At 41.9% G+C, this 72,089-nt stretch overlaps 1 protein-coding gene and 1 pseudogene across 2 annotated transcripts; one reads left to right on the top strand and one right to left on the bottom strand.

Annotated features, from left to right (window-relative positions):
• Positions 1–5,146: 5,146 nt before the first annotated feature.
• Positions 5,147–6,523, top strand: LOC123797384 (tubulin alpha-1A chain-like; annotated as a pseudogene).
• A 10,821-nt stretch (positions 6,524–17,344) lies between these two features.
• GCLC (glutamate-cysteine ligase catalytic subunit) lies at positions 17,345–62,867 on the bottom strand. 2 transcript variants are annotated; one of them, XM_045802554.2, is made up of 16 exons: positions 62,235–62,867; positions 41,438–41,550; positions 40,416–40,598; positions 37,005–37,118; positions 35,404–35,462; positions 35,162–35,295; positions 31,206–31,280; positions 30,632–30,748; positions 29,449–29,587; positions 28,892–29,004; positions 28,317–28,409; positions 27,919–28,023; positions 20,643–20,724; positions 20,456–20,559; positions 20,263–20,383; positions 17,345–18,999 (listed from the first exon to the last, which is right to left on the bottom strand). In XM_045802554.2, exons 1-16 carry the CDS (start codon positions 62,382–62,384, stop codon positions 18,788–18,790), a joined length of 1,914 nt encoding a protein of 637 aa, XP_045658510.1. In that variant the 5' UTR covers positions 62,385–62,867; the 3' UTR covers positions 17,345–18,787. The 2 variants fall into 2 exon arrangements, with proteins under 2 accessions (XP_045658510.1, XP_045658513.1); XM_045802557.2 differs by lacking the exon at positions 30,632–30,748.
• Between the last annotated feature and the right edge of the window lie 9,222 nt (positions 62,868–72,089).

Genomic DNA, 72,089 nt, shown 5'->3' with positions numbered 1-72,089 from the left:
ATTTGGCTACTAGGAATAAAGCTGCTATGAATATTCGTGTACAGGTTTTATGTAAATATAAGTTCTCATTTCTCTGGGGCGAGTGCCCAAGAGTGTTGCTGGGTAAGAACAGCAATTACATGCTTAGTTTTATAAACAATTGCCAAGCTGTTTCCCAGGGTGCCCCGCTTCGCAGCGATGTGCAAGTGATCCAGTTTGGGGGCATCCTTACCAGCATTTAGTATTATCGCTATTTTTTGTTTTAGCTTTCCTAAGAGGCATGTAGTGATATCTCCTTGTGGTTTTAATGTGCATGCCCCCAGTGACAAATGATGTTGAACACCTTCCCATATGCTTTTTGGCCATCTGCCTCTCTCCTCTTTAGTGAAACATCTTTTCATATATTTTGTCCTTTTTATAATTTAGATTATTTCCTTTTTACTGTTGAGTTTGAGAGTTCTTTATATATTTTAGATATAAGGCCTTAAAAACATTTTACTTTTATTTTTTTTAAAGATTTCATTTATTTATTGGAGAGAGCGAGTGCAAAGAGACAGAAAGCATGAGCGGGGGTGGGGCTGGGGGAGGAGCAGAAGGAGAGGGAGAAGCCGACTCCGGGCTAAGCAGGGAGCCCAGGCTCAATCCCAGGACCCCGAGATCATGACCTGAGCCAAAGGCAGATGCTTAACTGATTGAGCCACCCTAGGCGCCCCAACATTTTACTTTTAGAGTAAAATATCAACATCAGATTATGGGTAGCGTAATGTATGTACTAATAAAATACATGACAACACCACCACAAAGAATGGAAGGAAGTAAATGAAACTACACTGTGGTATGGTTCTTAACATTATATATGAACTGACAGTGTTAATCCATGTCAAACATGATAAGTTAGACATGCATATTGTAATCATTTAAAAGACACAGAAAGAGGAATCATTAAAAAAAGAACGAAGTAAATAGAGATAAGGTGGGATGCTAAAAGATGGCAAGAAAGCAGGATTGAAGGAACAAAGTGCAGCTAAAACAACTAGGAAATGAATAACAAGATGATACACTTAAACCCAACCATATCGATTATTATATTACAATAAATGTTAGTGGACTATGACCTTTAATTTAAACAGATTTTATTTATTTATTTATTTATTTATTTATTTATTTATTTATTTATTTATTTTTAAAGATTTTATTTATTTATTCGACAGAGATAGAGACAGCCAGTGAGAGAGGGAACACAAGCAGGAGGAGTGGGAGAGGAAGAAGCAGGCTCATAGCAGAGGAGCCTGATATGGGGCTCGATCCCATAACGCCAGGATCACGCCCTGAGCCGAAGGCAGACACTTAACCGCTGTGCCACCCAGGCGCCCCTAAACAGATTTTTTTTAAAAGACCCAACTATTGAGGTATTTACAAGGGACACCCTTAAGTATAAAATCATAGATAGGTTGTAAGTAAAATGCCAGAAAATATTTATTACACTAGCACTAATCATTAGAAAGGTGGTGTGGTTATATTAATGTCAGACACAATAAACTTCAAAATAAGGGGTATTACCAGAGATAAAAAGGGACATTTTCTTTTGTTAAATGGGTCAATTCATTAAGGAGACCTAGCGATCCTAAATGTGAAAGTAATTGCTACCAGAGTTTATGTGGTAAAAACTGACAAAACTAACCGGAGAAATAGACAAATCCCCAGTCATATTTTGAGATTCAGCACTCTGCTCTCAGTGGTCAACGGTAAAGCAGAGAGAGGAAGGACGAAGGATTCAGAAGAGCTGAGTATTATAAAAACTCGAAGTAGTAAAGAGCACCACACCCTGCACAGGTCACCTACACTTTTCACGTGAACATGGGGTACTCATCGGGAAAGAGCTATAAGACAAGTCTAAAATTTAAAGCTTTAAATCACACAGACTATTTTACGACCACAATTGTTAGACATTGGGCGCCTGGGTGACTCTGTCGGCTAAGTGTCTGACTTTCGGTTTCAACTTAGGTCATGATCTCAGGGTTGGGAGATGGGCCCAGGGGAGTCTGCTTGAGGTTCTCTCCTCTCCCTCCGCCCCTACACCCCACTTGCTCTCTCTCTCTCTCTGAAATAAATAAATCTTAAAAAAAAAAAAGAATTGTTAGATATCAATAATAAAAAAGATATCAAGAAAATTCCCAAAGATTTTGAAATGAAGTAACATTCCACTAAATAACACATGGGTCAAAAAAAGAAATCATGAGAGATTAAAAATGTGAACAAAGAAAATACCACCCAAGAAAATGTGTGGGTACAGCTAAAACAGTAATATATAAGAAACCCATAGCTTTTTTTTTTCTAAAATTTTAAATTTATTGGTCTAAGTGTTAGATACAATTCTTTGGATTTTGCAAGTATTATCTGTATCTTTGGCTCTGCTTTATTTATTTATTTATTTATTTATTTATTTATTTTTAATAATATTTTTTATTATATCATGGTAGTCACCATACAGTACATCCCTAGTTTTTGATGTAAAGTTCCATGATTCATTACTTGCGTTTAACACCCAGTGCACCGTGTAATATGTGCCCTCCTTAATGTCCATCACCAGCCTGTCCCATTCCCCCACCCCCCTCCCCTCTGAAGCCCTCAGTTTGTTTCCCACAGTCCATAGTCTCTCGTGGTTCATTCCCCTTCTGTTTACCCCCCCTTTCTTCTTCCCTTTCTTCTCCTACAGACCTTCCTACTTCTTATGTTCTATAAATGAGTGAAACCATATGATAATTGTCTTTCTCTGCTTGACTTATTTCGCTTAGCATTATCTCCTCCAGTCCCGTCCATGTTGCAGCAAATGTTGAGAAATCATTCTTTCTGATGGCTGAGTAATATTCCATTGTATATATGGACCACATCTTCTTAATCCAGTCATCTGTTGAAGGGCATCTCGGCTCCTTCCACAATTTAGCTATTGTGGACAATGCTGTTATGAACATTGGGGTGCATATGGCCCTTCTCTTCACTACGTCTGTATCCTTAGGGTAAATACCCAGTAGTGCAATTGCTGGATCATAGGGTAGCTCAATTTTTAACTTCTTAAGGGACCTTCACGCTGTTTTCCAAAGTGGCTGTACCAACTTGCATTCCCACCAACAGTATAAGAGGGATCCCCTTTCTCCACATCCTCTCCAACATTTGTTGTTTCCTGCCTTGTCAATTTTTGCCATTCTAACTGGCGTAAGGTGGTATCTCAATGCGGTTTTGATTTGAATTTCCCTGATGGCTAATGATTTTGAACATTTTTTCATGTGTCTGTTAGCCATTTGTATGTCTTCATTGAAAAAGTGTCTGTTCATATCTTCTGCCCATTTTTTGATTTGTTTGTTTCTTGTGTATTGAGTTTGAGAAGTTCTTTGTAGATCTTGGATACCAGTCTTTTATCTGTAGTGTCATTTGTAAATATCTTCTCCCATTCTCTGGGCTGCCTCTTAGTTTTTTTTGACTGTTTCCTTGGCTATGCAGAAGATTTTTATCTTGATGAAGTCCCACAAGTTCATTTTGTTTCTCTTGCCTTTGGAGATATGTCATGAAAAAAGTTTCTGTGGCCGATGTCAAAGAGGTTGCAGCCTATGTTCTCCTCTAGGATTGTGATGGATTCCTGTCTCACATCGAGGTCTTTCATCCATTTGGAGTTTATCTTTGTGTATGGTGTGAGAGTGAAACCCAAAGATTTAACTGCTTGTGTTAGAATACAAGCCTTTTTCCATTTTAAAATGAGAGTGGAAATAAGATTTCAATATGGAATTTCATTTCACAGTAACTTTGCTCAGACTATTTCTCTTTGTGAATTCGAAAATGTTTGTAAACCAATGAAACTAAATAAAAAGGCAAGTGTAGACTAGACCATCAGAGGGCACTATTCTTTAACTCCAGAGGAAAAAGCCTTTACTGTGGAAAAACTGAAGAAGTATGCACTCTGGAACAGACCGGAGATAGCACTGAAATTTCATCCCTTTACTTTGCGAATGAGACAATTAAGGCGTGGTGAGGAGGGGATTGGGGGGGAGCAAATGACTCCCCAACATCATGCAAATTCTAGGAATACTGTCAGAACTAGAAACCAGTCTCCTGACTGTTAGAGCACATCATGATTCTTGGTGAGATCAGAGACAGACCCAGACTTTCCTATGGGCTTATGCTCATTTCCACTGGGATCTCCCAGTGATGAGATGTATGCCTGGAGTTGCTGCAGCTGCTGTGGGTAAGGGGAAGCAAAAAGGGATGGAGACAGCAGGACCTGGAGGCATTTGAGCGCCCAAAAATCTGTCCTTGAAACTAGTCCACCTCTCGGATATTCTGGTGATGCAAACCCGTATAATTCCGTTTTATTGAAAGCCAGTTGGTACGAGGTTTTCTGTCACTTGCAACCAAGATTCTTGAATATGCCAAGTTCCTCTGCTTTACAAGAGAGCCAATGGAATTCAGGAGATAGGGTTTTATTTTGGAAAGAGAAAAAAAAGCTTCTAGGTAACTCACCAGGACTGTGTTTGCAAGGTGATAACTAAGGATAGAAAAACATATGAGGACATGCTTATGTTTCATTTTCCCCCAGAAATTTAAGTTCCGAAGTTATGGATACAATTGGGTTTTTTTTTTTTTCCCTGCTGTCTTCTCCATTGGATTCTTGGCAAGGTAAAATATCTCAAAGACCATTAAGAAAATATGTTGGTAGCAGGGAGATGCAGGTTATGTCATCTTTAATACAACAGTGTCCCCTGACTCTCTCGGGCTAAAGAGTAGGTAGTAAAGACACTGTGCAGTTGAAGTACTTCGCCTTTACATGCATTATCTCATTTCCATCTCATAGCAACTCGGCAAAGTATTCTCACGCGTCTTTTACAGACGAAATAGAGACAAAGAAGTTATAAACTGCCTAACGTCCCCTTGCTAATATGTATAAATATGAGGATTTGAACTCAAGTCTATGCTCTTGCTTTATGCTAGAAGGACTTGTAGCCCCTCTGAACCCAGTCCTGACAAATTTCCTAGGAACTTCAGCACATAACAGCTTTCATGAAGAGGGCATGTGGAGGCAGTTTCTCTTGCACAGACTGCCTCAGCGTCCTGCTGTAAGAAGCAACAGTGTCCTCCTCCTCCCCGCCGTCGGCTTGGCAGCCACAAAACAGCAAGCATGAGTGAATGCATCTCCATCCACAGTGGCCAGGCTATGGGGTCCAAACTGGCAATGCTTGCTGGGATCTCTACTGCCTGGAACATGGCATCCGGTCAGATGGTCAGATGCCAAGTGACAGGACCACTGGGGGAGAAGATGACTCCTTCGACACCTTCTTCAGTGAGATGGGCACTGGCCTGCATGTGCCCAGGGCAGTGTTTGTAAACCTGGAACCCGCGGTCATTGATGAAGTTCACCCTGGCACCTGCTGCCAGCTTGTCCACCCTGAACAGCTCATCACAGGCAAGGAAGATGTCCCCAATATGCCCAAAGGCACAGTGCACCATCGGCAAGGAGATCACTGACCATGACTTGGACCGAATTCAGAAACTGGCTGACCAATGCACAGTCTTCCAGGCTTCTTGGTTTCCACAGCTTTGGAGGAGGAACTAGTTCCATCACCTCCCGCTGATGGAAAGTCTGTCGATCATGGCAAGAAGTCCAAACTGGAGTTCTCCATTTACCCAGGCCCCCAGGTTTCCAGCTGTAGTTGGCCCCACAACTCCATCCTCAACACCGACAGCACCCTGGAGCATTCAGATTGTGCCTTCGTGGTAGACAACGAGGCCATCGATGAGTTCTATCATAGAAACCTTGATATTGAACGCCCAACCTATGCTAACCTGAATAGGGTGATAGGTCAGATTGTGTCCTCTGTGATGGAGGATGCTTCCCTCGGATTTGATGGAGCCCTGAATGTTGATCTGACAGAATTCCAGACCAACCTGGTGCCCTATCCCCACATCCACTTCCCTCTGGCCACCTATGCCCCCGTCCTCTCTGCTGAGAAAGCCTACCATGAACAGCTTTCTGTAGCAGAGATCACCAACGCATGCTTCGAGCCAGCCAACCAGATGGTGAAATGTGACCCTCGCCATGGTAAATACGTGGCTTGCTGCCTGTTGTACCGTGGCAACGTGGTTCCCAAAGGTGTCAGTGCTGCCATAGCCACCATCAGGACAAGCGTACCTTCCAGTTCGTGGACTGGTGCCCCACCGGCTTCAGAGTGCGCGTTAATTACCAGCCTCTCACTGTGGCACCCGGTGGAGACCTGGCCAGAGTCCAGCGAGCTGTGTGTTTGCTGAGCAACACCATGGCCATCGCTGAGGCCTGGGCTCGCCTGGACCACCAGTTTGACACGACGTAGGCCAACCGTGCCTTTGTTCACTGGTATGTGGGTGAGGACATGGAGGAAGGAGGGTTTTCTGAGCCCTGTGAGGACATGGCTGCCCTTGAGAGGATTATGAGGAAGGTGGTATGGATTCTGTAAAAGGAGAGGGTGAAGAAGGAGAGGAGAACTAAAGGTAAAAATGTCACAGAGATGCTGCTTTTACAGGGAAGCTTGCTCTGTTTCAAGCCTTGAAAGGTTGTGCTCTGATCAATTAATTTGTTCACAGCAGTAGACTCACACGATTGCTGACCTGTGCTTGAAAACACAACGCTTTGTTACGGACCCAAGCCGTCCATTTCTCTGATGGGTTTAAAGAAGGTATTCCTTGTCCTAAGCAGGGGGGGGGGGGGGTGGGCAGGAGGGCACAGTGGAAGCATAATGGATTCAAAGATATAAAAAAAATGCAGTGATTCAGTTTGAGAGCTAGTTTTTGCTCAGAAGTTCCTTCTAAATCATTCGTACCCACTTCTTCCCTTTCTGAGGTATAACATACATAAAAAGTATATTTTAAAGTACATAAAAAGTATATAACATACATAAAAAGTAAGCTCATCTTAAGTGTACAGCTTAGTCATTTTAAAACACATTTATAGCCATGAATCATTACCTTGATTATGATGTAAAGCGAGTCTAGCACTGTAGACGTTTCTTTTATGTCTTTCCAGTCGGTACTAGTCCACTCCCACCCAGAGGCAACCACTAGTGGGGCTGGATAATTGTCACTTAGTGCTGTCTGTTCTGGAGCTTATAAATTCAATCATACAGTGTATATTCTTCTTTTTAAAAATCTGCTTCTCTGCTCAACATGATACTTGTGAAATTCATTCATGTTGTAACAGATCTTTTCCGTCCTTGTGTTATAGTACATTGCTCTTCCTTTTTTAAATTGAAGTATAATGGACACGTAACAGTTTCACATGTGCTACATAATGATTTCATATGTATATGGCAAAATGATTACTATAATGAGTCTAGTTAACATCTGTCTCTATACATAGTTACAGGAAAGTTTTCTTATAATAAGAACTTTAATCTATTCTCTTAGCAACTTTCAAACATGCAATATAGTATTATCAACGGTTACCATGCTATACATTACATCCCCATGACTTATTTTATAACTGGAAGTTTACCTTTTGACCCCATTCATCCATTTCTCCCGCCCCTTACCCCCTACTTCTGGCAACCACTATTCTGTTCTCTATGAGTTTGTAGGTATATGTGTGTTTTAAGATTCCATATAGAAGTGAGATTATACTGTATTTTGTCTTTCTTTCTTTGACTTATTTCACTTAATACAATGCCCTCGGGGTCCATCATGTTGTCACAAACGGCTGTATTTCCTTCTTTTTATGGCTGACTAGTATTCCGTTGTGTGTGTATACCATACTTGGTTTATTCATTCATCCACCGAAAGACACTTAGGTTGCGTTGCCGTTTTGGCTATTGTAAGAATGCTGCAGTGAACGTGGTGGTGAGGATGTGAAGATAGTGTTTTAATTTTCAAGTTAGTGTTTCAATTTTCTTCAGATCTACACCCATGGAATTTCTGGATTATATGGCAGCAGTAGTTCTAATTTTTTGAAGAACCTCCACATCCTGTTTTCCATAGTGGCTGCACAAATTTACACTTCCACCAACTGTTCATGGGCAATCTCTTCTTTCCACGTCATCGCCAACGTTTATTTCTTGTCGTTTTGGTAAGAGTCATTCTACCGGGAATGAAGTGATATCTCACCATGGGTTTGATTTGCACTTCCCTGACGATGAGTGTTGTTGAATACATTTTCATGTACCTGTTGGCCATTTGTCTATTTCCTTTGGGAAAATGTCTATGCAGATCCTCTGCCCGTCTTTATTTTTTTTTAATAATTTTTTATTACATTATATTAGTCACCATACAGTATATCCTTAGTTTTTGATGTAGTGTTCCATGATTCATTGTTTGCGTATAACACCCAGTGCACCATGCAATACGTGCCCTCCTTAATACCCATCACCAGCCTATCCCAATCCCCACCCCCCGCCACTCTGAAGCCCTCAGTTTGTTGCCCAGAGTCCATAGTCTCTTGTGGTTCATTCCCCCTTCTGTTTACCCCCCTTTCATTCTTCCCTTCCTTCTCCTACTGATCTCCCTGCTATTTCTTATGTTCCATAAATGAGTGAAACCATGTGATAATTGTCTTTCTCTGCTTGACTTATTTCACTTAGCATTATCTCCTCCAGTCCCATCCATGTTGCAGCAAATGTTGAGAACTCGTTCTTTCTGATAGCTGAGTAATATCCCATTGCATATATGGACCACATCTTCTTAATCCAGTCATCTGTTGAAGGGCATCTCGGCTCCTTCCACGATTTAGCTATTGTGGACAATGCTGCTATGAACATTGGGGTGCATATGGCCCTTCTCTTAACTACGTCTGTATCTTTGGGATATATACCCAGTAGTCTCTGCCTGTCTTTAGTCAGATTGCTTTTATTCTATTGAATTGTATGAGTTCTTTATAGAGTTTGGATATTAACATTTTGTCTGATATAAGATTTGCAAATATTTTCTCTCAGTAGGTTGTATTTTCATTTTGTTGACGGTTACTCTGCTACGCAGAAGGTTTTCGGTTTGATGTAAACCTAGTTGTTTACTTTTGCTTTTTCTGCCTTTGCTTTTGGTGTCGAATCCAAAGAATCATTGCCAAAATTTATGTCAAGAAGCTTACCACCTTTTTTTCTAAGAGTTTTATAGTTTCGGGTTTAACATTCAAGTCTTTAAGTCATTTTTAAAATTGGAGTTAACACACGAACGTTACATTAGTTTCAAGTGTACAACATAGAGATTTGACCACTCTGTATGTTATGCTATGCGGACCTCAAGCGTAGCTACCATCTGTCACCACACGATGCAGTACTACAATATAACTGACTATATCCTTGTACCTTATATCCCATGATTTAGTCATTCTATAACCGGGAGCCCAGTTTTCCCATCTCCCCACCCCTTCTCCTCTGGCAACCATTAGCTTGTTCTTTGTATTTATGGGTCTGTTTCTGCTTGTTTGTTGGCTCCACATATAAGTGGAATCAGATGGTATTTGTCTTTCTTTGCCCGATTTATTTCACTTAGCATCATACCCTCTAGATCCATCCATGTTCTTGCAAATGGCAAGATCTCATTCTTTTTGATGGCTGAGCAATATTTCAGTGTGTGTGTGTGTGTGTGTGTGTGTGTGTGTGTGTGTGTATGTGTGTCCTGTATCCATGGACACATGGGTTGCTTACATATCTTGGCTGTTGTAAATAATGCTGTAATAACATAGAGGTCCATATATCTTTTCAAATTAATGTTTTCATTTTCTTTGAGTAAATACTCAGTAGTGGAATTCCTGGATCTTATGACATTTCTATTTTTAATTTTTTGAGGAAACACATACTGTTTTTCATGGTCACTACACCAATTTACATTCCTACCAACAGTGCACAAAGGTCCCTTTCCTGCACATTCTCGCCAACACTTGTTATTTCTTGTCTTTTTGAGTCTAGCCATGAAAACAGGAGTAAGGTGATAGCCCACTGCGGTTTTGATTTGCATTTCCCTGATGATGAGTGATGTTGAGCCTCTTTCTTGTGTCTGTTGGCCACCTGGATGTCTTCTTTGGAAAAGTGTCTATCCAGGTCCTCTGCCCATTTTTTAATCAAATTGGTTGTTTTCTTGGTGTTGAGTTGTATAAATTCTTAATATATGTTAGATAGTAACCTCTTGTCAGATATATCATTTGCAAATACCTTCTCCCATTCAGTAGGTTGCCTTTTTGTTTTGTTAATGGTTTCCTTCATTGTATAAAACCTTTTTATTTTGGTAAAGTCCCAAGGGTTTATTTTTGCTTTTGTTTCCCTTGCCTCTTCGAAGAGACATATCCATGAATATGTTTGCCAAGTTTGATGGTAAAGAGATTATTGCTTATGTTTTCTTCTAGGAGTTTTATGGTTTCCGGTCTCACATTTAGGTCCTTAATCCATTTTGAGTTTATTTTGTATATGGTGTAAGAAAGTGGTCCAGTTTCATTCATTTGCATATGGGTGTCCAGCTTTCCCTTTCTTTATTGAAGAAACTTTTTCTCCATTGTATATTCTTGCCTCTTTTGTCATAGATTATATAAGAATGGATTTATTTCTGGACTTTCTATTCTGTTCCATTGACCTATAAGTCTGTATTTGTACCATACTGTTTTGATTATTATAGCTTTGTAGTATATCTTGAGATCTGGGATTGTGATACCTATAGCTTGTACTTCTTTCTCAAGATTGCTGTGGTTACTTGGCATCTTTTAGTATTTTTTGTTCTATTTCTGTGAAAAATGCTATTGGTATTGTGTTGAATCTATAGATTGCTTTGGGTGGTATGGACATTTAATGATAGTAATTTTTCCAAGCCATAAGCATGCTAGGTCTTCCCATTTGTTTGTGTCATCTTCAATTTCTTGCAACAGTGTTTTGTAGTTTTCAGAGTACAGGTTTTTTACCTCCTTGGTTAAGTTTATTCCTAGGTATTTTATTATTTTTGGTACAACTGTAAATGAGATTATTCTCTTGATTTCTCTACTTCATTGTTAGTGTATGGAAACACAACCTATTTCTGGGTATTAATTTTGTATTCTGCAACTTTACTGAGTTCATTTATTACTTTGAGTAGTTTTTTTGCGTGGAATCTTTAGGGTTTTCTATGTATGGTATCTGTCATCTGCAAATAGTGACAGTATTACTTCTTCCTTACTAATTTTGATTGTTTCTATTTCTTTTTCTTGTCTGATTGCTGTGACTAAGACTTCCAGTACTATGTTGAATAAAAGTGGTCGTTCCTGATCTTAGAGGAAAAGCCCTCAGTTTTTCCATCGAGTATGATGTTAGCTGTGGGTTTTTCACACATGGTCTTTACTTGTCGAGGCATGTTCTCTTTAAACCTGTTTTGTTAAGAGTTTTCATCATCAAAAGATGTTGAATTTTGTCAAGCTTTTTCAGCATCTGAGATGATCACATGATTTTTATTTGTTTTGTTAATGTGTTTAATTGATTTGAAAATATGAACCATTCTTGCATTCTTGGAATAAATTCCACTTGATTGTGGTGAATGATCCTTTTAAAGTATTTTTGAGTGCAGTTTGCTAATATTTTTGTTGAGGGTTTCTGCATCTATATTCATCATGGTTATTGGCCTGTAGTTTTCTTTCTTTTTTTTTTTTTTTGTAGTGTCTTTGGCGTTTATATCAGGGTAATGTTGGCCTATAGAATATATTTAGAAGCTTTCTTTCCTCTTCTATTTTGGAACAGATTGAGAAGAATAGGTATTAACTCTTTTTCAAATGTTTGGTAGAATTCACTTGAAAAACCGTCTGGTCCTGGATTTTTGTTTGTTGGGAGTTTTTTGTATACAAGTTCAATTTTGTTATTAGTAATTCGTTTATTTAGATTTTCTATTTCTTCCTGATTCAGTTTTGGAAGATTATACATTTCTAGGAATTTATCCATTTTTTCTTGGTTGTCCAATTTGGTGGCATATAGTTTTTTGTAGTATTCTCTAATAATCCTTTATAGCAATTGTTATCTGTGGTATCAATTGTTATTTCTCTTTCATTTATGATTTTATTTATATGAATCCTCCCTGTTTTTTTCTTGATGAGTCATCTAAAGATCTACCAATTTTCTTTATCTTTTCCAAGAGGTAGCCCTTGGTCTCATGGATCTTTTCCATTTCTTTTGAAAGTCTCTATGTCATATATTCCACTCTGTTTTTTATTATTTCCTTCCTTCTACTAATATTGGGTTTTGTTCTTGTTGTTGTAGCTCCTTTAAGTTTAGATTATTTGAGATTTTTGTTTCTCAAGGTGTGCTTGTATAAATTTTCCTCTTAGAACTGCTTTCACTGGATCCTAAAGATCTTTGGACTGTTGGGTGTTCGTTTTCCTTTGTCTTGATGAATTTTTAAATTTCCTTTTTGATTTCTTGGTTGACTTGTTGTTTAGTAGCATGTTGTTTAGCCTCCATGTTTGTGTTTTTTTCCAGTTTTTTTCTGTAATTGATTTCCTGTTTCATATCATTGTGCCATGAAAAGATGCTTGATATGATTTTAATCTCCTTAAATCTATTGAGACTTGTTTTGTGGCCTAACATGTGATCTCTCCTGGAGAATGTTCCATGAACTTGAAAAGAATGTATATGCTGTTATTTTTGGATGGAATATTCTGCATATATATGTTAAGTCCATCTGGTCTAATACGTTGTTTAAAAACACTGTTTCCTGGGGCGCCTGGGTAGCGCAGTCGTTAAGCGTCTGCCTTCGGCTCAGGGCGTGATCCTGGCGTTCCGGGATCAAGCCCCACATTGGGCTCCTCCGCTGGGAGCCTGCTTCTTCCTCTCCCGCTCCCCCTGCTGTGTTCCCTCTCTCGCTGGCTGTCTCTCTGTCACATAAATAAATAAAATTAAAAAAAAAAAAAAACACTGTTTCCTTCTTTATTATCTGGCTGGATGATCTTTTTTTTTTCCTGTAGTAGTCTTGCAATCTAATATTTTTTTTAATAATAATTTTTTATTATGTTATGTTAGTCACCCTACAGTACATCCTAGGATGTTTTTGATACAGTGTTCCATGATTCATTGTTTGCCTATAACACCCAGTGCTCCATGCAATACATGCCCTCCTTAATACCCATCACTGGCCTATCCTAATCCCCCACTCCTTCCCCTCTGAAGCCCTCCGTTTGTTTCCCAGAGTCCATAGTCTCTCGTGGTTCATTCCCCTTTCTGTTTACCCCCCTCCTTCATTCCTCCCTTCCTTCTCCTACTGGTCTTCCTGCTATTTCTTATGTTCCATAAATGAGTGATCATATGGCTTCACTCATCTGTGGCTGGATGATCTATTCACTGATGTAAGTGGGATGTTGGAAAGTCCCCTACTATTATTGTATTACTGTCAATTTCTCCCTTTATATCTATTAATATTTGGTTTCTGTATTTAGGTGCTCCCTCTTCTCTGATCAATCTCTTTATCCTTATGTAATGCCCTTCTTTGTATCTTGTTGCAATTATTGTTTTAAAGTCTATTTTGTCTAGGTATTGCTAACTGGTGTTTTTTCTTTCCCCTTCCATTTGCTTGGAACATCTTTCCCATCCCTTCACTTTCTGCTGCATTTGTCTTTCGGTTTGAAGTGACTCTCTTATAGGCAGCATATAAATGGGTCTTATTTTTTTATACATTAAGTCATCCCATGTCTTTTGATCGGAGCATTTAGGGCATTTACATTTAAAGTAATTATTGATAGGTATGTATTTAACTGCCATTTTGCTAATTGTTTCTGGTTATTTTTGCAGTTCTTCTCTGAATTTTTACTCCCCCTCTTGCATGCTTTATGTATGTTGTCATATTTTACATCTTTTAAAAATCCCCTTAACTAATGTTTAGATATAACTGATTTCACTACTTTGTCTTTTAACCTTCATACTACCTTTGTAAGTGATTGGTCTGTTACCTTTACTGTATGTTTGCTTTTACTCATGAATGTTTTTCCTTTCATAATTTTCTTCTAATCGTGGCTTTTTCTTTTCCACTTAAAAAGTCCCTTTAATATTTCTTGTAAGACTTGTTTCATAGTGATGAACCCTTTAAGTTTGTTTTGTTTTGTTTTGGTCTGGGAAACTCTTTATCCTCGCCTTCAATTCTGAATGATAATCTTGTCAGGTGGAGTATTCTTGGTTGTAGATTTTTTCCTTTAGTACTTTCAATATATTGTGCTATTTTCTCCTGGACTGCAAAGTTTCTGCCGAAAACTCAGTTGATAGCCCTATGGTATTTCCTTATATGTATAACCAGTTGCTTTTCTCTTGTTGCTTTTTAAGTTGTTATCTTTAATCTCTGACATTTTAATTATCACGTATCATGGTGTGGGCCTGTTTGGAACTCTCTGTGCAACCTGGATGTCTATTTTCTTCCCCAGATTAAGGAATTCCCAAGCTATTATTTCTTTCAGTTTTCTGCTCCTTTCTTCCTCTCTCCTCTTTCTTGGACCCCCTATAATGCGAATGTTTGTGTTTGATGTTCAAGAGATCTCTTAACCTGTCTTCATTTAAAAAAATTCTTTTCTTTTTGCTCTTCAGTGTGGGTGCTTTTTATTACTCTTGTCTTCCGGTTTGCCGACCCATTTTTCTGCATGCTCTGTGTTGATTCTGTGTAATATATTTTTATTTCAGTTTTGTATTCTTTCTTCAGCTGATTGGTTTTTTTAAAAAAAATATTTTCTATCTCTTATTGATGTTCTGAGTTCATCCACTCCTCTCCAGTCCAGTGAGCATCTTTATGATTACTTTAAACTCCTTATCAAGTCGATTATCTGTTTCATTTACTTCTTTTTCTGAGATTTTTGTCTTGTTCTCTCATTTGGAGCATATTCTTGTCTCATTTGGCTTTACTTGTGTTTCTGTGGATTAGGTGGGAGAGCTACTTCTAAATGTGAAAGAATGGTCTTGTGCACGGTTGTCATCTGTGTAGATTGTGTGTGCTTGGTGACTTTGGCTGGCTGGAGGTGTGGATGGCAGGAATGGTGGCTGGCATGAGTAGGGGGTCCCAGGATATGCCGAGAGCTGAAGTGGGCACAGGCTGGGCAGTTTCAGGGCTCTCTGGAAAGAGTGTCCCCAACAGGATAGCTGAAGTGGGTGCAAGCTGGGGTATCTCCACCTCTTCCTCTTAGGAGGCATTCGGGTGGGTGCCTGGGGCCCAGGCAGGGCCCAGGCTGGAGGAATCCCAGAGCACTCCACACAGGGGGTGTCCTGGCCGGGCAGCTGGAGGCAAAGTGAATGCAGGTTAGGTGTCCTGGCAAGTTATGGGGAGCTGAAGTGGTGCATACCTGGAAGGTTTTAGGACGCTTTGTGCCCGTGTCACCTTTGTGAGATGGCTAGAGCTATGTGTGTTCACTGGTAGTGTCCTGGTGTGTGCCACCTTGGGGGCCACTTTGGTGGAAAGGCTCAATCTGGTATGGCCTAGGGGCTGGGGCTCCGAGGTGGTGGACTGGGTCTGGCCCTGCTCCCGCTCATACTATGTAGGTGGAAGGGGAATGTAAACCAGAGAGAGTTCCAGCAGCTCCCCCCAGCGTTTCTAGGGCTGGAGCCTTCATACTGCAGTTGTTCTTATAAACTGCAGCTTTTTTCCCTCTGCCCCAGAGCACCCAGGGCTGCTGGGGGCTAGGGTCCCAGGGCTCACTGAGGCAGTAGGCCGGCTCGGGCCTGGAACCCTGCTCCCATCCACACTATCAAGGTGGAGGGGTAATGTAAACTGTGCTGCTCACCAGCCTCCCATCCAGAGAGTTCCACAGCTCTCCTGTCATTTGGCAGGATTCTAGGGCTGGTTCCTTTATATTCTAGTTCCCTTTTCACACCAGTTTCTTTTCTGCCCTAGAGAAGATCAATCTGCCCCCGGTCCCTCAGTACTGTCCTTCCCCATTGCAGTTTGCAGCATCAGGGGTGGCCTTTCCCTTGTTACGGTGTCTCTGTTGCTCTTGCTGTTCTCCATGTGGCCTCCCTAGCTTTTGTGGTGCCACTGCTCAGTGAGCCCCCAGGTCTTCAGGGAGGAGTTGCTCTATAAATAGGTGTTGATTTGGTGTGTTCCTGGAGGAGGTAAGTTCAGGGTCTTCCATCACCATGCCGTCTTACACCAGAAATTGTCTAGTCTTTAATTCGAGTTAGTTTTTGTGTCTAGTGCAAAATAGTAATCTAGTTTCCTTCTTTTGCATGTGGCTGTTCAGTATTCCCAACACCATTTATTGAAGAGACTGTCCTTTCCCCATTGTATATTCTTGGCTCTTTTGTCATAAATTAACCAGATATGCATGGGTTTATTCCTGGGCTAGTCTGTTCCATTAATCTGTGTTTTTATGCCAATACCATACTGTCTGGATTCCCACAGCTTTGTTATATAGCTTGCAATCAAAACAAAGCTGGATGCACCATTGCCCTTTCTTAATCCATCTTCCATACTTAACTTTGTAATATTTCATTTTATAGAATGTTAAGAGTGAGTGGGGCTTTAGGCATTACCCAGCTAGTTTCAGCCTTCACTTACAAGAAAAACACCATTAGTCTGAGGAGTGTATTCCTCCCAGCAAAGGTCACCTACCCACGTCTCTGCCTTTCCAACTCAGACCTCATCAGCTACCCTTGTAATTCACATTTTTCTAAGTATCTCTTGGCCTGTAAGTTCAGCACTGTTTACAAGGAGTGTTAAAACATTTACACAAAAGCATAATGGAAGAGAAAGCAGCCGGTAGAACTCAGCCGGCTTAAGGAAAGGGAAGGAAGCCTTAAAATAAATGAAAAGCTCATTAGCAGCACCTATAAAAAAAAACCTTGCAATTAAGCAGCCTATTTATAGCTCTGAAAGGGCCCCTTATCTAAGCCCACACCACATCCTGGATTTCCACACCTTTCGTGGTTCATGTTTGTGTAGGGGGGTGGTTTAGAAAGAAGTGGCCAAGGCAGGCTTTCTCCATTTTGAACAGAAAGGCTCACCAACAGCCTCAGGGATGAGCCAGATGGTAGGGTCAGAGGCATCCTGGGACCAGAAGCTGACCTCTTACTCATCCAGGAGACCTGACGGGTAGGAAAAGCCGCCTTTGGGTTAAGTAACAGCCAGCTGTATTCTAAGTGAGTGAGAGTCTGGGTCCGGCTGTAACTGTTTCCACCAGGGAGAAGGCCCTTCTTGCTCTTCTCGGTGCTTATAGTTCTATTCCTAAAACCCTGAATTCTGTTGTGCTCAGGTGGTAAAGCTCAGGGAAGGTGGTGGTCTGGTTTTCAGGAAGAGAAGAATCCAGCCACAACACATTAGAACTAAAGACAAGTGTCATTTGAGACTTAAATTGATTTGTCTGTAACTGAGGTACAGAAGAAATCTGGGCTAATTACAACAACCCCCACCACCCTCCTTGTAGCTGCGGAACTCACACATCCGAGAGTTGTCAGAATGCTAATTCCATTCGTTTATTTCCTCATACCACAAACATTTTAGTTCATCTGCCTTTTTACAATCTGATTTACACAAGCAAACTGCAAATGAAAAACAGGCATTCTTTAATCCCCCAAAATACATGTATGAAACATCGCACAAAGCGTAGTATTTATACACAAACAGGCTTAGCTGAAGCTTTATCGAGGCTTGTTAAAATTAGCATTACAGTTTAAATATTTATGCCTGTAGAAGTTTGCATAATCTACTATACATAGTTATTTCAGAAGCAGTTAGGACCTAACTAATTGGCGTGGAAAAAAAAAAACCTTCAACAGAAAGCGCTAACAATTATGTAAACTTAAATTATTTACAATTAAACATGGAGGGTCCTGATTCACAAAACTTAGTGCACATCATGATTCATTCATGGTTTTCATAGAGAAGGTAAGCACTATGTGGAATATTCCCCAGGTAAAATCTAGAATGGTTTTTAGGAGAATGTCAATCTGTTTACTGGAAACTAGAAAAAAAGTAAAACAAAGACTTCAGCAACTGCCTCTGATTTGAAAATTGAAGTATATATATATGGCAGCGATCAGAACCAACAGTGGCCACAAGAGAAGGGCTGGCGCCATTTCTGACCTTACTCTTACTATGTACAGGACGAGAAACAATTCTGCCCCTTTTTTTAAATAAAAAAATCACAGCCCCCTAATCACCACAGGTGAACTCAAAGAAATAGTCTTTCTTCCTACAGACTTCTCTTTAAACTTAAGGCCTAAATCAGCAAATTTAAACAAAGCAGTACCTTTTATAACAGCCTTCAGTTCAATGGATTTTATTTAGAGGTGAAAGCTTGAGGCAGGGTGACCAAGCTGGTAGCTATTCCAATTACACAAGAAACATCATAGACAAGGTGCCAGAAACCCAAGGTTACCCTTGAAGCGTTTCAAGGGATTCAATAGTGATTTTAAGTATACGACAACGGAGGGGGCTCAAGGGAAATTAACGAGAACAACTGTTTTTAAAGTGATAAATTTCAGTGAATCAGGTCCCAGGTAAAGTCTTTTAAAAAACCAAACATTTACAGTAAACATCTTAAACTCTGGAATGCAGTATAGTACAGTTACCAGTTCGTTACATTTACAAAACTGCTCGGACAGTAGGTGTTCCAGAGTAAGAACTGAGAAATGTACACGCCGTTCACAATGACTTTAGATACAATGTTATTAAAATACGTCGTTAATCATAAAAATACTTTACTATGTACATGTACACTGTATAAACTCTAGCTCCACCTACCGAAGGAAAGCCTCTAAAACCACCTCTGGCCGACTGGCCCGACAGACAGTGCCGTTCTAGGTTTGGTCTTCATACCACACACGGGCTGAGGGGTACTGCAGTCAGTTCCTCAACGGAACAGTCATGTGCGTTTCCTTCTGCAGGAGGTCTAGTTGGAAGAGTCAGTTTTACTTCCACTATATTTTACTTTCCTAAATGCTGGTCCAAGTAACTCTGGGCATTCACATAATTCATTTGCGATTTGGTTACACTTTAAAATAAGGCTATAGTTCATTTCATCAGTTATAACACTGTCTTGCTTGTAGTCAGGATGGTTTGCAATAAACTCTCTCATCCACCTGGCAACTGTCATTAGTTCTCCTGGGGGGAAAAAAAATTAAGACAACATAAGTTAATAGAAGTACCTTTTTTTTTTTTTTTTAAAGTTGACATTTAGTGACCAGCATAAACACAGTCCTGAAGAAAAATCAGTAGGACCTCCTGGTGTACCCACATGGCAGAGGCTGGGGGAAAGGTCTTCCAGGGTGTTGGAAGAATTCCTCCAGGGGAAGAATTTTAGGTTGCAGGCAGGCAACCAGAGCACACATCCCAAGGTTCGATGTTACCCACGCAGGGACACTGCTAGCTCTTCGGAAATGGGGAGCCGCTAAGGATGTCACGTACACGAGGACTAGAGCTAATACTGATGTGCGACGTGGAAGTTCGTTAAGACAGTAGATCCTAGGAGTTCTCATCACCAGGAGAAATTTTCTTCTGTCTATACAAGAGGATCTTAACTGAGCCTACTGTGGTAATCACTTCACAATATGTGTCAATCAAACCGTCATGCTACATATAGGCCTTCCACTTCCACTTTGACGTATGTTAATTATTCTTCAACAAAACTGGAAAGAAACCCAAAACTGGGAGCTAACATGCGTACTAGAGCAGTGTCCTCCCATTTGGCCAAAAAAGCTGCAACTGATTCAGGAACTGTAGGGTCTGAAGTTCCCAGAACCATCTTTGATCAAAGAGGTGGAGAAAATCAGGACTAGTAAGTAGACTGAATGAAAGGAAGAACTGGCAGACACGCCATTTGGGGGTATATCCTTTGTGACTCCAGAAAGTTCATGGAAGTCTCAAGGGAAATGGTGACGCCATTACCATTACTCTTACAGCTGACGGCCCCCTTGTGCCAGGCCCTTGTTAGGCACCATCAATGTGATATCAAACAAAGAGGGGTTCTGGGGCGCTCACTGGATGGGAAACAGGTTGACGAGCCAGGCGTCCTAGCTGTGGCTCCTGTAACCTAGAGTTCCTTAGCCCCAAAGAGCAAGCCCAGGACGAGGTACAGCAAACACCGCTGCCCAAAGTGACTACCGGGCAATCTGCATACTCTAGTTCCTTGTCTGTGCACTTACTGATGGCTCGCTGCTTTACGAACCAGTAAGAGGAAAAGCACTGCTAATTAAACGGTCAACGATTTAAAGGTGTATTCCACTGCAGAGACCTCGAATGTGAAAAAGAATGCACTGATGAAATACGGTATACTTGAAAAGACTACGTCAAGAACCGTTAAGATGGTAAGATCGTACGGTTCTGCCTACTTTAAGATTTAAAACAAGAAAGCAAAGGATGCCATACCAGATGCTCTCTTCTTAATCAGCTTCAGGTAGTTCAGAATACTACATCTGGTGTCCACATCCACCTCCATGTTTTCAAGGTAAGAGTTCAGAATCGGGATCAGCCCAGGAAACACACCTTCCTACGAGAAGCAGGACACGTCGTTAGTGCTCCAGCCACGGGCGCAGCCAGTGGGGCGCGCAGCAGGCCCTACCTTCCCGTTGATGATGGTGTCTATGCTCATCAGGGCGTACTCCTCCACCGCCAGCTCCGGGCTGTTCTGGGCCTTGCCGTAGCCATCCACCACGGTGTTGCCACCTGCCGAGGACAGGACAGAGGCGCTTGAGTGGCCTGTTGCAGCCCACAGGAAGTGACCGGAGAAATCCAAGAGAACGTAATACCTTTGCAAATATCTTTCCTGAAATAAAACATTCCCTGCAAGACAGCATCTCGCTTCTGTGCAACTTTCATGTTTTCATCAACCTAAGGGAGAAAAACAATCATGGCAACGTCAGAACATTCTCGATCCAACACAGAAGGTGTGGTGCCATCCTCGCTTTTGCAATTAAGTCTCACCCCGTAAGAACCCTACTTTCCCCTTCGACGCTTTCTGTTGAAGTAACAGACTTTTCACTTTTATGTGGGGCCTGTGTCATCCAACCACAGATCAACATGGGCTTTTTAGTAAGAATGGGCGAATTCTAAGTTTACTTTAAAAAACACCACAAAAACTTAGAGGCTGCCTGCACTCCAAAGCACCTTTGTGACTAAGCCTAGTAGGAAATCTCTGGAGGGCAAGGGGTTGGTTCTCTTCACACAGCACAATGACTCACCCAAGATGCCAGGTAACCAAAGGGAGAGAACCCAGAGAGAACTTCTGGTTCGCTGCTGTGCCCTCCCTACCACTGGGGTTTGGCTGCCTCACTGTGGTGAGGAGAGGAAAAGAGTCAACAGGTTGTCAGATACGGAATAAGGTTAGCCCTCCAAGAACAGAAGATCCATCTGGTAGTTCTGGCCACATCAACTATACATGAGCCCAAAAAACGTTTTTAAAAACATATACCCAGGAGCGCCTGGGTGGCTCAGTTGGTTAAGCATCCAACTCTTGATCTCAGCTCCGGTCTTGACCTCAGGGTCATGAGTTCAAGCCCCACGTTGGGCTCCATGGTGGGCATGGAGCCTACTTAAAAAAGAAAAGAAGAAAAAGGAAAAAAAAAAAAATATATATATATACACACACTCAGCAGTAAGGCTGGATCATGTGGTATGCCCAGGCCACACAGCAGACCAGTTAAATCAGAGCCTGTGATTATGGGTCCCAGCTATCTGTATCTTTATTTTATATCAAAGCTTTGTTGACACACAATGTTATATTAGTTTCTGGTGTACAAAACAGTGATCCAACAACTCTATCCATTATGCTGTGCTTGCAACAAATGTAGCTCCCATCTGCCACCATACAGCGCCACTGCAGTACCACTGACTATGTTCCCTATACTTCATGCTTTCTCTGTCCTCCCTAGGACTTAGTCACTGATGACTGGAAGACTGTGCCACCTGCTGCCCTTCCCCATTTTGCTCGCTCGCTCCCCCACTTCCTTCCCTCTGGCAACTATCAGTTTGTTCTCTGTATTTAAGGGTCTGATTCCGGTTTTTTTTGTTCATTTTGCTTTTTTAGATGACACATAGAAGTGAAATCACAAGGAATTTGTCCTTCTCTGACTTGAATAATACTCTCTAGGTCCATCCATGCTGTTGCAAATGCCAAGATCTCATTCTTTTTTACGGCTGAGTACTATTCCATCGTATACATGCCACATCTTTTTTCTCCATCTATTGATGGACACTTGGATTGCTTCCGTGTCTTGGCTACTGTAAATAATCCTGCAGTAAACGTAATAGGGGTGTATGCCTTTCTGAATTAATGTTTTCATTTTCCTTGGGTAATACCCGAGTAGTGGAATTACGAAGTCATATGGTAATTCTATTTTTAATTTTTTTGAGGAAGCTCCATACAGTTTTCCTCGGTAGCTGCACTAACTTACACTCTCACCAACAATGTACAAGGGTTCCTTTTTTTCCACATCCTCGCCAACATTGTTATTTCTTGTCTTTTTCATTCTAGCCATTTTGATGGGTGTAAGGTGAACTCACTGTGGTTTTGATTTGCACTTCCCTGATGGTCAGTGATGTTGAACAACTTTTCATGTGTCTGTTGGCCATCGGAAGGTCTTCTGTGGAAAAATGTCTATTTGGGTCCTTTGTCCATTTTTAAATCAGATTTTTGTTTTTTTGTGTTTTTAAAATATATTTTGGATATTAACCCTTATCAGACATAACATTTGTAGAGATCTTCTCCTATTCAGTACATTGCCTTTTTGTTTTGCTGATGGAGTTTCCTTTTCTGTGCAGCAGCTTTTTAGTTTAATGTGGTTCCTGTAGTTGATTTTTGCTCATTTCCCTTGCCAGAGGAGATGTATCTAGAAAAATATTGCTAAGGTACATGTCAAAGATTACTGCTTATGTTTTCTTCTAGGAGTTTTATGGTTTCAGGTCTCACATTAAGGTCTTCAATCCATTTGCAGTTGATTTCTGTGTACGGTGTAAGAAAGTGGTCCAGTCTCATCCTTTCGCATGTCGCTGTCCAGTTTTCCCAGCACCATTGAAGAGACTCTCCCCATTGTATATTCTTGCCTCCTTTGTCACAGATCAACCTCCTAAGAGTGGATTTATTTTTCGGCTCTCTATTCTGTTCCACTGACGTGTGTGTCTACTTTTGGGCCAATACCTTACTGTTTCAATTACAATAGCTTTGTAATGTATCTTGAAATCTGGAACTGTGATACCTCCGGCTTTGTTCTTTCTCAAGATTGCTTTGGCTGGTTGGGGGAGGGGTTTGTTGTTGTTCTAAACAAATTTTAGGATTATGCTATGAAAAATACTATTGGTATTTTGATAGGGATAGCACTGAATCTGAAGGTTGCTTTGAGTAGTAAGGACATTTTAACAATATTCTTCCAGTCTAAAAGCAGGGTAGGTCTTTCCATTTGTTAGTGTCATCTTCAATTTCTTTCATCAATGTTTTCTAGTTTTCAGAGTACAGGTTTTTCACTCCTTGGTTAAGTTTATTCCTAGATATTTTATTCTTTTTGGCTTAATTTTATACAAAATTGTTTCCTTTCTGCTTTGTTATTAGTGTATAAAACTACAACAGATGTCTGTGAATTTCATATCCTGCGGCTTTACTGAGTTCAATTATTACCTCCGAGTTTCTGGTGTAGTCTTTAGAGTTTCCTACGTAGTATCAAGTCATCTGCAAATGAGTTTTATCTACTCCTTACCAATCTGGATGCCTTTTATTTTCTTGTCCGATTGCTAGGACTAGGATGACTTCCAGTACTATGCTGAATAAAAGCGGTAAGAGCGGACATCCTTGTCTTGTTCCTGATCTTAGAGGACAAGCTCTCAGGTTTTTCACCATTGAGTATGATGTTAGCCAGGGGTTTTCATACATGGCCTTTACTAAGTTGAGGTATGTTTCCTCTAAACCCACATTGTTGGGAGTATTCATGAATGGATGTTGAATTTTGCCAAATTTTTTTTTGCATCCACTGAAATAATTTTTATCTTTCACTCCGTTAATGTGGCGTACCACATTGATTCGCAAATCATCCCCAGAATAAATCTCACTTGGTCATGGGGAATGATCCTCTTAATGTGTCTGCTAATATCTTGTTGAGGATTTTGCATCTATGTTCATCAAAGATATTCTCCTACACTATCTTCATCCTCTTCTATTTTTTCCAACAGTTTTAGGGAAATAGGTATTAATTCTTCTTTAAATGTCTGGTAAATCCACCTGTAAATCCATCTAATCCTGGACTTTTGAGTTTTTGGATTATCAATTCATCTTCGTTACTAGTATTTGGTCTGTTCGGATTTTCTATTTCTTCCAGATTCAGTTTTGGAAGATTCTACTTCTACTTCTAGGAATTTATCCATTTCTTCTTGTTTGTCCAATTTGTTCGCATATAATTCTCCGTAGTAGTCGCTTATAATCCTTTGTATTTCTGTGGTGTCAGCTGTTACTTCCCTTTCATTTGATTTTACTTGTGTCCTCTTTTGCTTGAGGAATCTAACAGTGTTTCAATTTCATTTATCTTTTCAAAGAACCAGCTCTTGGTTTCATTATCATCTTTTCTATTTTTTAGTATCTGTTTCATTTATTCCTGTTCTGAGCTGTATTTCCTTCCTCCTACTAGCTTTGGGCTTTGTTCTCCTTTCTGTAGTCCCTTTAGGCATAAGGCTCTTTGAATTTTTTTCTTGTGGTAGGCTTGTGTCGCTGTAAATTCCCACTTAGAACTGTTTTTTTCCCCACTCTGTCCCCCAAATTTGGACCATTGTGTTTTTATCTTCATTTATCTCCATGTACAAAAAACTCCTCTTGATTGTGAATTCTTTATTTTTCCAATGACTTCTTAAGACCCTTAAAGTAGAGCTTTTAACACTTTTTAGTCTGTTTCCCCTAATGAAATCTTAGGAGAATCTTAGCATGTATACACTAAAGGGTCATGCTGAACTAGGATGGATGGTGCGAAGTCTTTGATTACTGAGGCTGTCTCCCATACTCAATTTCTACTGTTATGGTTTTGTTTTTTTAAAGAAACACATGACCTCCTGAATAATCTAGACACTTCTAGGAACATATCCAAATAACAGTCTAAAATTCCATCATGGCTATCAATGGGTTTTCATTTCGAATATTTTTTTTCTTACTCTTGACAGAAGTTCATAAAGATCACTGTTTTAAAGAGAAATTCATAAAAGCAAAAATTAAAAGTATGTTTTACTACTGCACTGTAAATTCTCAGTTTGACTGCTACGGTTTACTTTAAAGCTATGATTTTCCCTTTAGAGACTAGCTTTGCCAGCATCCTAGTTTAGAGTTCCTCTAAAACCCATGAGGAAAGCAATTTTAGATTTCTCTTGACCATCTTTTTGTTGAATTATGGCGGGAATGCATCCTGTTAACGGTGTTTACTTTTGAGAGGTGAAGATTTTCCTTAATTTTTGTAAAATCTTCCTCAGGGCACTTGGAAAAACATGTGCTGTGGTAGGAGATTTGTGACAAGGACTGTACAAACCAGCTTCTTAACCGTGCCGTTTAATTCCCCAAAGCCTTTCTCTTTGGTTATAGGGCCTGTCAGAGACTGAGTAACAGGCAAGGCCCTCTAAGTGATTTACCTCCAGGAATCCCACACGTTCTTACAACAGCCCACTTACCCCAATTCTACACATGCAAACAGAGGCACGGAGATGCTAAGTACCTTGGTCAGGTTAAAAAGCCAGTGAAGAGTGTAGGTGATTTATGAGCTGAATGCTCACACTGCAGCCATGTCAGAGCCATAATACTATAGTGCCTTGAATTCTTTCATGCTTCTAAAGAAGTTCTGCTACGCACTGAGGTACAAAACAGAAATCATGGCTTTGACATTATTTTGGAAGAATAGAGAAAACTGCTTTCTCTATTGAATAGTTTATCCTCACACTTTTGTGTCTGTTATCAATTTTGTCATTTCTGCTATCTCTTTAAAAGGTCATTATCCAGTTCTTTGTTTTCCATAGTTGTCCTTGTTTTAGGGATGCAAACACCCTACACCATTATGATGCTCTTTTTTTATCATCTGTTTTAGCTTTGTAATAGGATAGTTTAGTCTGTTCAAATTTGTCTTCATCTTATTTTCACCATTTTATGTTCTCTGGGCTATACCATCGTACCACTCCCTTGCCCTACCCACAACTTTTGCGGCACTGGAAAGGTTCTGGGTTTTTTCCCCCACTCCTTTTAACATTTCTATTACCTTAGTCTACCATACATCTCCTTCCATTATCCCCTTGGTAGGTAAGAGTTCTGGCATACTTTCAGCACTAGTAATCTATTAAGTTTTGATAGAATCACCTGGAATTTCAAGTTTGGGAAGACAATTCTGTTTTCCTTACCCTTCAGGATTCTGTAGACTTTTAATGTTGGAGAGGAAGAGGGAATGCAACTTTTTTTTTTTCCTCTCCCCTCTTGGTGCTATCTGATCTGAATTTTCTCTCCCATTTTCAGATGGTTGATTTTTCTCTTTAGGATTCAGAAATTCCTAGATTTGGGTTCTTTAAATATTTCTGTCTCATCCTTAATAGAACTTTCTTGAGTGAGAGTCTATTTCTCAGATTACTGGATCTCATTTTTTATATAAAGATCATTCTCGTCTAAATGATTGTAAACATTGAACTTTTCAGAGGAATTCTCCATGTTTCAGTTTTTCCATGATTTCCATTTCCTTGTCATCCTGCTGAGCTCAATCTCAATTTGGTTCCTAAGTTATTAACTTGGATCTTTAATAACATTGGCTCTACTGGTGAATATAATGAGTTTTAGAAGCGTAGCTTTTTCTAAAACTCTTCTCCAAGAGCTCTCTCATCAATAATGCTTGTTTGTTTGTGACCTTTCTTTAGAATTTTTTCAAGGGCATTAAGAATTCTTTCCAGTTGCTTGAACTATATTTCACTGAGGGGAATGCCTTCTGTAAGCCCAGCTGGGCCCTTCCCTCAAGGCTATTAAAAGTCACCCATTTTCTACTGGCTTTTAGACATCTATTCATATTTGTTAACAAAGGCTTAGACGGGTAACTTCCAGGGACTCTTCCTTACAGGGGCTGATCCCCCTAGCAGGTACACCCGTACGAGTAAATGGTCCGCAGAATCCTATGGGTTACTTTTGGCCTGGGTGTAAAGAGCAGGCAGAGGCAGGCTGACGAGTGCATCTTACCTCCATGGGTCGGAATTCTACTCTCCATCCAATATCGGAGTTTGGAGGAGGGGGGCTTAAATCGCATCGTCTGCGGGTGGGGCAGGTACAGGCTGGAGCTGCCCCTCATGGAGAAGGAGGGAGCCAGGTGGGGCAGCTGCTGCGTTAGGCGTTCCTTCCTTCCGCGCTCGCTCTGACAGGGCTGCTCCACCTCTCCTTCCTCGGCAGACCCCTCACTCAGCCGAGCAACCTCCTCCAGCCACCTGCTGTGCCTGGGGACCCACTGGCCCAGGAACCAAAGGGCTCCACTTAGTTAGCTGCCGCCTCACAGTCTGAATTATTCCAGGGCTCCGCTGGGAAACTGCTTCCAGAGAACTCCTTTTTTGGTTGTTGTTGGGCTGGAGCTGATTGTCCAATCTATCTTCTCTAGAAATATATCCAGTTCGGTTCCACGGAGGTGACCCTTCCCTGCATCCCCACAGTTACATCTGCCCCCTCCTCTTTACTTTTGCTATCATAACCAGAATGGCATTTGGGGGAGGATGAAATCAATCTGTGGATTCTCTCCAACCATCGTCTTGAAATGTAAGCCTCTAGAAATAGTGATTCAAAAGCAACCCTAAATCTCGTTCACATGGCCTGAGGAGCTACTGTTAGCACTTGTTGGTTTCCAGGAATCTCTACCAATGCTGTACCATAATCTACAGCGTAAGCTTTGGTGGAAAAGGGAAAAGAGAATGGGTACGGTATAGGAGAGACATTTTATTCTAAATGGTGAAAATTCTCAATCAGGTCAGATCTAAAACAAATATTATAGGTAAATAAGCAACAGATAATCTGTAGATACCCAAACCCACTGCTATACTGAAACGCATTCTTACCTTTGATAGTGGAATGAGAAAATCCAGTTTGTATGAAAGGATCACCCTGGTAAGCAGCACCACAAACACCACATAGGCAGAGTTCTCAAAGTCTGTTAACTGAACCTAGACAAGAGCAGGAGCCCAGAGAAGTTATGGAGCAATTACACAAACCGGCTCTTCCCCGACAGACCCCTCCTTAGATCTTGCCACGCCCAAGCCAGTGCCTACCTCACCACGTGGGGCTTGGAAGCCCTGTGTCCACAGTCTATTCTCAGAAATCAGTCCTAAGCTTTTGGACCTGCTTTTACCATGCACACGTTTGGTCTGTATTTGGAAAGCCTCTGAGAAGAGCACTAGAAGGGTAATGGGCAGAGCAGGGGCATGACTGAATCACTTTCCGCTGATGTGCGTCTTACCTCCATGGGTCGGAATTCTACTCTCCATCCAATATCGGAGTTTGGAGGAGGGGGCTTAAATCGCATCGTCTGCCAATTTGTGGACTGAATATTCTATAATAAAAAAGCAGAAAACCAACTTTCCACGTGTCCAGGAAAATGTTAAGATGGTTTGATACTTGGTAAGGGAAGATTATACACTGTTGATACCCAATACTCTTTAATTTACAAATACCAAAAGGTACAATTTAAGATGTCCTCAACATGTGACCTGCTAGGAAAACAAACAAGTGTTTAACAGAAGTTGAGTGATAGGTTGGCAGCACAGAAATAATTGATGCCATTTTTTTATGCAGCATGTCTGAATTTTTCAACTTTCTGCAAGCAAGAGAAAATAGTGAAAAAATGCAGAATCAGAGATATAACTAGTCAGAATTATAAAATAAGGTACGTTAAACCATTCCAAAATTTCTTAATTCTTTACTGCACCAGACAATGAAAGGCATCGGAATGCCAATTCCTAACTGCTCACAGGTACAGAAAATGGCCTCCATCTTGGTTAGTGAAGTGAAATGCATTTAGAACAGAAGAGATACCTCAAAATGGTCAGATTCATTGGCATCATCCAAGTGTATTTTCTCTTCGAACAGAGTCAGGGGGTCTCTAATGAAGAGATGAGCAACATGCTGGGCCAGGAGACGATCGATGCCTGTCAAGAGAGGTTACACCAGACTCCTGTCAAGGTCCCGGGCTCCACTGTGTCTAAGTCCAGTAAGAAGACAAGACAGCTCAGCAAGTTTGAAGACAGGGCATCTAGAAGCTCAGGAAATGGCTGGTTTATTCAGTATCCGCGTGCGCCCCAGGGTTTTATCCTACAGACCCTGAGGAAGTGCCAGAGTTTTATTTGCTACTTACACAATGCCTGGTGGGGCACTGGTGTGGACCTAAATACAGACCTCCAGAGTAAGTTCCTTTGCTAAAAGTCAAGAAGATCTCACAAATATTTGGAACTTGAAACTTTAGGAACAAGCAGCCTCATAAGAAAAGTTAAGAGACTTCACACTAAAAATAGAAACCAGACCGGAAGTCAGCAAAAAGTTCTAAAGAGCTCTGAAGAACCAATCAAACCCGGAGAAAAGGAGTGGCTGCTCACCTTCCTGCAGGAGTTGTTCGTAGATTTCCTTATCTATTGTCAAGTCGATGTCATTGTATTTCTCACCGCACTCAGATAAGTAACTGTCTATCGAATCGTATCGGGACTTACTGATCCTATAGTTATTGTTCTTCAGCGGCTAAAATTGAAAACAATACGCATGAATGCCATATAAAATGCTCCGGAAATAAACTAATGCCCCATATACTTCTACTTAAATGCTTTTATATTTTATATATAATAGTTATATAAAAATATCCAACCTTAAGATCCTGAAAAAAAGTTATTAGGGAAAATTATGTCTTTTAAAAATTTGGAAGTAACTTAAGTAGCTGTTCTCTGATATGATTTACATATCACTTTTTTTAAAAGGCAGTTTGCCTTCATTCTTACTAAGCCAGGAAAATATATGCCAAGGTTGAAAGCAAACCTATTAACGTAAAAAAGAGCTGTTAACATCATTTCTCCTTTAAGGTTTAATTCTACTTAGGCAGCACGCTCGACAATTTATGAGCACTTACATGAAGACAAGAGCAGTAGCAATGCAGCCCTGGTGAGAACATCAGAGGCACTTGAAAGAGCTCATTTAAAAACCATGTCCAGGTCTCGGTTCTGGAGACACTTGTTTATTCGATCTACCGTGGGCCGGTGTCTATTTTTAAAGCTCTCCATAGGCGGTTTTGATGCACACTTCAGGTTGGAGAGGTGCACGGTCACAGTTCAATATGCAAACAAGAGGCACTAACCTACCCTTATTAGGCAAACCTAACCCTTTATACGGGGCAAAATAATCTTTGACCACAGATTCCACAGCAGAAAGCACCATATACAAAGCGCCCGCGGGGTGCCAGAAAGCCTTTTGGTAACAACAGCCCATCGGCACTTACTTCCAAAATACAGGAAGAAAGCGCCACTAAGTTTTAGAAGAGGATGAAACAAATACAGATTTCAGCAAGTGATGAAAATTCCTTACCCCAACCAGATCATGCTTCCCATATATTCACCCCAAAACAAACACTAATGACATCAAAGACAGGCTTATAACCTGTGAATTTCTTCCCACATGCGACCAGCCCACTCAAGATAAAAATTTAAGGAAGACTTCAACATTGTAAGTAGTTACAATAACCCCATTTTACCCACTTCGTTTTTTAAAAAGGCTATTAAGGAAAATCACTCCCACCTCCAGTCCTCTCTCCTCCCGAGTTCTATCATCTACAGATGCGGAAATCACTCCCCAGCGACAATCAATGTCTGACACATAGCCTCGGTAAAAAGGAGACGCAGCGCTCAAAGCCATCTAAAAACAAACAAGAGTCAGCACCTGCAGGTTTGAAGTGTCACTCACATGCTGAGAAAAGCACCATGCAATTACCTCTGGTCTAGAAGAATCAGTTTAGGTGAGCCCCATGGGAGTTCTAGTCCTCTGTGCCTACTTTTTTATAGTGAAAGACACCAGAAGGGACTCAAATCCCTCGACGGGATTCATTTAAATCACCCCCTCTGTCACGTGAATGGGAAGGATGGGAGAGCGGAAACAGCTACACTCCAACTTGACACTTGAACACCCAGATGTCTTACTAGCAACAGTAAACTTCCACAGCTTGGAGTCTTAGTCCAGTAGCTCTAAATGCATACTATTTATGTTAGTTCATTTCTGAATAAAGCCTTTACCGGACTTAAATGGCACAGAGTCAGCAAATGTTGCACAAGCACTCTCTCTACAAAGAAGTCTTTAAGATGTCGTTTCTACTTACGACAATTGGACAGATAGTGGCCAACTGATCATAAAGGTATCTGGCCTCAGATATGCTGCAGGCTTGGAACGTTACCTGTTTAAGAATTACAAGTTATTAACAACGACGAATCATCAACATCCTCCCCAAGGAGTCGAGTCTGAGAAGGATGGTGGCCGGGGAAGACAGAGGGCATGGTGTGCAATGGTCACTCTACGGCTAGTAACACTTATTAACACAGTAGTTTTGCTTAAAAGTTGCCTTGGATGAATTTTGCCAAACAATGGTATTTGATCACACTCACATATAAATAGCCATTTCCTAAATTAAATAAGATTAAAATGTCAGGAAAGGAAAGGAAGACACTAGGTAAATGGCAAGTTCAGCAAGGCATCTCCTCTTCTGCTGGCTTATCTCCCTCGACAGCATGCCCCCACACTTCAGTTAGCTCAAGGGTTAGAGAAATTTTGGTACAGCAGGACAGAGATGCTCATGACTGGTTTCAAAGCTCACTGGTGGCAAGTACAAGGAATAGCCTGGGACAGAGCAAGCCTGGAGGAAGGGAGAACAGGTAAGATACTCAGCTGACAAGGATGTAACCCAAGAGGGCTGCAGGAGGAGGCATACCAAAGTGGCAGTCACTGGGGGCCAGTGGGTATAGTATAGAGAATGAAGGCGTGACTCAGGTTTTGGCTTGGGTGTTCCTGAGACAGACAGTAAGCAGAGGCACCAAGACACAATGGGCATATGAAGGAAAGGAGCAGGTAAAGAAGCCCTTTAAGTGGCTGGGTCTCCAGGGCTGATGACCAGAAGACAAGTCTGGGGTGAAGAAGTACTTAGGGAGTAGTAGGCTCAGATAATGTTCTGAAGATGGGCAGGATCACCCAGGAAGCCTGCACAAGAGGGGTAAAAGTAGCACATTTCAGAGTTAGGTAGAGAAAAAAAAATCATATTGTTCATTAGCACTAATGTTCTACAAACAATTACCCAAAAGAAACCAAAAAAGTCCTGCTTGCTTTGGGATGCGGAGCAGTGGAAGGGACTAGGAACACAAATCCTGGTTGTGTGAGCATATCCATATTAACTGCAAATAGGGAACAGTTTTCCGGTCCTCTGTTGTTATTTAATAATATTTTGAATTTAATGTTGGTGTAGAAAGTAATTTAAGGGCTTAATCCCTGAAAGAGTAGCCAAGTATGTTTATTGTTATAATCCCAACCTGTTATTTCCCATAGTTTTAGCCAGGTCTCAATTTTGCTTTTTTAACGAAGAACTTCTATGAGGAGACTCACTTGTCTACCTGGAGAATTATATTCATGTCGGTGTGGTCACTAACTACAGAAAAATATTTAGACAACTTGCTATAATTTCTGTTAATGATTCACTGCTCTATTTTAATTAAAATGTACTAGCAATTAACCAGCCATTATAAATTAATTCAACACAGAGAAGAGCTGTGTCGCAGACCTCAAGGAATAAGGGTATCAAAGGTTAAAATAAGAGCTCTTAAGAAGGGTTAGCAATTAGGTCACTCTACAGCAAAACAAGGGCAGTTTCTGCAAAGAGATGGAAACTCAGAAATCAGCTTGTGCAAGGCTAAGGATAAAATGGGAAGTGAGGAAACGTGAGACAGTAAGCCAAGTATTTACACACTTCTCTGCTGGGACAGATTGGCTTCTCTTAGATGACCTAGTATATATTAGACAATTCACAGGCAAATCCTGGAAGAAAGTATGCTTAAAATTCGCACCTGGAATTCCATAGTTAAGTTACAACAGCGAAGTGACTTAGTTATTCTAAATATATTCAGTAAGTGGCTTCAGCACTCTAGAGCTAATGTAGCTACAAATCAAACAGGACATGACTATGGTAATGGCTGGGGGCAGTGGGGGGGGGGGAAGAGTTCTTATGCCTTAAAGTATGAACAGTTTTGGCTTCTGGTGTTCCTTTAAAGTATCTCATAAGAGGAGAAGCAGTGTCACTAGGAAACAGAGGGGAAAAAAGAGCAAGTATGAAAAATAGATGTTAGAAACTTAGATGTCTAATCTAAAATTTACCTAGAACCCACTTCTGAAGCCACCTGATTTTCTTACAGAGGGAAAAAAACCTATTACAACGTGCACGAACTTATGATTCCTGAAAAATTCCCCAAGAGTCAAGCATTCGAGTGTGGTTATGTGACTTTTTTGTTTTGTACAGTTAAGTCTTCCACTAACCTTAAGAAATTGTAACATTTTCTGCTTTAACAAGCAGTTTCTAGTTTTCTACTTGAGAGACGCAAAGTAGGGTGTTTCCTGTGGTGAGGTATGGAATTCATCTCCTTTCCCATACACTTTACGTGATTTGTGCTAATAATTTTTTGAGTATTCAAAGTAGGGTCTTGGACAACAGAAAGAAAACTTAATCCTGAACCCATGAAAAAGAGTAAATTTGGATGGAAACTTGTATCTACAGGTAATAAAAATGTTAACCACCCACCATTAGAACCCTTTGTATGGTGTTTCAAGGGAAAGACTGTCCCTTTGGAACGAAGTAACTGTACTGTCCCTGGCAGGGTACCCTGGTTTAATATTAAACCAAGAAAAGGCAATCAGTACTCCAATTACACTGATACAATTTTAAAGCCATGCACTGTAAGTTCTAGAGCTTAATGGTTCCTTTTAAAAACATTTGTAATTAAGATAGAAAAGCAGATATGCAAGTGAAAGTCGAAAGATCTCTTTTTTATGAAATGTGACCCTCTGTAACAAAACTTACTGGCCTATGTTTGTTTGGAAGACCACACACTTTATGCCGCCTGTGTATGTCAGGAAAACCAGAAAAAAAAACTATGGTTATGTAAACACATTTAGCATGGAGAAATCTGACTCTGGCTTTCAATTTTCCTTTTACAGAGTTGTAAAAATAAGCGCATCAGAGCTTTATGTGCAAGAAGGCATGTGTCTACACTGCAGCTGTCTGAGATGATGGGAATGCTGAGTTTTTTGGCCTCTGCCTGGACCCGAGGCCCCGGGCCTCACATGGGGGCCAGGTTTCACACCACTCCAGACCTCTGAGGACGTTACTTCTAATCTTCTGAAGTAATCAGAAATGGATACAATCACCTTAGACAAGAACAAGTGACCTTTTTATCTGAAATTTGAAATTTTCACTTTATACTCTGTGCAACTCCTACTCCTGTTCTCACACGATTTTAAGCAAAGTAAAGGTTAAAACAAGCACTTCTGTTGATAAAAACAACGAAGTATAGCTTAGAGTCAGACCTAGAAGGGGACTTAATATAAACCTTCCGGTTAACTGGGGAGAAAATCAAGATGCCAAGAAGTGAGGGGAGCTACCCAAACCCCGAAGGAGCAGCAACAGCTGTGGCCCGAGCGCAGGCCCACCGCTGCCAGGTGGGTCCCGTGTCCGGCCACCCAGGTCCCTGCCAGGGGCACCAGCCATCTGACTAGATCCACGGGAAGTTTTAAAGGAGGAAACAGAGAAAGGCTGTACTGCCTCCTGTGTCACTTCGCCAGGGGCAAGGCAAACACGGGTTGCTCAGTAGTTCTTTTTATACCACTAGGCGGCCTTGCCTGAATATGAACGTTTGGAGTCCAAACAATCCTTCCCTTGGATCCCAAGGTCACGGGAGTACATCCAAAGTTCACTTTCAGAAACAGAGATCTGAATGGTATTATAAGCTCTAGGCCCGACCATCACTGGAAAGAACAGAGGCAGGGATCATGGAATATTTCACACTGTAAGTAACAACCACTTATCTTTGTAGTAAACTGGAGATTCCATGAACTCTCCATCAAGAGATAGCTACCAATGAATTTACTAAAAATCACTGGTTTTCAGAAAGGCACACTTTTAGCTTTCATTTAAACCTGATTACAATGTAATTGTAAAAAAATGCGTATTTATAAAGAAAAGAAGTTAGTGAGTAGAAATGGATGAAGGCACTCTGCCTCTCTGTATATTGGAATCAATACCTGAAGACAGCAATTGCCCATCCCAAAGCCCATGGCATCCATGTAAATATGATCAGGCTTAGAAGCTTTGGCCGCCTCCTCATCCTCAGGAAATGTTTCTATAAACGGAGACGGTGTATTCTTGTCCTTAAATACTGCAGGATTAAATTTAAAAAAAAAAGAGAGAGAGAAGGGTGACATTCAAGGATTCAACAGCGATTCCCCAGGTGTCTCTCCCATCCCGCCAACCACTGTGGACTTACTTGGTACATTGATGACAACCTTTTCTCCTCTCCTGTGTCGGATATTTCGTGTTAGGGTACTGAAACAGACAACCAAACGTCATAAATCGGCCACCTAAGAACCACCATGCAAAAGAAGAATTTGATCATATAACATGTAAATAGAATGAAATCCTACCTCAAACTAATTCTCTGAGGCAATCCTATAGAATATTGATGTGGATCAAGGTATTCTGAGGGAATATGCTGTGAGAAAGCTCTGTGTTACCACCACTTCCTCTGCCCCTTGCTCAAGAATGCCATGCTCTTCCCTGTTCAACCCCGGATACCCCAGCTCCCTGTAACTTCTCAAATCAAACTCAACTGTCTGGGGTCTGCCGTGGTCTGGTCTCACCGTGTTTCTAACACTCCCCATGTCTTCCAAAAACTTCAAGCTTTACTATTCACTTTCCCTAGGCGTCTCTGGAGCCCCAATACCTTGTTACTATCCCTCCCAATTGGCAATATGAATACCTATCTTCTAGACCCACAGTGTCAAACCAGAAGCCACCAGGCACACTGTGGCTGCTGTGCACTTGAAATGGGGCTAATCCTAATTAAAATATGCTGTGATGATAACATACACACCAAATTTTGAAGACTACAAAATACAAAAATAAAGTACAAAAATAAAGTACAATGTCTTATCGATAATTTTAAAATACTGATTACATGTTGAAGTAATTTTGGATAAACTGGATTAAATAAAATTATAAAATTCCATCTTTCTTTTTTACTTTTTTCATGTGACTGTTAGAAAATTTAAAACAACATCTGAGGCTAGCATGATTCTAGCAGACAGTGGTGATGCAGACTCCGATAGCAGACCAGCTCTTTCCCATGTCTGCCAGGATCTCCTCAGTCAGAAGCATCCTCTTTCTCCGAGGAGGGTCTCTGATCCTCCTTCCTACCTTTGGGAATCCGGCATAGTATCTTTCCTTGCAGCTGAATCTATTTTCCCCCTGGCACACTATAACATTTGAAGTTGGGGACTCCATCTATAAATCTGTTCCCCCCCCCAGACTCTGCATATAGCAGATGTGCAGACCTGTCAAAGGAATCAATACTGACAAGTCCCAAGGTCCCCACTTGCAGGTCGGGACCCTCAGTTTAGGATGACAGAGGAGACTCAAGGTACAAAGCAAGATCAGAGTGGCGTGGGCCCTGAAGCCACTTTAAACCCAGGAATGAAACTACAAACTACCAGAGCTAGAAGTTAATAGAACAGAAGGTAAAGAGTTGTACATATTTTGCCTTATTATGAAGGGTATATTGAGTAGAATGTGATCACATGGAGAGTGGGAAAAAGGTAGGAGTAACTAAGAGGAAACATCCCCAAATAGATGTTTATACAACAGGGCTGAAAAAAATCTGTATTCTAAAGACAACAGTGGCTAAGCCAACAACTAAGATGATTTGTAAGACGGGCAAGTCAAGCCGTGCTCTAAGAAGCAAAGTTCATTACAAAAGGAGCCTGAATTCAGTAAGCGCTCAACAAGGATTCTAGAAAGAGGAGCGCCTTACTCTCAGCAGGCAGGGTAAGAGTGAGGGACATCTGCGTTTAAAGGCGCAGCCATACTCACCTGAAGCGGGGGTGCTTATTTATGGCTTCATCAGGAAAGAAGAGGGACTTGGAAGCTCCTCCTTCAACCGGATTGGGTTTGAACTCTGGCAGCGTGAACCCAGGACAGCCTAATCTACAACAAATTGAAGAACTAAGTAGGTAGGATTTGTTTTCAAAAGTTAATAATGTCTCGCCATCACCGCACCTTAAGAACCACCCACACCTGTCTAGCTTCCCCCCTACAGGGGGTCTAGCACATGAATGCTGTGTGAATACTGTGCTCTACAAACACCCCCTTGTACTTGGTCTTCCCCACCAACATCTTTTGCGATTGCAGCCTGTGAGAGACTTTACCAGAGACCCTCCATCCACTCAGGATCTCCAGAGTGCTGTTCACGTCCTAGCCATCTCTTCATTTAACAGCGAGGACCAACAGCACAGAAGTCCCTCAGCTAGGTCACATCAATGGTCACAGGCTATGGGTTCCCCCTACATGGGGTCTGCTGGTCTTCCTTTACCAGCTCTCATTTCTGATTGTATTTGACCCCTGCACATCCCTACTGCCCCCCACCTGTCGATAAGCTTTGTTCAAATATCTAAGGGCTCTCCTGCTTTCTGCCTCTACAGATCACCTCAGGAGTCCCTCAGGATTAGGTAGCGTCTCTGCAGGTGTCCCCATCCGCCCCTGAGATCTCCCTCTGATGTTTGAAACCCAACCCCATTCTCTTACTTGACCTAACCAAGAGCTTTAATTCCAACACAGAAAAAGGAACCTCTGTCTTCATCCCTAAACGTAAAGCTCAAATTCCACATCTAGCTCTTCAAGTTAAGAATTTTAAGGTCATTGTTAAATGCGCTGTGAGAGAGGACAAAGACCGACAAAGTTCGTGAATGCAAAACAAGGGAGGCTCTTGTCAGGGCTTTAGATCAGTGGTAGGAAACTCTGGGCTTAAGAGCCAAGACTACCCATGCCTTATGGTTCAGCCCCTACCTTTTATAAAATAAAGCACCTGTTGGCTGCCCATATCCGTCTTGTGAACAACAATGGAATTTGCTGATCTTATCTGGAAAACCATTTCCAGCTATAATGAGGGTTCCTGAGAATTCTTGCAGCTGTGTGCATTATTTACTAGGAGCCTGCAAACTTTGGGGAAGTCCTGTAAGAGTGGCAGACTTCAGTCTTGGGGACTCGGAGGCAACCAGAATTAGGCTGAATGGAGGGAGAACGAAAATGTGTTTGGCAGGACAAAGACAGTCAGAACTCCGATCCTCAAACTCCGACAGCCCTGCTTTCCTCGCAGACCGGCACCATCCGACAGAAGCTTTGCAGCACGGGAAGGTCTCATGTCCACACTGTCCAATCCAGTGCGTCCAATACATGCACCTAGCGAGCACTTGAACTGAGCCCCGTGTGACTGAGGAACTAAAATTTCCACTTCAGTGTCATTAATTTAAATTTAAACATTCACTTGGCCACTGTTTTGGATTATAGCTCCATGACAGAGTTTTGTCTCTTCACAGAGAAAAATCGCAGTTTACACTTAAGAAACCAAGTACTCCTTTCTCTCTTGACACCACAACAAAACTTTCCTTATCATTTACCACTGATAGAAGGTGAGGCTTCTTCAACTAAATAATAATTATTCTTGTTTTGTTTACAAGCCCAAAAATACCCTCCCATCAAAAAATATGAGTAAGCTTTTAAAAAAAATTAGATTTGTAGAATAAAATTTATTCCTCTGTCTTAGCTCTCCCTTTATAATAACTCCTACTGCTTTTAGGATAGCAACCTAAATTCTCAGCTAACAGGATCTGGCCCAACAACCACCTGCCCAGCCTCCCCTTCCCTCTCAAGGTCCCGGCCCCAGCGGCCAGCCTTCTTCTGGTTCTCATGAGGCTCTGCGCTCTCCCTGTTCATCCTGGGACGTCTGCCCACTCTGCTCACCCTCCCTAGGCTGTCCCTCCCCTCCCCAGGCTGTCCCTCCCCTCCCCACTCCCAGTAAACTCCTACCGGGACTCTGGACATCACCCCAATCATCTTCCCCACTTCGCAGAGTCCACCTGACAACCACGTCCCACTCTCTGCTCCGCATCTTTCCCTCACAGCACGTCCTCAACTTCATATTCCCCGGATCTGTGGCCATCTGGTCCCTCAGTCTCGGCAGTGGCAGAGACTGTGTCTGTCTCTATTCATGCCTGCATCCTCGCACTGCATGGGTCTGGCATGCAGCAGGCACTCAATTATCTGAGTGAAAGGCAGAGTCATGATTTTTTTTTTTTTTTTTTACCTTCTCCTTAAAACACTAGGGCAAAGGACTATGCCAACTCTCTTCCAAGCAAACCTGCCCACCCTCATCCGGCTGGGGCCTTTCTTCTGCAGGGAAAGGGGAGTGGCCTGCATAAAGGAATGAAGCAATCACAGAAAATATGACATGTATCTCTAAATGTCTGAGTTGCTTAAATAGGGTTTCAACCATTTAGATGTTACACTGAAGATTTTTAAAAAAGAAAATCCCAAGTGTCCTTCCAAGACCAGTGGTAGGTCTCCAAATGCCTGTGTTTATTATGGACATTTATCAGAAAAAAAGAGGGAGGGTATAAAAATAGTTCTAAGTGTTTCAGTCTATGGATACCAATCCCCAAAGAGTTTGAACCTTGAGGAGGTAAGCATACTTTGCCGTAATCTGACAGATATCTAGCACAGATAAGTCAGATTTACAAATTTGGTAGAACTGCATTCCTATGCAGAGCTCCTATGTATGACTGTACAATATTTACGTACTTAATTCTAAGCTAAGAGCATAGCTTCACTATTTATGTTTTCTTTATATTTACTTCTAGGAACTTTTGGCCATAACTAGATTTGATGACAACCCGTAAGTTTCCTTTTCAACACAAGACTCAAACATGGCCTAATGACCCCCTCATTCATAGTTAGGATGTATCAACAGTGGACTGGGAGCACTGATGCCAGCTCTCCACCAGGTGACCCTCCCATCGGCCACCAATACCAGCATTCGCCAGCAGGCAAACAGGCACACGGAAGCAACAGAGTCGAGCGAGAAGAGCACCATCAGGCTCAGCTACGCCTTACGGGGTCAGAACCGCTTGGCAGACGCACTGCTCCCTCCACCCCAGCCTCGGGTGGATGCCGCCACGATGCTAGCAGTCACGGTGGTCCTCACGGTCTCGCCCAGAGGCCAGATGAATGCTCTCACGGCAGTGCTCCGGGCCACCTCCCACCCGCTGGAACTGGCACGCAAGTTTGCCTGAGGCCATAACATCACAGGTTCTATCAAATGCAGCACATAAAGCATGAACTGTCTGTAAAGTATGTGAACTATACGGTCAAATGCTTGGGTCATGATCTGCTCTTTTAGAACCCAAAGCTCTGAACGATCTGCTGGGGCAGGTTCAGATAGGAACTAACCTGGGAAATGAAGTTATTGTGCAGAGAGCCTGGTTTTCTCCTAATAAAGAAGTTGCTTCCTTCCGGCGTTTCCTCATGTTGTCTTCGACTGTGTTGAACTCGGACATCGTTCCTCCGTACGGCTGTCCAGGTGTGCCTTCAATCATGTAACTGCCATACTCTGGTCTCCACAGGGTAGGATGGCTACAGAGGAGGAAAAATTCCATTCCACCACATTTTGCTGCCGTCTATTCAATTTTTACAAGTTTTTAAAAAGTCACTTCCAAAAACTGAGACACCATTCCATGTAAGTGAAGCTAAGAACTTTACTGTTCCCAAAGGCTGGTCATTCTCCAGAGCTCTTCAACCAGGTGAGGGTTAGAAGTACAGGGTCCAGAATACTTGTAAGTAACTGAAAACCACACACAGGGCACTCGCTGTCCAAGACAAGCTAGTCCACTTTGTGAGAAAGGAGAGGAGGCCATAAGGGCTCTTTCAGTTCACTGCTGGCCTCCAAACTCAAATGCCGTCTCCAAAACTCAAGGGAGTAGGAAAATGGAACTGGAAAGTACTTGCCCCTTCGCCTTTTTGTCTACTTGAAGAAATATTAAAAAACACCCTGCCAACCAAACAAACTCAGTCTAAGCTTCATCTGGTTCATCTGGCACCATGGTTTGGGATCTCAGTAACACTCTGTCCATGGTTTTGGTTTTTCTTTTCTTTTTCTTTTTTTCTTTTTTCTTTTTTTTTTAACATTTAGTCATGGTAAACAGGCTTTATGTTGTGTTTATAGTTCTAAGTGCTTAAATACATTCACGTATTTAAAATGTCAACACCCTATTCAGGAGGTATTATTATCCCTACTTTACAGATGAGGAAAGGGAGGCACAGAGACGTTAAGTAACTTGCCCAAGGTTACACGCAGCTATGAAGCAGGGGAACCAGAGCATGTGCTCTCAACTACGATGCCAGCCTGCCTCCTATACATCTGCAGTTCCAGCAAGTTCAGAAATGCTAAAGCAACCTTTGGTATTTCAGCTTACTTTGGGTTTGTCCTTTCCCCCTTTTCTTGCAGAGTTTCAAGAACTTCCTCTCCAGACAGGACCAACCGAACTTTTTTATTTTCATGATCAAAAGACACCAACATGTATTCCACCTATTGAAAGTTAAAAAAAAAAAAAAAAATTAACCTTCTAGACTCGTGTTCAGTGTAACCTTCAAGAGGAGGAGGCAGGGAAATGTGAGGGTTGGAAAGGACCCACAGTAACTCAAGACAGTCACATCTGCTTACGCTACATGGCACACAATGAGCGTTCTTTTGCATAATATGAAAGACTGGAGAAAATGATCAGTCAACAGCGCCAGTGTTTGAGGACCAGAACTTATTCCTTTGTTACTTCTTTCTCCTGCTCTACTTAATATCCCAAAGAAAAGTCAAGATGTCCACTCTGACAGATTGTACTTCAAAAGAGAAACATTTCAAAGCTAAAAATCTGTAAACTCTACGGGGCGCCTGGGTGGCACAGCGGTTAAGCGTCTGCCTTCGGCTCAGGGCGTGATCCCGGCGTTGTGGGATCGAGCCCCACATTAGGCTCTTCCGCTATGAGCCTGCTTCTTCCTCTCCCACTCCCCCTGCTTGTATTCCCTCTCTCACTGGCTGTCTCTATCTCTGTCAAATAAATAAATAAAATCTTTAAAAAAAAAAAAAATCTGTAAATTGCAGTTACAAAATGAAGTTGCATTTTTAACTTTATTTCCTCAACTGGCTTATTGTAGTTTACGAAAGTGGTTATCTGGGCAGATTATCATGGCAGATTATCCTTATTTACTGGCAGGTTATTAAATGCCATTGTAAGTCTCACTGTTGGGAGAGTTAAGTCATAATCATAAACACACCAGTATGCGGAAGTTATTTTAGGAGTTTCAACAATTGAGTCTTGGTTTTTCAAGAGTAACTTAAGACAACTTCCCCACCCTGAAACCGTGTATGATTTACGATGCAAGGTGCCCTAGTGCATTTATAACAATACCTGGTGGAATTCTGATAAAAATCAGGAGTTAAATACCAAAGAAAGACTTTTCTGGGCAGAGTACAAACAGAGCCTGCTTTTGTTTTCCATGAAATCACATAGTTTAAATCATGATGGTTGGTATCAACAGTGAAGACTATGAATCCCGATTTGTGGCTGAAATAAAACATTATCCATCAGTAAGTGAAAAGGTATGGAATCAGATCATTCAGGAGAACACTCAAGAGTACCCTTTGGACAAGATACCAAGACAGAGAAAAGAAGGTGATAAACTGGTGCCCCATGAAGCTGACCACTCAGCGGAAATATTTTGTTTGGCTTATCATAAAAAAAAAGAAAGAAAAAAGCAGCAATACAGCAATAAATCCAGATTTCCAGACTTAGAAACAAATACCCAGAAGCCCATTCCTACTGGGTGGGGTATGAGCTGCTCTCCTCTGAGAGGTCATGCTCTGGTCTGCAGTGGCCTATTCTTCTCTGTACCTGGCTGGTCTTGGAAGGCATTTCAGTCAGCCATCCATTACCACAGACACAGTCATGTTCAACAAGAGAGTTTCGCACCTCCGCTAAGAAATGGAATTATAAAGGGGAAAAAAATGTTAGTAACCACAGAAGAGAGCCTGGCAGGTTTAAAAAAACAAATGAAACTTTCAACTACCTTTTACTACTAGTTGTTGCTATGGACTGAATGTTTGTGCCCCACTCCCCCACATTCATATGTTGAAGCCCTTAATCCCCTATGGGATGGGATTAGTGCCCTTATTAGAAGAAATGAGAAAAATAATCTCTCTTGCCACCACATGAGGACACAGCAAGAAGGCAGCTGTTTATAAGCCAGGAAGAGGACCCTCATCTGGAAACGAATCTCTCTCCACCTTTGACCTTGGACTTCCCAACCTCCAGAACCTCCAGAACCATGAGAAATATGCCTGTTGTTTAAGCCACCTAATCTATGGTATATGTTATAATAGCCTAAACTAAAATGTCTTACTGATAAGTTTAAGTTCCCACTCTTGCTTTTCTATTAGAATACTGCATGTTCAAGAAATAGGTAAGACTACTTGGGTTAGCCTACGTGAACCAGAAATGTGAAATCTGTATTTGTACAATCAACTCAATATCAAATGCCTGAAAACTGGGCTGCAGAATCTGGATTTGCTCCCAAATTTAAATACAGGTTTCCAGATAGCTATTCAGGAGACCTAAATCTGGATAGAGACGCTAAGAGCTGATGGAATAGGAAACCTTATTAAGTCTCAGGATAGATATATAAAAATATCGTAAGTATGAGAAACAAGTTTTCTCTTAAATGAGAATAAGAAAGATGGTATGCTGTGAATTTTCTTATGTGGATCCTAATCTCCAAATCCATCATTTGAAAGTAGGCACGATCACCTATTTTACAGATGTGCAAAGATGCTCAGAGAGGCTGAGTAAGCTGCCCAAGGCCACAGTGTCAGGCATGGGTGTGAACCGAGCCTGTCTGGCCTCAAAGCACAGCACGCCTTGCTACTAGGACTCTAAAAGGATGCCAATCTTGGTTAGTAATGATAAGCTTTTAGAAAAATTGTTATAGGGGCGCCTGGGTGGCTCAGCTGGTTAAGCATCTGCCTTCAGCTCAGGTCAAGATGCCAGAGTCCAGGATCGAGCCCCGAGTTGGGCTCCCTGCTCACCAGGGAGCGTGCTTCTCCCTCTCTGCCCAGCTTGTGCTCTATCTCTTTTTCTCAAATAAAATCCTTAAAAAAGAATTGTTAGAAGCTCTATGAGGCAGGGACAGTATATAATACTGGCTGAAAACCTCACAAATTGATTATGCCTCAATTTTAAGAAGTGGGCCTGACATTAATATATTACAGAAGCTGAGACACAGCAGTTACAGTTACAGATCTAAACGGATGCCTTAGCTCATCCTAGGCCCAGGACAGAGCTGCGGGCTCTACGACCCCTGCTAGCTCTCAGGAGGAATCTTCCTACTTCAGTACTTCCTCCTTTGATCACGGGCTCCAACACATCTGCAGGGCATCGTCAATTATCTGTGTTCTCTTCTTAATCAGACAGCATGTTTCCTGCAAGACAGATGAAGAGATACTCCCTAGCTTACTGGGTTCCCATCATTTATCTATTATCAAAATGAGCAAGAATTTTTGTACCACTTATATAAGCTGAAGTGCAATAACTCTTGTTGGTTTCCTAGTTTTGAAATAATTGAAATCCTTAGTTTTCAAAATCACTCTGAGACCACGAGTTTAAAGCATGGGAAGGGCAGGAGAACAAAAAGCTCAAACTCAGCCTGCGTTTTAAATATCAGCCAAGCGGATGACATTTAAAATGCTTACAAACCAAACTCTCCTTAATTAAAAAATAATCATCCATGATCTCATTAAGCAAATGTGACAGAAACACATCAGAATATTTACTCAAGGAGACCAAAAAAAAAACCAAATAAATGCACTTACTTTCGGATAAAATGAAAGTTCAGTTAGAAGCCTTTAAGAACCCCCTGAACATTTTGCAAACTCAAATTGAAGGTGCTTGGAAGTAATCTCCCCGCCGCCCCGCCCCAGTCACTTTGCTTTTCTGCCTCCGTGCTCAGGATGGTTCTTTCAGCTCTTGGCTTTTTTGTTATCTTTTTAAACCCCCTCAATACATTTATGTTTATTTCTAATGCTACATCACACAAGCAACAAATAAGTAACTCGATCTTTCCTAATAGCCAAGCGAGAGCCAAAATGGAGTTTGGTTCAGTGAGCTAGCTGTTGAGTGATAATGAAGTGACACGTTAAGGCAATGTTCTCCCCATGCAGACTACCCTAAAGCCACAGTGATTTTATTGTATCTGGATTTTGTCCCCATCTTAAGCTTCCTTTTTGCATCCAAAGGATGAGAGGAAAAGACAAAATAACAGAAGACGGCACAGAGGCCCTTCTGAACACAACAGATTCCAAGGATTAAACATACTAGCTTTCCTAACTTCGAAGAGCATGTGGGCTGTGTGTTCTGAGATACAGCGACATCTACGTACACGGAGCACATACACAATCCCGAAGGCATTATCAGTGCACTGCAGAGTGACTAATTCCAATGTGTGTAATCAACATAGTACTTGGAAGTAGCATAAACAGCCAATGGGCTCTCTTCTCGGTGCACAGATCGTAACTCCCTAAATGTAACTTAGGGACACTGCTACGTAGTACCCATCAGGGATCTTTTAGACACACTAAAAATAACGAAGCACTATGTGAGACACTCATTTTAAAATGTGTACTTTTTCTACAAATGAAAATTAAAATTAGGTTTCATTGCTAAAAAGGCTAAATTTTATCCCACTAGGGTAAAAAGCCACTAATATCTCAGAGCTGTTGAATCAAAGCCGAAGGCCCATTCAGTAGACTACTATGTGTTAGTATATAGCGTTGCTAGGGATGACCTGAACGCAATAACTCACTAGTCATTCAGTGCAGGTTTACACAAGGATGAGGTGCTTTATGTTCATCCGAAATTAGGCCAACAGAAGTAAAGAATCTTAATTGAGGGTGATGTAAGTACTCCGGACAACGCTGGATATGTTGCAGACAGGAAAATATTCATGGCATCAGAGTTCAAGATAACAAGAGTAACTGTTAATATCAAAGTGTGTTTTAGGATTTATGTTGTCTTTAAATGGCATTTACCACTAGTTTAAAATAAATTTCCTTTTTTTGATACACTACCATGAAGGTAAGGGTTTCAAGGAGCTTAGACTTTGAGGAAAGGTTGGACATTTTATAAAACATGAGTGTTTACATTTCTACTCCCTGGAGATAAAAACGGTGATTAGGAAAGCAATCTAGTTCTATAAGGCTCATAAGCAGTTAGAAGCAGTTCCTTGTTCAGGAAGGTTCGACTTCGAGAAATTCTTTTGTCTCCAGCCATCCTACTGGAATTCAAAATTTGGGGTTCAGGGCCAACGCCTCCACTCCACTGTTGGTGTTCTTCCAGTGGCCCAAGCAGTAGGCTTGACTCCTGCTAGAACTACCTGTCGCTCCTCAGAGACCCAGTTTTCTCTTTACGCTAACTCCAAAACAAGCCCACAGCCACTTTGAGGGTTAGGATCCAGTTAAAGTTCATGACCCATCAGTACCCAAACCCATGGTCTTGCTGTCTGGCCCCACCCCTCTGTCCTTTCACTCACTCAACAAGGCCCAATACTGGGTAAGTGCTGGCAATATGGTGAAGAGTCAGGCTGGTGCGGCTCCTGTTCTCAAGCTTCCACTGCTGCTACAGCCACAGCCAGTAACTCAACGGAGCAAAATGATCTCGGGGAACGCTTGGGATGACCAAGCAGAACTGCGGCCTCTGCAGAACGGATTCAGTCTAGGGGATCAGAAGGCTTCCTGGAGGAAAGGGACTAGCCAGACGAAGGGGAGGGTCTACTGATGTTTCAACAACCTCCCAGAGGATTCCCACGCTTTTCCCAACCCCCATTCTGACTGCAGCATAATCACAGGTCTGGCTGGTCAGAGATGCAGATAAACTGGGTCCACCCCATAGAGATCACGCCAAAGAAATGCTTTTGTAGTTGAGTCTAAAGTCATATCAAATTCTTAAATTGTTGGATGTATTTTGACTTTCTCTCCTACTGTGAAATGTCATTTCATACCACAGGAATACACAGGGTGTACTCTAGGAAAGTTTACACTTTTGGAAACTAAAATAAATGTGGCCTCACCCTGACCTGGTCTTCTGCTGGCATCCTAGATTAGGACTGCAGCTTACAGAGTACGCAGCTTTTTATTTATAATATGTTAATCTCAATTTTAACAACACATAACATCAGTGAATTTCCTGTATGATTCAGTGAAGTAACTTCCTTGAATCATTATCTTGGCCCACACAGAGAAAAATTTTTCACATGCCAAGATTAGTAATTTGAAGCCTAAGTGAAAAAATTGAAGACTTAAGAGGGAAAGAAGGGGCACCTGGGTGGCTCAGGTGGTTAAGCGCCTGCCTTCAGCCAGGTCATGATCGAGTCCCGCATTGGGCTCCTTGCTCAGCAAGGAGCCTGCTTCTCCCTCTGCCTGCCACTGCCCCTATTTGTACTCTCTTCTCTGACAAATAAAATCTTAAGGAAAAAAAAAAAAAAAAGACTATGTTAAGGCATTCTTACCTTCTTTCTAATCAAATCTAGCAGAACCCAACCAGTCTCCTCAAACAAATTAACCTCACAAAAGGTAGTTCCATCAAGTAAAGTTACCAATGAATGGTGAGGTTTCCTATGGCCACCAACTTAAGACAACCCGAAACCTAAACCAGAAGACAATTCCTTCTGAAGAAACAATATTGTAAATATAGTTTTTATTTACCTCAGAACATCTGTACTTTAGACCTATGGTTTCTGGGTTCTAAGGACAAGTGAATTCCTTGGCTCTTTCCTGTGGACATACTCCTCTCAGAGTCCTGGTCACCACGTGGCTAACAAGAAAGGAGGTAACCTGGTCCCCACGCAGAGAGAGGCTGCTTTGGATCGGCTGCTCTGCAGTGCTTGGTGCTGAGGGAGAGTATGCATCGAGAACGTCTGGGGCGGCACACGCCAGGTATGGGCGAGCCTAGGGCTTTAGCACGGGGCACGCAGGTGCTGGCGAGAACACCCACTCTCCATGGTGGTACCCAGCTCTGCCCAAATGCACTCCTAGAGCTGGGCAAGCAAGAGAACATCCTTTAAGGTCTAAGTTAGGTTGGCCTAAATTCAAGGACTGCCCGAGAAACAGAAATTTGGAGTTTTAGTTTTTAGAACTAGTGGTAGACTAACCCACCAAAGGGGTTTTTAAAAAAAAAGAAAAAAAAGAGTTCTAAAGAGTGAGAGCCAATGTTAAAACAGAAATTCCACCTTCAAAGTGAATGCTGTGTCCAGAGGGGCTCACCTCTGCCCCCAGTGACAGGGCAGGGGGTGGGGGGCAGGGATTCAACACCTCCAAGTTTAATGCTATATTCCGCCATCACAAGAATCTGAGCACAGACACTCTTTCATAATCACATCTCATAAAGGCAGCATCAGGGCTCCCCCTCAGGCCCGACACCTGGATGTTTGGGCAGATCCCACTGAGAGAGCAATTTTAACTTTCAGTTGGGATGTGGAAGACGGAGACTCCTGTTACTATAAACTCCTTTCCTGCCATATTTGAAGTTCGTGTTAAAGAGGTAAGACAAAGCTCCTGATTTGGGCCCACTACCTGCTGCCCTGGGCAGAGGCTGGCACGGGCTGCATAACTATCAAGTGAGGTCAGCCTGATGTTCGTATAAAGGGCTCACCCGCCTCTGCCCTTTCACAGGGCTCCGCTGCCAGCCGAAGATTAGCTGGGAAGGCTGCAGTCACATTACTGAACCCGTTAGCATTTGTCCTGCAGACCGAGAAATTACCAAGCAGATTCAATATTATAGTTTTGAAAAGATGTTGGCATTTCTCTAGAAGGGAATCACTGGCCATCTGGTAACAAGAAATACTGAAGCAACTGTGGCTCTGAGACATTCATATTTTCACTCAAACAAAAAGCCTACTTCCTTTATCACTACCATCCCCTCGCTGCTTTCTTTTTCTGTCCACCTTCACTCTCATCTTGGGTTGGAGCCCATGAAAACTGTCAGAGCGCTTTTCCTCCTGCTTATTTGGGAGCTGCTATACGGGGGGAGCAGGCTTTGGAGTCCCTCAGCTTCTGGGAAGTACATAAAAACTGCGTGTAAACTGCCTGAGGCGGTGGTACGCACACAGCACCACGCAGATGCTAGTGGCTATGGTTTTCTGGCTCGTGGGCGGGGGTACGTTTATGGAGGCAGCATAGTGTCTTAGAGCTGTTTTCCAAATGCCGGTTACAAGCTCCGTAGTGAGCCAAAGTCGGCTGTCATTAACATTACATAAAAATCTTGAAATAGAGACGCTCAGAATATGTCACTCGTGGGAAGGCAAGTTCCATTTCACCAAAGTATTGCATCTGGCAGTTGTTTCAGGTACTACTGGTCTCAGTCAAAAGTGAAAGCTGGTAGTGTCGACCACCACCTAATTCTACAGTTAAGTAGTCCTGGGTTTCTGCACCAAGCTGATCAAGTCATTCCCCTCTTTGAAACTTTCGAGCGGCTCACACTGAGCAAAAGCCCCACCCCCTCACCAAGAGCATTAGGACCGGTCTTCTGGCTCTGCCTCCTTCATTTCAAACCTCCCTCCTCCCCACCATGTTGTGGCCATACCTATGTTTTTCCAACAACCAAGTCAGGGCCTGGACAGCACTTCTATTCTCTCTGCTTGGGAAGATTTCACCTTAGCCCTTCAAATAGCTGGCTCCTGTGGGTCTCAATAACTTAAGTGCTACCTTTCCAGAGAAACCTTTGCTGACCATGCCACTCCCCCAGCACTAGGACCTCCTTGCTCCTATCCCCAAGGGGACACCACCCTGCTCAGAACAGTCTTAATTTTCCCTCTTTTCTTAGAAATATTACAATTACAGACATTTGGCATTTGTCTTAGACTCTGGGACTTAGTTTCATCATTTGGAAAAACAGGAGGGGGAAAAAAAAGTCCCTTCCTGCTCTAAAGCAATACAAGTATCCCCCTGCTTTTCAAAAATTTGAACCAAGCCACTTCGTTTGTATGAAAGACCTACATTAGCACAGGTTTCCCTGTTATCAGAAAGTACGGTGTTCTATAAAAAGTTTTGTAAGCAGTAAGAAGTGGTGTAGAGAGAAGAGTGTTCCCTGTTTTCTAGAAGTTTGCTATAGGCCACTTGCTTTTACAAGACCTACATTAGCATAGTAACTTGCTCCCCCCCCCAAAAGCAAAAATCCTCTTTGGAAAAACATACTAACGTAGGTCTTTCATAAAAGCAAAACGCCATATTGCAAAACTTTCATAAAGTGGGGGATAACTGTACCTGTTTTTGCTAAATGAAAGAAATCTGAAGGGGATTTTTCCCCCCTTTACGGAAAAAGGCAAAAATAACGTCCCCCCACCAGGACCTTATAGAGACAATGGGCACTCCAAACAGTGAGAGGGTAGCCAAGTCCCTTCCTTGGAACCCACAGCCAGCATGTCAGCCTAAAGCAGGCAGAGTTCTGACCTGTGTCAGTGAGCACCTGGGCTTTATCCTGGTTTATTTTGTGCATCGAAGATATGTCCTAAAGTATCAAAAAAGTCTAAGGTGATTTTTGGGGTCCAGGAACACTCAAAAATTCTTCTATATATTAATGGTAATTGCTGCTTCTCTTTATTCTATTTTGGGTTACAAAAGGTTTCACAGGGATGCTCTACTTGCGGTTGGTGGGGGAAATCTATATTTCTGTATTTCTATTAAGCTCTTCTAGAAATTCTTCGTATATGATCATCCACTTTTCTTTCACTTTCAAATACGTTACTCACTGCACAGCCAGGAAGGTAATTTTATTCAAATGCATTGTCTTGCCCAAAGCTTACCCTTTTAAGCATATGATCTCTTAAAAATTTTTATGTATATATCAGTGGAAGTCTTTCTAAAATTGATCACATCCTCTTCTGCTATCAATAGGAAGATCCTAAACACATTTTCATTTTTTATTAAGGCTTCAGACTTCATTAGCAATTCATTTAACTAGAATCACAGCAGAGCAACTTGGAAGTACAATGGGCTGCAACGTCTAGATGTGCTTTTCACAGCTGCTCTCGGAATCAGGCTCTCTTGCTTCTGCCTCGATTGATTTGTTTATATTTCATCCTGAGCTGAGAAACCAGATGCCAAGCTTTCAGGAATTGTGTATTAAGGGCTTAAGACGCTTTTAGGAGTAAAGTGCATAAACTTTGTAATTAGAAGCCTTTTGTTTACTTCCTAGTCCTCTGAGTACTAAAGCCCCCAGGATCAGAACCTCCTAGATATGGTTTAATACAGCAGTGGCAGCCTTGGGGGGCCAAGAGGAAAGGACTACCATACTTAAGCACAGGCAGGGCTGTCGAAAGCATGCTAGATAAAAAGGTACCTTTCAAGGGCCCAACTTGTGTAAATATGTGAACGTTTCCAGATGGAAATGAAGGACACACTCCTCAATAACCTCTTCAGGTTTGTGTAAGGTTTAAAGTGCTCAGAGCATATCCTTTCAAACAAAAACTTTTTTTTTTTATTAAAAAATATTAACTTTCTAGGGTTGCAAGTCACTGCTGCAACCCTTAACTCTTGAAAACAGCTCAGACAAGTGCCAGACAGCTTTTTACAGGTACTTCAAGATCTTTACTATATCTCTGGAGCATTAAAATATGTGAAGCCCTGTGTACCCCAGCCCATGACCCCTGCAGGTAATCCAAACGGGGCAGAGTCACAGCCCGGATTCTTACTAGCTTCCAGGAGAAGGGTCATGGAGTCTCTTGCCTAACAGTTTAACTCCGCTACATCAGCATCCAGGAAGGGGGGAAAAAAAAGCATTAACCAAATCCAAAGGACCTCAAGGGAAGGGAGACAAGACCAGTGGATCTGTGTGAACATTTATGTAATGAGGAACATCTGGTTTGGGGTTCTTTTGTAATCTTGTTCTGGAAATAAGTTTAACTACCAAACCCCAAATGGTCTGACCATGACAGACACGGAAAACCTAAGCATACAGAAAGCTCTCCAAAGAGCGTCCAACAGTACAAACATAGCCATATAAACTCTCCAAGGATACACCAATCCAGATAACCAAGGTTTCTGAATACCTATCAAGATGCATCCAAAATGAGCTCTTCTGGCCAGAAGTCTGAGCTTTAATCATGTTTCCCTAATGTCTTAAACAATGTCTGAGAAACCTAATCTTTAAGTGGAGACTCAGGGTCATCACTCTAATATACTCAATCCATTACAATCATTTTCAATATACTACAGAAAACTTAATAGCCACGGAGGTATTGCTTAAGTGATACCCAAACTCACATGCTATCCAGTTCAACTAGAATAGTTCAGTTTTGCTTCTTTCTAAAATTATAATCAAGATTTCAAGGACCCTATGAGCTGTGAAAACATCCGTGGGCTCTGTGCCATTTATTTTGGCCAGAAACCAACTTTTGCTTTTCTCCCAAATTCTTAATATGTTCCAGATAGGCTGTTGCCAAAGCCTTCAGACCCTCCCTAACCAGCAAATCCAGTGGCTTCACTTCAGTTCCCATCCTTCCACAGCTCTCGAAAGTGTGCTCTCCTTCTTCCCATGCAGGACAGGGCTACCAACCCTCAAACACTTTCCTCTCAGGATCCCACAAGTCTTCATCAGAGTTCTGAGGCGCCACCAATGTTTCTTCTCCCTGGGCTAGCTCGCTCTCCACTTTGGTTTTAACCACCATCTTTAGGCCTGTGGCTGCCCCGCCATACACACAGTCAGCTCAGATGTTGCTCCAGCTTTCTCCTGTCTACCTGGTTATTTCTACTGAATGAGTACAGGGCTCCTTAAATAAAAGGGTTCCAGACCTGAATATCCAACCAACAGTTCCCTGAAGAACCATCCTTACAGGGAGTCTTATTCACTTGGTCATCTTTGCCAGGAACAGATATGAGAGACATGACCTAACCACTTATGTGCTAGGTCCTTTCACTCCTTCTCTAAAGTATCTTTTTTTTTTTTAATGATTTTATTTGTCAGAGAGTGAAAGAGCGCACACAAGCAAAGGAAAGGCAGGCAGAAGGAGAAGCAGGCTCCCCGCTAAGCAAGGAGCCTGACGTAGGACTCGATCCCAGAACCCTGGGATCATGACCTGAGTTGAAGGCAGGCACTTAACTGACTGAGCCACCCAGGTGTCCCTAAAGTATCTCTTTAATGTACACAAATCGATCCCCAGAGTTCTAGGCTACACTCTCCTCTCTCTCCTAGCAATGACATGTCCTCTGTAGTGTGCACTCCTTGTCTCTAGTTATTCCACCCAACCCATTACATTTCCCGCTATGACCAAAAGGACCTAGAAGAAATACTCTTGTACCAGTCTTGGGCTTAACAATACTACATCTCCTGACATGGCCTATTACAAAGGACCTTTGACAGCCTGAACCCAACCCACCTTTCTAGCCTCAACTTCTAGCCATTCCCTTTTCCCTGCTTTGGTCCTGTGTTTCAGCAATATTCCCTCAACAACAGGCACCTCCATAATCTCACATTTGTGCATTCCCTTCCCTTTCTTCTCCGTCTCCCTTTGAGACCTACCAGACGGTTCACTCCCCACCTTCCATCCCTAAGACTCCCAGGATCTCTAGATACACAGCCAACTCCTCCTCGCCTCCCTCCCCTGCACCCACCCACCTGTGTACCACTGGAGTTCAAGGGCAGAGAGCTGCTCACTTTTCTTGATTATGCTCTTCAACCCCATGACCTAACACAGGAAGTCCTTGACATACAGGAAGTACACAATAAATACTTAATTTAACAATTATCCATCATGGAAATAAAGCCTTTAGTGTTTTGCCATATGTAAGTAAAACTTAAATATCAGCTATTTTCAAGAAAACATTTTTGCAATACCATCTTGCTTTTAACAAAAAAGTTGTGAGGCTCAAATAGGCTTAAGACATTAAAAAATTTCTAGAAACCTAGTATCTATGGCTTTATAATTAGATTACTTTGTCAGCAGCCAGTGAAGTATATTATCCTAGACCAATGCTAAAACCCAAAAGATGACAGGGTAAGGAAATAGATTCTCCCATTTCTTGTATATATTTCCCGATTTTAATAAGTTGTATGGAATTTAGAGTACTCTGAAACAGTTAAATAGTTAAATACAATTAGAAACTATATATATGTAAACATGCAATTCGAAACTAAATGGTAGTTTGTGTTTTTATTAGTCTTATAGATGAGATTGTGGTCTTAAGAATTTACGTTCTGGATTAAGATAACACAATCATTCGGGGGAAGACTTGGGGCTTAGCCTTGCCTCTTCAAATTAAAATCTTTCATAAAATGTATGCAAACTTTTCAAAGAATTGTGTTTTCCGCAAATACCCAGTCATAGGATGAAAACGGTGATACTAAGTGATGAACGTCACAGCATAAAGGCAAAGAAAATCCTGACTTAAAAAAAAAAAAAAAAACTTGGCTAGGGGAACCTGGCTGGCTCAGCTGGAAGAGCATGCAACTCAATCTTAGGGTCATCAGTTCAAGCCCCACGAGCGGTGAAGAGATTACTTACAAATAATACAAATAATAAAGAAAAAAGAAAAACTTGGCTAAATGTTGGTTGCTGGAGATATCATATAACCACATGGGCAGCCAGCCTTTGGACAAAGTTTACAGAGAAAGGGGAACAGAGCTGAAAGGATAATAGAACAAATGGGAAAGACTTCTACTTCTGCTCAAGATGGAGTAAAAGCAACCAATTTTACCTTCCCACCTGAAACAGCCAAAATGAGAGACAGTATATGAAATAGCTTTTTCAAGACACTGGATGGCAGGTAACACAAGGCAGAGATTCCGGAGATGTGGGGGAGAAAAAGTGAAGTGAGCCCTCCAATTGCCCCAACTTACTGCCTGGAAGAGAGGCTCCAGATCACGGGCAGGAAGGTGAAACAGAACCTGGAGTACTCCCTGAACTGAAGAGAGAGAGCTGAAGGCCTGAGGAAACCAAATCAATTAGAGTTCACAGGACCAAGTACCACAGAGAAGAGAGCTGTACAGAGAACCCTGGAGATCTGCAGAGGGTTCCCCCTCAAGGATTCAGTAGTACATCAACCCATAAGAAGGCAAGTACCCAAAGCTGGGACCGAGTGTGTTCCCACAAGCCCAAATAGAGTAACTCCTAATTCAGGGGCACTGGGGAAAATATTCATAAAGGTCTTGCCTCAGTAGAAGGATTAAACTAGAGACTTCTCCAGATCTGCCTAATTATAAAATCGAGACCTCAAAGGACTGAACTACCTCCAAATAATTACATTGTAGAACAAGGCTTAAAGAATACGGTTAGAAATATACAAATAACAAGCACCCAAAAGGTAAAATTCATAATATCTGACATCCAATCAAAGATTACCAGGCATGCAAAGAAGCAGGGAAACATTCAGAAAAGAATAAACCTGAACTTAATCTTAAATAACAAAGATATTAGAATTAGCTGAGACATTAAAACAGTTATTAGAACTGTATCCCACATGTTCAAGGAGTTTAGTAAGGTTGCAGAAGATCAATGAACAGTCAGAAACTGCAACATAATACCATTTACAATAGGAAAAAAATAGGAAAAAAATATGAAACTGTGATATATCTAACAAAAGATGGGAAAGACTTGGACGTTAAAAACTAAAAAACCATGGAGGAGAGAAATTAAAGATCTCCTTGTTCATGGGTCAGAAGACTCATTAAGATGTCAATTCTTCCCAAACTGATCTACAGATTCAGTGCAATTGCAGTCAAAATCCCAGGACGGTTTGTTTTGTTTTTGGCAGAAATTGCCAAGCTGGTTCTAAAAACCAAGTAGAAATTCAAAGGGCCTAGAAAAGTCAAAACAAGTTGAAAAAGAAGAAAGCTGGAGAGCTAACACTGCCTGATCTCACAACATATTATAAAGCTATAGTATAGCTAAGTATAGATGGATCAATGGAACGGTACAAAGAATCCAGAAATAAAGCCACACACACAGACAGACTACTGGAATTAGACAAGCTACAGAGGCCATGTACCTCTGGCAGTGGAGAAAGGATAGTCTTTTCAACAAATGGTGCTGGGGCAACCAAAATCAAAAATGCATCCCTTACACCGTCGGCAAAGCTAACTCAAAATGGATCACAGACCTAAATGTCAAGTGTAAGGTTATAAAACTTCTAGAAGAAAATATGGGAGAAACCGTTTGTGGTCTTGGATTAAGGAAAGATTTCTTAAATAACCACACCAAAAGTATGATCCATAAAAGAACAAGGGAACAAACTGGACTTCATTAAAATGAACTTCTCTGGTCTTCAAAAGACACCCTTATTAAGAGAATGAAAACGGACTGGGAGAACATATGTGCAATGTAAATTATCTGGTAAGAACTACATCTAGAATATATAAAGAACTCTCAAAACTCAGCTAGGCAAATGACCTTAAGCACACTTCACAAAAAAGACATACAGATGGCAAATAATCACATGAAAGGATACTCATCACCACTGGTCTTAAGGGAAATGCATACTAAAAACACAACAAAAAAGTACCATCGCGTACTTATTAGAATGGCTAAAATTAAAGAAACTGACTATACCAAGTGTAGACACGGATGTGGACAAACAGAAACTGGTATACGCTGCTCCTCGGAATGTAAAATGGTTCAGCCACTTTTAAAAACTTTAATAGTTTCCTTAAAAAGTTAAAACAAATCACTCATAGGGAATAATCAAGGTAGACAAAAGCATAAATCCATACAAAGACTTACACATTAATCTTCATACAAGTTTTGTTTGTAATAGCTAAAAATTGGATACAATCCAAATAATGGATAAATTGTAGTATATCCATGCAATGGATATGATGAATACCATTTACAATAGGAAAAAAATATGAAACTGTGATATATCTAACAAAAGATGGGAAAGACTTGGACGTTAAAAACTAAAAAACCATGGAGGAGAGAAATTAAAGATCTCCTTGTTCATGGGTCAGAATTCAAAGGAATGAACTACTGATACATGCAATAAAATGAATGAATCTCAAAATATACAAGCGGCTTAAAAAGCCAAACCAGAAAAGTACAGGCTTTATGATTTCCTAGATGATAAACTCTAGGAAATGCAGTCTACTACGGTGCCAGATCAGTGGTTGCCTATGGAAGTGGGGAGGGAAGAGGAGAATTACAAAGGGGCACGACGACATTTTTAGAGATGATGTATGTTATTTTGATTGTGCTGGTAGTTTCACAGGTGTATACATATATCAAAACTTATCAAACTATATTTTAAATATGTGCAGTTTACTGTATGTCAATTATATCAAAATAAATGTGTCGAAGAGTTTATAAAAACCCACCTAACTTGGTTAAAGTATGTATAAAGAATATTAATTAGCAAGCTTATTAGAATATGGTCCATCCAACACCAGCAACATCAGTAATGCCCCAAATTTAGTTTTCTAAATTTAACAACACATTCAGATGCCTTGAGTATATAAAAAGTTCAGAAACACAAATGTATTTTTCCTTGATTTCACCACTGTGCTTTAGAGACAGGTGAACAATAAATACTGTTAAAACAACGTCCACAGTGATAGCAAAGTGACAGAAAGATAAAACTTTGCTTTATAGGTCACAAAATACTCAATGACCTATGTAAGAAACCTGAACATTCCTAATGACTATCAAGAAATATTTGTGCTCAATATCTAATTCTAGTCAGTGTCCAATAATGCATTTTTAAGACACAATTTAGATTTCTAAATGCAATTTAGAAATACTATAGTTATCAAATACCATCAATACCATCGAAAATAACCAAGCTAATGGTTAATAACTGGCTAAAAAAACACCCACACACATGGAATGCCTCATTCCCCAACGACCATAGCCATTTATTTTTTAAATTATTTTTTTCAAGTTTTTATTTAAATTCCAGTTAGTTAATAGTAGTATTAGTTTCTGGTGTAGAATTCAGTGATTCATCACCTACAAACACCCGGCACTCATCACAAGTGCCCTCCTTAATCCCCATCACCTGTTTAACCCATGGCCCCCACCTCCCTCCCAGCAACCCTCAGTTTATGTTCTATCGTTAAGAGTCTGCTTGACCAGGGCTTTTTAAATGAGATATAGCAGATATTTAAAAACTTCCAAGTGAATATTTTAAGTTACTATTTATGAGTCTTCACTCAAAAGGCAAAGTACTTACTTGTAAACCATTTCATCATTATCTCATTTAATCTTAATAACCCTATAGGGCATTATCATCTCTATTTTATAGATTAAAAAAACTGAGGTTTAGATAAAGCAATTTGTCCAAAGCTACACGTTCATTTACACTCAAATGAAAATGCTTTTGTCCATTCTAGATTTATGGCTCAGAGTTGTTATTTTTTTATAGGATTATAAGCTTATTAACAAGCTATGCATTTTCTAAATAGTCACTTAAGCATTCTTAACCTACACAGGCAAGTTTGTCCTTCCAACTCAATGGATGACATATCAGCCCTTAACAAATCCCATCCTGGTTTTATTGGCTTTATGCATGTTAAGAACACACTCAAATATTAAGAACGTATTATATTTTCCTAAGTTCACGTGCACTTCTCTGCTAACTAGAGGACAGTTTACCTTGAGAGCCACTACACTGGGTTAAAAAAATTAGAAAACCTATACATTTGCTTTTAAATGTTGTTTTCTGACACCTCTACAACCTGTAGTGTTAACTCTGTAAAAGGAGATTTGATGAAATCTCATACTTTGTAAATAATCCAAAACCTGGTATTATGTGTTTGAGAAATGGACCTGAAGGCAGACAGATTTCAATTCTGATAACGCCTCTGCTGGTTAGTAGCTGAAAAGGCCTGGCAGGCGTTAACATCAGAGTGGACTCAGAAGTTGTACTTACTGCCACATTTGCAGCATACGTTTCCTAAGTCTGTCCTTTAATGGACACACTCCAGTTAAAAACAAAATCTGCGCCTCCAAAGTTTGTGTCAGCTGTGAAAAGGTAAGTGCTTTCTTTTTTTTTTTTTTTTTTTTTTTTTTGCACACGTAGAATGCCTGGCAGGCAAAAGAGAACCCAGGAACCTCCATCTTACCTCTCCCCCTCCAGGCCCCATCCTGGGGCAAAATGAAGTGCTTCTCCCGGCAACCCAGGAGTTAGAACTTCTATCTCCTATAGAAACAATAAATGGTGGCCAGGGTTAGGACCCTGTTACACCAAAGGCAAAATATACATCTGTAAATGGATCTGGAAATCTACGCATTCATAAGATTGTCACACGAAAATACTTCTGATTTCCAAAAAGCCAGCAGACACACATCTTTAGAATACAACCCATTTTTACTGCAGCAATTGGTGGCAGCCCTCGCTTTACTCAACAGTCTAAAGACTATCTTCAGGTGAATTTCAAAAAGTAACATTCTGGTTTGAAACATGTACATTTAAAAATCTGATTCAATGCTGTTCTTACACTATAAAAGCTAGGACAGAGTCCAACCCTGTCACTTTCTACAAGAGGAAAATGAGGCTCACAATCACACAGGGAGTTTGGCAGGCCCTGGAATATGACACAAGTGTTCAAATCCAGGGTTCTTTCTGATAAACACTACCAGATGTAAATACTGTCCTAGTAACTAGGGCTAGGCATTTCCAAAAGTGGCAGGGTCTCCTAACCATGGTTTTAATGTTTTTTTTTGGGGGGGGGGACAGGGAAGCTTATAAGACCAAAACTTCCCACAAAAAGCAGTACTTTGGTATCACGCCAAGCAGTCCAACATATCACATCTCAAACACCTTTTCTGTCTGGCAAGGCCATCCTCCATCTCCAGGGCCACACCACCCACCATGCCCTTCTCCACTTTTATCTGCCCAGCCTGTTTCTCAGTTACTTCTCAGGCTTCTGCATACAATGCATGTTTGCTTGCTGCCTGATCCTGCCTGCAGACTTCTACTTCAGTAGACGTGATCCCTGAGCTCCTATGCGCAAGGAATGGCGCCAACACTGGAGTCGTTAACTTCTCTCCTGCTCTTTTCGAAAAGCTCATCTCATCAAGGAAGCCTCCCACGATAAATGTGAGAGTCTGGCTTTCAAACTCAAGTGGCAACCATACTAAGAAATAATTTACATACGACTCAATATAGACCTGCTCACAGGGACCCTCAAATAACTCAAAAGTTTGACATGCTACGCTTGCTATTTATGACAAAGTGGTCCTCTTCATCCGATTCCCCCCCCCCCTTTTTTTTTAAGTTCCAGAGAGAAAAAAAGTCTAGGAGAACCTAAATTTGTTTCTCAACCCGCTAATGGATCATGACCTGCAGTCTGAAAACAATGTTCTGTAACATAAAAGAGTGATTACTTTGACATGGTACCAGAGGCATCAGCCAATATTTAGGCACGAGACCCCCCCACCCTCCTCCAGAACCTCACCTTCTCCCTGCCCAGTCCTAGAGACACCACAATGGAGAATTCGTTCCTACAATACCACAGGTCAAGGATCAGAGAACCAACTTCATGCGACAAAGCTTTTACTTAAGTGCCATTTCAGAAATAGAAAATAGAGTGAGGTGTTTTTTTTTTTTTTTCTTTAACCATCTGAGCAGCCTTCACAATCTCAATTCTTCCCCATGTGTCAGGCTGCCTATTTCTGCCTGGACCGTCAACACTTGGGCAGGAATTCCACTCTTCTTGAAAATCCTACGCTCCACCCCGACACATATGACTGGAGCAGAATTTAAAACTATGAGAAGTGTGTTATTTTTAATATCTAAAATAACTTTTCTACTTCATGGATACAGATTTCTACTACACATACAAATTCCCCACTCCAAAAGACGCTGGTTTATTAAGGAGAAAAGCAGCGAAGAGGTGTGGGAGAGAAAACAAAATCAGGAGGGACAGAGGACAGATCATTAAATGCACACAATACACAAATGAACACACACAATGTCAGATGCTGTGAAGCAACAAGGAACTTTGGAATAAAATTGAAGCATTACCACCAAACACAATACCGTACCCCTTTTCTGTCCAAAGTATGACAAACCCCTTCTCGTATAAACGTGAATTACTATTATACTTTTCTAACTTAAAATACCACAATTCAACTGTAAAAAGAATTATCTTCCAGCTTTAGAAACAGACAAACTAATTTTGCAAGGAAACAGATTCTGCACCACCCTGATGCTTAGGTCAAGAGTAATAACATCAACTGAAAGATAAATTTACACCTGAGTAAGCCATGGAACACAAATGGTTAAAAAAAAAAACGGATGCACTTTTCAAAAAAGCACTTAATTATTTGAATGTTATCTACACGTGACTTTTAAAAACGGGAAGGGAGAGCATAAAACAGCTTTGGCAGAAGAAAACTAAATCTAAAGGGGGCAATGCTTTCCAGATCATTCCAATAAACAATGGTTCAACAAATTGAAAATGCAAAGACATTTCAGCTGTAGGCAGAACGTATGTTGAAACACTGATTTGCACAGTTTAGACACTGGACGCAGGCCATGGAAAGGCACTAACAAACCCCAACTGCGAAGCTTCAAGAGTTCCCATTTAGAATTAAACAGGAACAAGAAGTTTCCTCCCCTTTAGGAAAACCGAGGTATAATTTCTGTTCTATGCCTGTAAAGTGGTGGTGAAGCGGGGAGGGTGAGGAAAGGTGTGTGAAGAGAGTGCGAGGGAGCTGATGAGCAGCACCTGGAGGTTTAAAAAGTAACCTGCTGGAGATGGGGCGGAAGCGAACATCCCGAAGACCTGACTCCTAGCAGCAACGGCCCTTCTAGGACAACTTGGTCCCTTTCTCGCTGATCGCAAAAGCGCATTTTGACACCGGACGCCAGATCGCGATACTGTGCCGGCAGATATACCAGACGAAAAACTCCTGGAAGCACAAATGTCACACTTGCTCACGCTCGCGCCCTCCCAGCGCCTAACCCATTTGTTGAATGAAGGAGAAAACCCTAAGAATGAATGAATGGGATAGAGAAGTCTAGTGAGAAGACTCTGAGCAGGGACCCACGCGCTAGAGCGCCCCGGACACCCGCCGGGCGAGGGCAGGGGCAGCGCGCCAGGGCGGGGACGCGTCCGGGGACCCTCGGGGCGCACCGCAGGACGCGGACCGCTGTGGGGGCGCGGGGCACGCCTCGCCGAACAAAGGAGACACGGGGTGGCCTGACAGGGCCGCCTGGCGGGGGCGGAGGCCGCGGGCGCTCACCTCATCGCCCCACTTGAGCACGTCCTTGTGCCGGTCCTTGACGGCGTGGTAGATGTGCAGGAACTGGAGAATCCCGTGCCGCCGCACGTGGTCGGCGTGGCGCTTGGTCTCCTCCCAGCTCAGCGGCGAGCCCTGGGACAGCAGCCCCATGGCTGCCCCCTCCTCCTCCTCGGGGCTGACGGCGACCGCCCGCTCAGGGCGCGGGGCGCGAGCCGGACACTCAGCTGCCCGCAGAAAGCGGCGGCGGCGGCGGCGGCAGCTCCGCCCCGCGGGGGCGCCCTCGGGCCGCAGCCGGCGGAGGGAAGGTCCGCTCCGCTCCCCTGCGCGGGGTCCTTGCCGCCCAGGTGACCGACTCAGGGGTCCGGCGCGCCGCGCGGACACAGAGGCAGAGGACGGGAGGGCAGGCTGGGCGGCTCTCGGCCCGGCGGCCTCGCCCGTCGCCCGCTCCGGCTCCCACCCCGCTCCTGCTCCGAGGCGGCGGCGACGGACCCCACAGCCACGGTGCGGCAGCGGCTCTGGCTTCTCTTTACCGGTGTCGTGCACTGCCTTCTTCCTACTTGTGACCAAGACCTGCGCCGCCACAGAGCATGCCCAGTCCCCCTATCGGCTCACTCGCGGCTCCGGGGCGCGATCCGTCGCTCCGGATTTTATAGGCTACGGGCGGAGGCGGGGAAAGAAGGCGGTGCAGGAGAGGAGGCGTGGCCGAACGCCCAAAGAGGCTCCAAAGGGGCCTCGGAGGAGGCGTGCGCAGGCGTGGTTGGGGCGGAGTCAAAGGGAAGGGGCGGGGCTGAGGGGGGAGAGTGAGGTCTGGCATGCTTTCAGCAAATGAGATATGTAAAAACCTGTGTTCTCTAGTCCAAAGAGATAAACTTTAGGTTGCGGAAAGAATTTGGTTATTTGAATTAATGAACAACCCACTATATTCTTTTTGAGGTGAGAAAAGGCCTCACGCTTATAAAAAGCAGGGGAGAGCTGCAGGGTATGGTAATAACTACATAGTTTGGGAGTCAGATGAAACACCCATTCAATTCTAGTTTCCACTATTTACTGACTGTGAGAGCTTGGGCACGTTATTTCCATACCGTGTATAATTATATTAATTCTATCTTTTATGGATGTTGTAAGAGTGTGCATGATGGAGACATGCATAGAGTCGCTGGCCAATAAATTACCTGGTTATTAAAGAGGAATCAATTTGTCTACAAGTTTTCTGTACATACAATGTGTATGTATTACAAGTATTTGTGTATTCTCTAAATTATTTGGTGACATAAAGTCTTTGGAGGGCCCAGACACCATTCATCACAACAAAAAGGACTTTGTCAACATCTCTAGATGAATTTTTTGAAGGAATCATCTCCAAAAGCTTATCTCTCATTCAAACCTAATATTCATACATTATGTGACTACAATGATGTTCACATGAGCTTACCAAGGAGAAGATATTAGAAACAACTGGCGTTGATCGTATTCTGGTGGGAAAGAGAAAGGAGGAGGGACCTGACCCCCATAAGTCTGTGTTCACAGAATGATGTCAAGGAGGGAAAGAGTGACAGCAACTAGATCACACATGCAGTGAGGCCAGAAAGTCTGCATTTATTGTGCCCACTTCCATCAACTACGAAGTTAAAATTTACTAAGCACTTATTAACTGCTGAATGGATATATAGGGTAGTAGGAGTCTCTTCTCCCACACCCCTTCATAGTGGATGTGCCCCTGTCAGGGATTGGGGAGGAGGATACCCAAGGTCTGGCTGTAATTTCCACAGTGGAGTGCTTGTATGTGTGGGGTGTGGATGGCGGCGGGGCTGTGGGGGTGTTTGAGGCTCAGGAGATGTTTCAATCCCCAGTGTACAGCAAGAATAAAAACCAAGCCTCATTCTAATTTGTTCACGGCTGATTCAGCAACCTCAGCTCCTGCACCCACTCTTGCTTGTACCCTCTGCACCAATATCACTAGGCTTGTTTGGTCCTGGCTTCCCACTGATTTTTTTTCTGCTTGGAATTCTCCACCTGACACATTCCTGTTTATCGGTTGAGTCCCAGTTTTTCCTCTCCTTAGTTTGGTTGCATTTGTACAAGAATGAAATCATTTAAAAAATACCTCCACACTAGTGACTTCCTCTGGGATAGAGATGATTTATGCCTTTTGATCTTTTTATTTCTTTTTTAAGAAAAGTGCGTGTATGAATCTTAGCTTCCTATGGAAGGCAGGGAGTGTGGGGAGCTGGGAGAGGGCAGTGGTTGCTCATGTTTCACATGCAAGTGAGGCTTCTAAAAGATCATTTTTTATTCTCAAAATCTCACCTCACTTTCATAGGCCTGCATTGTTCAACACAACAGCCATCAACCACAGGTGGCTACTGAGCATTTGAAACATGGCTAATTTGACCGTAAAACTGAATTTTAGTTTTATTTTAATCCACTTAAATATAAATTTCAAAACTGCTATTCCATTTCATTACTGGAAAACTTTTACATAAATTTGGAGCAGGTTGGGAATGTGAATTTACTTTTTTGTCTGTTAATTTTATGACATGGAAATATTGAGATACAATATAGTGCTTAAATTAGTTCACCTGCTTTTTAGTTTTAAAGGTGGTTAATGGGAAATTTAAGATGATCTCTGCAGCTTGCATTCCATTTAATTGAAACAGAGCAGGTGTAGACATTTACACTTTGCAACGCACACACTTTTCTCCTACACCTGCTGGATTTCCTCACAATACCTGAACCTGGGCTCTTGGGACAATATCAGTTTCGTTTTAATGAAGAATACAGGGACAAGGGTGGTTCAGTAAGAGACTAAGTTCAAGTCTAGCCAAAGCTTTACAGGGTGCTGATCTTAAAGAGAGTTAACACACTGTAATTTGAGTCATTCAGCCCCAGATTCCGGTTGACACACAAGGGGGCCTCTCGTACCCAATTCTGAGCCAGCACCCCGAAGATCACTCCCCCCCCGGGCTCTGTTCAATCTCAAATCGGGTGCAGCATGGTGGCACTATAGGGCAGTTGTGTCAAAGTTAAACCATCGCCGCCAGTGCCTTTACCAATTGCTGTTACAAGGGACGGGGGAACCCACCATAGATCAACACAAGTCACATTCAAAACCAATCCATCCCCTCTATTTGACAGTGTTTTTCATTTTTAGGTTTACTTCTTCTTCTGTACTTCTATGAGCAGGTTTTCAGCGACCAGTCCCGGACAGATCTTTTACGGTTTTAATGATCGCTAAGGGGGGAAAGGCGCTCGTAGACTGCAAAATCAGCTCTTCTCCAGGCCTTGCCCAGCGGCGGATTCCTGTTCATATCTTCCGCGGAAAAAACCCGGACTCACTCAGCCTGAGCCGACCATTGCCAGCGGCGATCCAGACAACGCTTCCCCGCCTTCTACCCCGGGTACAGCCGCAAGCCCCGCCTCCAGGACCGCCCGGAAAACCCGGACCGTGGAGCCAGGAGGCTGGCGACTCGGCGCAACCGCGGGGCCGAGCTGAGCATGCTCGGAGAGCGGCTCAGTCGCGGTAGGAAGCGGCGCGGGCCGAGGGCGCTGCACGCCGCGTCGTTGTTGTGATACAGCCCCCGCCACGTGACTGCGCCGGGCCCGCCTCCAGGCGCGCGGTGCCGCCTCCCAGTGACTCAGCACTTTGTGCGGGTTCCGTGCTAGAGGTCATTGCCGGGGATGCTGCTGGGGGCAAAGTCTCTGCGCTCCGCTCTTGACACTCCCCCCACCCCCACCCCGGCTGCTGCTCATAGTGTTGCAGCAGCCATTTCAGACTCGGTGGTTTTCGGGCCTCCCCGCAAAGAGGAAAAAATATATTTCCCTGTGGTTGCGCCGAGTCCAATTTTCCCTGAGTCAGCAGCTCCGCTGAGATCACGGAGATGGCCTCGCAGAGATCAAATGGGGAAAGCAGAGGGGCTCTGCCTAAGGGTCTCTGGGCGGGATGTTTTGCAGGTTCAGGATACTTGCGGTCATCTGCTCCAGGCCTTACTGTTCTGTTTGGCTTGAGCATCCCTTAGATGCTCTCCCGGGGGTCTCAGTAATTTACTCTTCATGGTGCACCTGCTTTATGCCAAGCACTTTGATCTAGAATCCATGGAACAATTCCGATTGTTGCCGTATTTTATAAATAAGGCAACTGAGATCCAGTAATAGTAAATAACAGGTAGTGGTGACGCAGGGATCCGAACTCCGGTTTAGTTTCTACTATACCGCACTACCTGGCTGAAGTTGAGGGCCTCTTTCTGGGGGCTCTTTCTGGCTCTTGTTTCTGCCTCCCCTAAGCCTCCTCTCCTTTGACACTCCCTTGCCCCCCAAAAGAACTCTGCTCAATGAGGTGTTTAAGATTTTCTTGCTTTGTATTTTAATTCATTGGTAGAAACAAACGGCTATCTCTTAACTCAAGTGTACACAGTACAAAATGGGGAAGATTCAGAAAGGATTTTTCCCTACCATTGCATTATACTTGGAATTTGATTTGACTACATTGAAGAAGTACCCCAGGGCTTTATCATAGAAGTGCAGTACCTGAAAGACTGTGGTCTTCCCTCTAGTTCAGGGTAACCTGCCCAATCTAAGTAAAGTTGTCTTCCTTATCATCAGGGACTCTTTCTTCTTCCCCTGTTCAAATAAGGTTTCCCTTCCAACCTAAACATTCTTTGATGTCAATGCTACTAAATTAGTTGGAAAAGTGCAAATCTTTTTGTATCACGTAGTATTTCCAACACATGTTGAGATGTGCTATTGTCATTCCAAGTCAACGAAACACAGAACCTCTGTCAACTTGGTTTTTAAAGCTGACTTGTAGTTCATGGAGGTTTTTCAAAAGTATAAAATGCTTATTTTCATGTAGAGTTGCAAAAGGTCTGCTCTGTCAAGTGAAGGCCTTTATTAAGACGGGGAAAGCTTGAGTGTGTAAAGAAGATGGGTGGGAATCAATGGGGTGAGATTAAAGATGTGGGAAAGAGAGAGGATGCCTTTAGAAGCAAGATCTCTCAGGAGGCATGATAGAATCCAGAACATATGTCAAGTGGTGACATTTTTCATAACAGTATCATGGCCTTTTTACGAGATGCTAGGAAAGAAGATGAGGATGCTGAGATTGATGTGTTGGGACAGGAAAGGTAATAGCTGAGTCCAGGAGACTCCCTCTTTTTCACTGGAATATGGATAAAGAAATACAACCTTTTATTACAGACATTTCCAAACAAGCACAAAAGTACAGAGGACATGGTGTAATATACCTATCGTAACTGTTACCCATCTTCAGTATCGCCACATGGCTAATCTCATTTCAGGTATTCACTCCCTCCCAGTAATTTAAAGCAAATCTCGCTGGTGTATGATCTCAGGTAGTTAGCTCCAAGTGAGGAATGTCAAAGGCAATTTGAGCAATTGGTATGAGGGGTGATCCAAGAAGATGAAAAGGAGTGAGCACTAGGCTAATTCCTTACTGGAAATCAATTTCCTTTGTCCTGAAATTGGAGACAGTTGGTGTTAACCAATGGTTTTTTATTCCAAGTTTTCTAGCTATCATTCTACCTTATGTGACCTTGCATTTAAAAACAAAACTGAAAATCCCTCCCTGTCACATGTAGTGTAAACTGTTTCACAATGGCTGGCAGGGATGATTATTATTGTCAGAGTAGGCCCACTGTCAAACCTGAGTATGGTCTTTAAGGTATGTGTTTACGTGTTTTAAGATCCTAATTTTAGTCTCTACCTCTTTCTTCCCATTTCACTCACCTTCGTTCCCATAAATGTATGTGAACTTTATTCATGGTTAGATAATGCTGAATTGAACTTTGGCCATGGCACCCCATCATTTGTGGACAATGGAATGTACAAAAGTACTTATCATATTCATAGCATTTAGAAAGGCAGTGGTACTGGATATCATGCAATTTTGCTTCGATAAGACTAGTTCCTAAAAACAAAAACAAAGGAGTAACATAATTGTACTTCCGGAAGGTATTTTTCTACAGACAATACCCCCTACTGTTTATTTTAGTACTTAGGCTAAAATTTAATAGGTATTTTGAGGGGAAAAATCAACTCATCTAAAAACAACCTATCCTGCAATACACAGGACAGCCCCACACAAAGAATCATTCATCCCCAAATGTCAGCAATAGGAAGGTTAAGAAACCTTGGTTTACACATATCATGATTAACTCTAAATATTACGTGGGTACGTTTCCTTATTTTAAAAAAATTTTTTATATTTTTTATTTGTCAGAGAGAGAGCAAGCACAAGCAGGGGAAGAAGCAGGCTCCCCACTGAACAAGGAACCCGATGTGGGACTCGATCCTAGGACCCTGGGATCATGACCTGACCCAAAGGCAGACACTTAAGCAACTGAGCCACCCAGGCGTCACAATAGGCACCTTTCTTTAAATATTTTCAAGGGTTTCTAAGGTCATCAAAATGACTAATTGGAAAGCACTGATATATACAATGATTAGTATCATTTTATTTGCAGTCATAATGTGCACAAATATATACAGCTATTGAATATTCTACTAGTCTCCAGTGTGTTGATGGAGCCCATGATAAGAGGAGATAGGGCCCCTTCTTTATCCTGTTTCTCTTTTCCTTGTGGCTACTTACTGATCCAGCTTTGGTCTACTCTCCTGGTCTTATTTCCTGTCCGTGTGAGACCAGTTATATACATATACCAATATTAATATTAAACTGCAGAGTTCTTAGTCCCCTGCCTACATTTTATAAAAACTCAGTTTTAAACAATGAAAACTCATTAGATCTCTTAGAAGCTCTGTTACTACTGGGCAGAGAACATGGAATACTAGAAAAGTCTTGGCTTGGGTGTTAGAACTGGTTTGGAAATCCAGCTCTGGCCCCTTCTAGCTCTGTGACCTTGGGCAAGCTCCCGTGCTTGAGTTTCATCATCTGCATAATGGGGGGAAATTGATGCTTCTCTGAGTGCTTATAGAGACTGAAAATAACATGCAGAGCATCTGACATAGATGGGGAGGGGGAACTCCATGAATGATAATTGTTTTGCATCAATTAAGGCCAGTAGGAATTTTAGGAGGCACATTACTACACTCAAGTAGCAGTAAGCTCAGAAAAGATCTTCCTGCCATGGATGTTTTCTGCTGTTGCGATGGTAAGATGTTTTAGACTTTCCTGGAAAGACACACCCCTATTATTCAAAAGCCCAGCCCCTGTAAAAGCCAGGGTTAAAGCTCTCTCCTGGCCACAAAAATCCTCTCTGGCACTTTCATTTTTAAGGTTTTGCGACTACTGCCAGTGTTTTCCCTGCAAGAGTAGTTCAGGCAAACCTTCACTGGCTATTCACCAAGTAGAGCCCTGCACAAAGAGAACTGCTTGCTGGTCACCAGCTGCCTGCATGGCCTTGGAGGAACACTGTGGAGCTATGCTTAAGGTGGGCAGGCCACGGCTCACACAGAAGGGTGTGCCAGTAAATTTAGAAAGAGAGTTGCCACAAAGCGTCACTTGGTGTGGACAGCTGTGTTCTAGCACAATCCAACTGTCCCCTTCAGAGGAGTGTGCAGCCAGGGAGATGGGCTCCAGCTAAGCAGGTTGCTCTGTTTGTCCTTGATCCAGGGAAGGAAGGGGGACTAAGAAATCCTTCACTTATTATGACCAGGAAGATTCACATTTATTCCTCCCCCCAAAACAAATAAGGCAGAGTTTTCCAAAGAGCATGCCTTGGATAAATGAAATGACAAAATGACATTCCCTTCAGCAGGACCCAATTTCGGTGAGCAGAGTCTCCTGGTCTGGTCACATCTCACCGTGGGCAACAACATCCTTTGCAGTAAAAATATTCTCATTTTCAAGGTGTGTAATGTTATCAAAAGGGTTGGGAACGATTTCTATGAGGTGTTGGCCCATTTTCCAGAGGGGGAAGCTGAGGCACACAGATTAGGAAGAACACCCAAGGCCAGACAGATTAGGAAGCACACTCAAAAGCCACACTTGTAAATAGCAAGAAAACATAGGAACTTGGATTCGATTCCAGGTCCGTTAGCTTTCAGAGTCCACATTTATTCCACTTTACTCTCATTGCTGAAAACAGAACACAGTCATATCAACAGTAATACCTGAATTTCGAGTAGGCCTTTACGGCCTATGATGTACTTTGACAGAAGAAAAGAGGAATTAAGGAGTGAACAAATGAACATTTCTCTTATACCTACGCTGAATTTTGTGCTTTACATCAACAGACTTATTTAAGCTTCTTAACAGTTTTAATTTCTGAACCATAAACTTACAGTAGAGAGCTTGGATGTATTTTATAAATTTAATTTGTTCTGTCATAATTTTCTTTCTATGTCTCACTACTTCTAAGAACTGGACTCAAAGAATGAGTACACTAATAGCCCATATTTATGTATGATACATAGCTTTTACATATTTTTTATCTTGTTTGATTCTTATAACACATCAGTAGAGTAGGGCAATTTTACAGGGGAGGAAACAGGCTGCAAGGTGATTTGTCTTGCCCAAAGCATTTAGCTTTTCAAAAGTACCCACTACACTGGTAGTGGCCAAGCTAGTGGCCCTTTAGAGGCCAAGCTAGGATCAGAGCACATCTTTTTTTCTTTCTTTTTAAGATTTTATATATTTGTTTATGAGAGAGAGAGAGAAGGAGAGAGAGAACAAGGACGAACAGGGGGAGGCGCAAAAGGAGAAGCATACACTCCACTGAGCAGAGAGCCTGATGCAGGACTCGATCCCAGGACCCTGGGATCATGACCTGAGCCGGAGGCAGACACTTAACCGACTGAGCCACCCAGGCTCCCAAAACATGTCATTATTGCTCCAACCTTGCCAGCTCTTGGCAGTGGACACTGATTAGTGAATATTTCATCACAAACTGAGGTCCTCAAGAGTTGAAGTTTAGCAGATAGTTTCCCCCCTGCTTTTCCGTATAAAAAATATTCTCAGTCAACTGTCTTCTAAGAATACAATACAAAAGGAAGGCTAGTCCAGGAAATGACTCTCTTCTCGGGGTAGAGGAACCACTGGCTTGGGACAGGTGGTGAGGTCCCTCCTCATCAGGGTGATGGCTTGAGTGCTCACATTCACCCCATCTCCTGCTCACAGAGTCTTTCCTGACAATACCCTCATATGACCTCCTGCCTTCAAGGGGTCTTAATATGTAGGCTGCATTAATATAACATATAATGTAATATATGATAGGCTGCCTTAATATATATGTCCCATTTTCACACTTTACAAAATTTTAATGCACTTTTATTTTAGATATGAAAAACTGAGCTAAAGAAAAGTTGAATGCTAGAACTTATACTTAAATCCAGGACTTTCAACCACAAATCCAGGACCCAACTTTCCCCAAGAGTGATGGTGTAATTTCATTCAGTAGAGAGTTTCAAAATTATTGTCATCTTTACTCTGTTGAGACTATACAAAAGAAACTCTTCAATTTAATATTTTAAGTCTTTTCTTTATATATTTCTATTTCTCTTTCTATGCCTTTTGACTTCTTTGTTCATAATTTTTGGGTTTTAGAATAATAGCTATGTCTTGGGCTCATGGAGGAAAATATAAAGAAGAATCAAAGAGCAGATGAGGGGTTGAATCACCCATCACTCAAAGAATAGCTTTGAGAGGTGAGAATACCAAAGGAGCTACTTAGCTACCCTCAAAAAATGGCCTCTTTTTAAAGAAAAATCCCAAGGATGATCCATAAAGTAAATCCATGGATGTAAAAGAGCCCACCTTTTTAGTATCATATAACCGTATCCTTCACTAAAATTCACGGTATTGAAAATGAAAATTCTCTGTCCAGAAATGTCTCTCAAGCACATATCAAAGCCCTTTTTCCTGTCCAGGAAACCAAACAT

Source organism: Ursus americanus, chromosome 29, assembly GCF_024610735.1.
Source record: "Ursus americanus isolate L20-20 chromosome 29, mUrsAme1.1.p, whole genome shotgun sequence".
In the NCBI taxonomy this organism is placed as follows: Eukaryota; Metazoa; Chordata; class Mammalia; order Carnivora; family Ursidae; genus Ursus; species Ursus americanus.
The sequence above is the reverse complement of the archived record's forward strand: the minus strand, read 5'-3'. Positions and strand labels throughout refer to the sequence as shown.

Bases quoted from the DNA above. Each gene is read 5' to 3' on its own strand.
- GCLC (XM_045802554.2), bottom strand. From the start codon at position 62,384: ATGGGGCTGCTGTCCCAGGGCTCGCCGCTGAGCTGGGAGGAGACCAAG. The intron at 28,024-28,316 runs GTAAGACGCACA...GCTCTTGTCTAG, and splicing joins TAGAATTCCGACCCATGGAG to GTTCAGTTAACAGACTTTGA. The intron at 20,560-20,642 runs GTATTACGTTCT...TGTCCTCGGCAG, and splicing joins CAGGAAAGATATTTGCAAAG to GTGGCAACACCGTGGTGGAT.